This window comes from Trifolium pratense, linkage group LG3, assembly GCF_020283565.1.
Source record: "Trifolium pratense cultivar HEN17-A07 linkage group LG3, ARS_RC_1.1, whole genome shotgun sequence".
Lineage (NCBI taxonomy): Eukaryota > Viridiplantae > Streptophyta > Magnoliopsida > Fabales > Fabaceae > Trifolium > Trifolium pratense.
The window spans coordinates 22,438,541-22,509,750 of NC_060061.1; the positions used below are offsets into that span (position 1 = coordinate 22,438,541).

A 71,210-nucleotide genomic window follows, 5' to 3' on the forward strand; every position below is an offset into this window, starting at 1 on the left:
ATTATACTAAAAAATCTACTTTTTATCTGGTTTGAACCCCCGGAGATTTAAGTTTTGCACCAGCTGTACACATTTTTCTCTCCAACTCTCTAAACATTTACAAGAGTCCAATGTCATCATCAGTCCACAATGTCCACAGTCCGTAGTACATTGGAAAGTGTCGCATATAGAGCTGAACAATTTTATAGGTGAAAGCTCATGAATGGTTTTATATCTCACACGTCACAATTGTTAATAGTCCTATTTTAAACATATAAGTAAACAAAATAGGAAAAATGATGCATTAAAACAAGCTCCCTTTCAACTGATTCAATAAATACCGGACTAATCCAAACTAATACAGCCAACTATTATTAATATTATCAATTGAAAGGTATACAACAAATCAGGACATGACCATGAATGACTTCCAAATACAGCCATACACTTTGAGCATTCATACAATACAAACATGGAAGAAAAAAAAAAGTAAGCACACACATACACAGTTTTAAGTGGGCAAAAGGATTCCGCAATAATGCTAGTCCCGACGCATAACCCAAGAATAATATCACCAATATAACCCAAGAAAAGGATTCTCACATACATCTACACAATATAACCAAAAATTCAAGGGTAAACTACAAAAGTCTTAAAAGGGCCGAAAAATATTAAAGAAAATCATAAGAAAGTCATCAATGAACATGTCAAATCTACAAAACAGGGAGTTTACTTCACTTACAATGGAGCCAACTCTTAAATCATGCATCACAGTATGGAGCCAAGTCTTCTCAGGTTCAACATGGTCCACCGCCGCAGCTCCTTTAGTACTCTTGTCCACAATCCTGAAATCAATAACAAACTACAATCATTCATAGATTGAACCAGAAGGAAAAAAGGAAAGAAAAAACATAATTAAAATTGAAATTGAATGTTTTGTCAAAAAAAATCAAAATTAAATTTCTATTCAACAAACAAAAAAAAGAGAATTGAATTTCTTGGTCCATCTACAGGGTATCTTAGCATAGACTTTTGAATAAATTCTTTACAGATTTCCTAACACATACTCAACAATTACTATTTTCCTTCTCTATCAATAATTACTAAAAGTGGTTTCAGGATAATTACTCTGAAGTTTTGATGATAATAATGTATAAAAAAACAATTGGAGATTCTAGTGTATGTTCACCTCAGTTTATCTATATAAAATGAATCAAGATAATTACTGTGTGAAACACTTATTTATAAGTTACCTGAATTGCGAATGAATGTAATGATAGATATGAACTGATCAACTATTAGTTTGTTCTTCTTAGTTGCTAACTCTCTAGGTAAATGGAAGTATGGAACCATTGAGATGAAGTGATTGTCTCACCCCTCACATTTTGTTTCAGTTAAGCAGGTTGAGCAAGTTAGAGGTAAGGAAAAAAACAGATGACTGATGTAATGGCCGAATTTAGTACATGATGACTGATTCAGTTCCTTTCTTTTTGTCGTAGTTTGATGTTATTGGAACTAAGCATGGTGGTTTTAGTTGTGTATTAAACATCTTAGACCTATGTATTGAATGTTGTTTGTATTGAGACCTCTTTTTGTTTGTTCAAACGAGAATTATCTGGAATTTTATTGTATCCAGTACTAATGATTAATGTCCATTTAAATTATTCTAGACAATTTTTTTGTATGGATGTTACATTTGAAGATATATGCTACTACTGATGATAGATATACACATTTGATTTCTTCACTAGATACATGATTTCTTCAACGCCTTGAGTTACTCATTGCATCTCTACAAGGTATCTTAGCATAGACTTTTGAATAAATTCTTTACAGATTTCCTAACACATACTCAACAATTACTATTTTCCTTCTCTATCAATAATAAGTTCCTCCATGTTATTATCACCAATATTTTCAGGTACCAATATTTCATCCTCAGTTGTGAAATTGTACTTACCATCAATAGCTCTTAAAAATTGATATACTTCGAACATGGTTGGCCTCTCCCTGTCATTGCATTATTTGACTAATCTAAAAACATCAATGTAATGGGGGCCTTTGCATTTATCAACAATAACTATAACTATGCAAAAAACAAAATCTCACATGTATAATTAAACTCTGTTTTACAAGAAACCAATCAAGCATACAAAGTTTATCGCATATTTTCCGATTTACAAATTTTAATCAAACTATATACCAGTTCCAAAACACTTGGAATCTACATCTATGTTACTAGCTGTTTTAAGCAAAATAACAAAGAAAAAAATACACAAGTACTTAAATATGCAGATGTAGGAAGCAGCAAACTTACCTTCAAAGCGCAGTCGCACTACCAAACAAAATCAGCATCGACCCAATGTATCCCGTCGTTCCTTCCTCTCCCACCGCCGGTACAGCCATCAACGTGTGACCACATCACGACCCTGTTCCACCTCCTTCATCTCCAAAATCGCATCCACCACTGTATAACATGTCGTTGGCCTTCATCCCTAGAGAGATTCAAATCGGCGAACATTCAGAATCGAAAGAATACGTTTTTGAGATTTTGATTTGAGGGTTTTAGGGAATTGATTCATAATCGAGAAAAAGAAGAAGAATGAATGAAAGGATTGAAAAGGGTATTTACGGTTATGAGATGAGATGAGGGAGAACATAGTGAGTACTTAGAAGAAGGATTAAGGGTTTTTTGTGGTATATGTAACTAATGCAATTAGAGGGATTGGTTTTTTTCTTCTTATAACGATAATATTTGATTTTTTTTTTAGTGATTTGTAAATTTTTAGAAACTTGTAAAAAAAAAAAAACATTTGCGTCAGATCTCCTGTCGCTAAAACTAATCGGTCTCCAATTCGGTCTCTATACAATCACTTAGCGACCAATTTAGCGACCGAATATTTTTTGACTTTGAAGTCTGAAATTTTGGTCTCTAATTCGGTCTCTAATAGCGACTGAAATATTGGTCGCTAATTATCAGTCTCTAATTCGGTCTCTATAATTACTTAGCGACCGATTTAGCGACTGATTTGTTTTTTTACTTTGACAGTCGAAATTTGGTCTCTAATTCGGTCTCTATAGCGACCGAAATAATTCAGTCGCTAAATCGGTCTCTAAAAGCGAATTTTCTAGTAGTGAAGATAGTTGAACTTTCTAAAAATTTATCAACATAATTATAGCTGTCACATCCTTATAATCTTGCGCTACAATTCATACTTGATCCTCTTGTACTTTAATTCACATGAGGTTAGAAGCTTCACTTTCCTTTACATAAGTGTTAGTATCATAAGTCATAACATATATAGTCAATAAAACTATATCACAAACAAAATGCACCAGTAAAAGGAATTTCAATACAACACGGATCAAATATCATAAACTCAATGCATATACCAAATGATTTTCAAATATATGTATTCAAATTTTCACAATTTAATCAATACTGATATAATTAAGCCCTCAAAATAAATTTAATACCAAATGATGTTGACACCTTTCAAATTAGGCTTAACTACACATTTGGTCCCTTACGTTTATTTTAGGTTTCAATTTGGTCCCTTACCTTTAAAAAGTATCAATTTGGTCCCTTACGTTTATTTTAAGTTTCAAATTAGTCCTTTCCGTTAGTTTTGTCACTAACACCGTTTGAACAGTACACGTGTCAGCGTGTCCAAGTGCCACATGTCAGTCCACGTATGCAAATTGACTGCCACATGTGACAAAATTGACGGAAAGGACCAACTTGAAACCTAAAATAAACGTAAGGGACCAAATTGATACTTTTTAAACGTAAGGGACCAAATTGAAACCTAAAATAAACGTAAGGGACCAAATGTATAGTTAAACCTTCAAATTAAGACGATCCTCCTAATAACTCAAATTAAATAAGCTAATTTGATTCATACCAAAACAATTGAATAGTTCATCATGTCATGCTCAAACACATTCTCAAAAAACACTCAACTTTGGTAAATGACAATTATCCTAATCCTAATAGTCACAAGTATTCTCCTTTTCCACAATTATATATACCACACATAGAGATAATGGCCTTTCACGAAGCAATTACTGCACTTATTCTACTCACTAATTGACCTCAAAAAAAAATTACGAAATAAACTACTATTCTTCATTAGAAAAATTGAATTTCATTTGCACAAAAAGAATAAATTAAACTTCACATGTATCGTAACCCCTCCAAGTTTGTTTCGTACAAACATGACTAAAATATATTATTCATACCTTCAAAATCCCTTTCTTTCTTTCTATTTTATTTTTATAACTACCATTATCTTCATAAAATCACATTGCAAAATAGTTTATCTATACAATTCCTTCAATAATAACAATTATGAAATACACATGTTCAACTAAAATAGGTCGTCACCGACCAATAAATAAAAACATTAATTTCATAATTCAATTTAGCATTTCACAATCCTAAAACATAAGTTAGGTTTTCATCAAAACATTTTCAAAGGCTTGATACTCTTAACAATTAATATTAATTTCTTTAGCTAAAATAGATATATCCATACCAACATATATAAAACAATTACACCAAAAATAGTTAAGAGAGACTTACCTGACTCCTAGCAAGCAAAGAAGGCATGCCCCCACATTCTAAGGTCATACAAAACTGATTCCTTTAGTAGACTGACCCCCACATTTTTGTGTCGTGCATAATAGAGAAAACAAACACAATATCGTCGTGTGCCGGTAACTGCAAGAGAAGTGAAACCATCTACCTTGTTGTCATTGAAATAATAATCTTCAGCCATAATTCCTTAGATTGTTGTTGTGGATGACTGAAAATCAATTAACCGGAGGCGTGTAATCACTGAACTAAGGAATTATCCGCAAATATTGCGCAACTCCCCCAGAATACAACCGGTTCTTCTCGACGATAAACATGCCGAGGCTATCAAGACACGAGAATATCAACAAGGTTGGTAACTCAGACACTTCACATAATGAAAAAGGCTAAAGATTGAAACTTATAATAATATACAATATTTTTATCAAAACCTTTTGTTTTCACGATCAATATAATATTGAATATATCACACATGAAAAACCACCCTATCATTCTGATGTTGTTTTTTTCTTATAAGCAATTAACTAAAAAGATTTTAACGTTGCAAAACCACAAATGCTAATAATTAGGATTGTGTAACCGTCCAATAGCAAGTAAATAGGTACAATTAGTTTGAGTTAAAATAGCAATAAAAGAAAAACATGTGAAAATAAGTTGCATTGCCCCATTAATTTTTAATCATTTAAAATAGAGTTCCTCAAATAAAAATTAATTAATTGAATCACAATAAAATGCAAAATATTTTACTTTTGAAATATCCAAAATATCCAACAAGGAACACACTCGTTACACACACATTTCATCACACACTTTTATTGGTTGATAATATTCACATGAGTCCCATAAAGAAAAGTGGGCCGCATATAAATTTTATGGAACCCTTATAGATTTTAACCAATATAAGATAATGTGTTAAAGAGTGTGTTGCTAGCAGTCCCAATGAGTAGTTTTACTCCAAAACAACAATATTCGTTCATTCAAATTCATAGGAAATACACCAATCAAAATGATTACATATTCAATATTGATAAATACTAATAAGGATGAATCTGCGAACATACTCACATCATCCGGGTAAATAACATAAAACGGCCAAATGTATATGACAAGCCTACAATTGATATGACAAAATTCAAATGTCCGAAATAGTCATGCATTCGGACCTGGAATATTGACGACGTTAAAGTCATTGAATCTAATTGATAAACCACCCCTCTCTAATTGATAAACAAAAAAAAAAATCAAATAAGAACGGAACTATCCGCGCCAGCAGAGAGAAAGAGGGGAGAGAGGTATTACGTGGTTTTAGGTCAAATTATAATATAAAATGTTCGCATAGATGAGAATTCAAATTATTAAGTTCACTTCCTATTTAAGTGTTCACATGATTAAAAATAGGGTTTTCATATTATCTGTTGATAATTTGAAGATATTTAACCAACAACCAATAAGGACAAATCACGTAAAATCAAAAGAAGCAACTAACATGAGAATTTCAAAATCACGTGATAATTTGAAGATAATTTGAACAAATCACGTGATAATTTGAAGATATTTAACCAACAACCAAAAGAAGCAACTAACATGAGAATTTCAAAAGAAATGATTAGACTTTGCATTTACTATGTCAAAAATTAAGAGTATATCAACTCTAAGGACTATAATAGAAGTGTAACAACAAATACATCCCAAAAAAAGTAAGAATATTAATTTACTCATAGACCTCCATATAAAATTTAAAACTTACTTCTAAATGTTTTCTGAACTTCAAGCAAAATGTAACTCAACAGTTTCTCTAAGCCATTCAATCTCTTTCTCTTATTTTTCTACTCTTTAATTTTTCATTTTTTAGGGTTTGAATTTTGTTTGTTTTGATTTTATGTTTTTGGGGTTAAATTTGTGTTTAGTATGAATAGGTAAGTGTTTAGAAGGTGATTTCGGTAATTTCTAGTTAATTTGAGGATTTTTTGGGTAATTTGAGGTTCCAACACGATGTTTTTTTAGTAGGCCGGTGGTCGGTGCGGTGGCAACCGGTGCCGGATTTCGGGTGGCACGGTGGTCGGGCTGCCAGAATCTAAGTTTAAGGGATGAATATTTGAAGATTTGGATGAATGTTCTTGATGTTCTTGAAGTTCATAAGGGAAGGGAGCGAAGAGAGAGCGAAAGTAGAGAGAAAGAAGTGTGAAAAATGAAAAAATCTATTGGATTGGATAATGATATACCCAGTAATCCCGCTTATATTTTACTAATTTTTTTCTTAGCTTATGAGTGTGTGTGTGTTTTTTTTTATATATAAAATACTATAGTTAGAAATAAAAACCACATTATAATTTTTGCAACCATATAGAAAGATTTGAATTAATTGTTAAATCAATGACATGGATTATTCCTTTCCATTTTTATTTTCTCATGGATGCATCAAATGAGCAACAAGTATAATCTTAGAATAGTAGTCCCAGAAGAATTTGGGTCCACGCTGGCATACATCATCAAAGCATAAAACCTCATTTTGCCAATCAACATGCATGCATGCAAGTGAATCCAAATATATTCATGCATTTAATGATATCACATTTTTTCATGTTCTAATTTTATACATATCACGGGTCTTAAAGACTCCATTATATAACTCGATATGATGCTTCACTTGATTTGCTTTATTATAGCGTTCCATAAAACTCGTACAACGTACAGGGCGGCCACTAGTTATATTTAATAACAGAAAATATCATCATCATGTACTTCATGTATCACCTCAATCTTAATAATAAGAAAATTTTCACAATTGATGTTACTTTTTAGTAACATCAGCGGGTGTCGAGGTCTCAGAGACATTAAATTAAAATAGATCCTTGAATTTTAGAATTCATCATATAAATTTTATATATCAATAACAAATCAACGGATCCGTATAAATGCACAAATCTTTTATTAATTTTTCTTAAAAATTGTCCATTATGTTCTAAAACTGGCCACAAACTTGGTCTACAAAAAAACTTACTTAAATTTTTTCATATTGGGTAGTTTTTCTCAACAACCGTGTGTATTACATTACATATTACCGACGAAAGACAATTTAATTTGACGTGGTGTAACTCTTGCGACTGGATGCTTTGCTCAGGAGTTTGTGGAGTTGGTGAAAATATGGATCACTTGATTCTTGATATTAGGTTGTACCAAGGTTCGAGGCACTTTTCTTTTTGGTAAAGAAGCGGGTATGAGATTACAAGTAATTTGATTACCTAGTTGTTTGCGGAAGAAGGAATTTAATTATATGTTACATTTGTGGTTAACTAATTCTTTGACTTGTTTAGGAATTACTCCCTCGTTTCAATTTGATTGACACAGTTGACTGTTTTACGTATGTCGATGTATAACTTTGAAGATTAATATTTTTAATTGTATAACAGTAAAAATTATAAAAATTTGATATTTTGACAATACTCATCGAGACGAATCAAACATTTTATATGCTAATATTTATTTTTGTTTATTAATAAAAAATAAGGTCAAAGTAATATGTGTGAATAGTGCACAACAGTCAATTTTGTCAATCAAATTGGGACGGATGAAGTAATAGGTAATTTGTTGATTGTGCTTAATTTTTAAATATAATTCAGGTTGCCTTATTAAAAAAAAAAACCCATTGTGGATTACATAACAAAAGATCTGGAGAAGTTGATTGGACGTGCGAGAGAAAGATAATGACTTGTTTGATCGGCGGATTGGATAACTTTAGTTGTACTGTGTTTGATTGTAAAACTGTTTGACAAACTGGAAGGCAATGGACAGACAAAAACATAAATTTTTGTCTCTCACTAAACCACAGCACAACTTTTTGTCCGCAGTACAAGTTGTCTAAAATACCAAAATACCATTTTGTTAACCAAATATCAAGACAAAAAATTGTTCAATATCACAAAAGTTTGTTCTGTGTTATTCTGTCCAGTATTTATCCTTTACCGATCAAACACACCACGCCCGTAGTAATTTCCATCTTTGTTTTTCCATTGTCTATTAAACACTATTTAACTTATTAACGTAAAAAAAAAAAAACACTATTTAACTTTTATCATAATTACTTTTCTAAAGTCACACGTATGAATGACTATGATTTGTTTACAATGAAATTTTTTTTTATATTGACAATGAATCAAAATTAAACTCCTCGATAAGCATGTAAATATTAGTTTTGTTTATAGTATTTTGTTACGGATGGACATTTATTCATTTATTATCAATGTAATTATCATGTTTATAAATTAAATTAAGCATGCTGCTGAGTGCAAAGGAACTTAAGCACACATTCAAAACAAAATTCTTCCTATTTTCACAATTCCATATGCTAGTAGAGACATATGTAGAAAAAAAAAATCTTTTTTTTTTGACAAAATGTAGAAGAATAATTTATCGCCAGATTCTAGGATGAATCTACAACATTTTCCCCCAAACTTTGGCTTCAGGACAAATTCCTTGCCTATGTATAATCTGCAGTGCAAAACTAGCTGAAAGTAGCCAGATGCATGAAAGCCAATCCACTGATCCACATCTGTACATAGCTACTTGCTCGTATATATGATTATCCAGAATTCTCCAGCTCACCACTATATGTATTCGCTTGATCTGCTGCGAAAATCATAAATCACAACTAGCATCATGTAGAAATTACAATGGCTTATGACATTCCAGCTGCCAACACATCTTCAGTTATGATGAAATGCTATTGTTGTTTCCCCTGGCCCTGAAGCACTTGAACAATCTCATGTGCTCTAGTTTCGATGCCTTTTAGGTACTCTGTCAGAGTCCGCTGTTGGTAAGAACCTCCCTCCTATCAAATGTACAACATCGATTAAGCAGAAGACAAGAAAAAAAAGAAAAAGATGAACCAAATGTAGAAAAGCATAGCTGTCTCACAGTTCTAATTAAAGTGCGCTCCATTCGTTTCTTCAAGACAGAATAGAGTTCCTCTGGTGAAATATCCCCAGCACCAATTGTCAATCCCTTGATCAAAATACTGTTCCATTCTTGTTCAGGAGCTGCGCAAGGGAGCAAAAATAGTTGATCTTGATGCAAGATATGTAACATAAGTTGGAGATAAAAGGTGGCACACTATTAATCTAGACCAGACAAACATAGAAGATATACCATCCACAACATCGAGACTTCTGGGTATACAGAAGGCTAAAACATTATCCAGGGAACATAACAAGGAAAGTCAGAAACTATACTACTGGAAAAAAGTTGTTTAATGGTTAGCCAAAATTATCCTTCATATAATCTAGTTTCTTACGACTCTTAATCAGTAAGTCCCATTGGTTTACAGAGAGGGTGAATCAGAAATCACATGTACTATTGAAGTAATAGGGTTAGTGTTGAAAGAAAAAATTACCAATATACTAACCCAATTACTCTTAAAAGAAAAAACTTACCAATATTACATAAACAAAAAAAGTTCTAACTTTGTCTAAAAAATGTCATCTACATAATATGTTAAGCTTAATATAAATTATCCAATATATTCTATCAAATTAAAAAAGTAGGTAGTAACAAAATATCCATAAAAAATGACATACTGTCTTGGATGTTTCATCAACCCATTCAAAAAATTAACCAACAAAGTATAATATGTTATATCTAACTAAATAAAGTCAAATACATAAATAGAATTAATAATCAATGACTTAACAGATGCAAGCCGGTCAACATCATCAGAACCCCAAAATATGCGTAAGCGATGTGGCAAAAATAATATTTTGTCTGTTGTAACAAACCGTTCTTGTTTTGTTAGATCCATTTTCTTCAACTCATTCATAATTTTTCTTAATCATCGAAAACTTCTTTAGCTAGACAGTTTGCAGCTTCGCACAGTCTTAAAAAGCTTTCTCCAATAATACTCCCAAAATTCTTTCCTAACTCAGTTATACTGTGAGCAAGTATGTTTGCCCCTCTGTGTCTTTTCTTTGGTTGAAGTTCCATATGACCACACTTTCTTTTTGCTTGTGATTGATTAAGAGATGGTGATTGGGTAACTTCAAGTTCATCATTATTTTGCTCCTCCTCTTTATGCTCCTCTTCTTCTTTATTTATCTCCTCAACATTATCACCAGGGGGGCAAATCTTTTGCCAGTAGGACGATCTTTTCCAAAAGCATGAGCAAGTTTATCAAAAAGTGGGATTGGAGCATACCTAAAATCTTTTGTGTTTAGATGACTCTGCACAAAAATAAACAAAATAATAATAATAATCAACATAAACTAAAATAAGCAAAGTTGAACCAACTATAATTGAAACTAAAATAAAATTAATAAACATTATCTTTACATAATCCTTCCACACTTCATCATTTCCTCTCTTCATCCCGACCAAATCCACTTGGATTAACCATATCATAAATGACACCGTAAATTGACTTAAGCCTCTTTATTGCAGATTCAATGTGTGGTTTCACCTCCACATCTAAGAAATTTTTCCTCGAATTTGGTCTCAGCCATTCTCAAGGTGTGTGCTTTGAATTGTCCATTGTCGAATCTATGACCTTTGTTCACAGCTTCAACCAGTATATCAAGTAAAGTTTCATCTTCACTATCAGACCATTGTCTACGATCTCTCTTTTTCTTGTTATTTTGCTGTATGCCAGTCTCAGATTCCATTCCTATTGTATAACCAAACTTAAAATTTAATGTCCATGCGAAGTTGATTAACACATATGACGTCATCTCGGTTGATCAAACTCTCTAAAATTCTCCCCTTAATCCTTCTCTATACGAGACGCTTCAGAAAACTAAATTAAGGGGAGAATTTTTAGAGAATTTGATCAACCGAGATGACGTCATATGTGTTAATCAACTTCGCACGGACATTAAATTTTAAGTTTGGTTATACAATATGAATGAAAATCTGAGATTGGCATGCAACAAAATAACAAGAAAAAGAGAGATCGTAGACAATGGTCTGATAGTGAAGATGAAGCTTTACTTGATATACTAATTGAAGCTGTGAACAAAGGTCATAGATGCGACAATGGACAATTCAAAGCACACACCTTGAGAATGACTGAGACCAAATTGGAGGAAACGTTTCCTAGATGTGGAATTGAGGTGAAGCCACACATTGAATCTACAATGAAGAGGCTTAGGTCAATTTATGGAATCATTTATGATATGGTTAATCAAAGTGGATTTGGTTGGGATGAAGAGAGGAAAATTATTAAGGTGGAAAATGATGAAGTGTGGAAGGATTATGTAAAGGTAATGTTTGTTAATTTTATTTTGTTGATAGTTTATTTGAGTTTCAATAGTTGGTTCATCTTTGCTATTTTTGCTTATTTTAGTTTCAATTATTGATTATTACTATTTTATTTATTTTTTTGTGTGCAGAGTCATCCAAACGCAAAAGATTATAGGTATGCTCCAATCCGACTAATTGATAAATTTGCTCATGCTTTTGGAAAAGATCGTGCTACCGGCAAAAGATCTGCTCCCCTGCTGATAATGTTGATGAGATTAGATAAAGAAGAGGAGGAGCAAAATAATGATGAGTTTGAAGTAGAAGTTACCCAATCACCATTTCTTAATCAATCACAAGCAAAGAGAAAGTGTGACCATATGGAACTTCAACCAAAGAAAAGAAACAGAGGGGCAAATATACTTTGCTCACGGTATAATGAGTTAGGAAAGAATTTTGGGAGTATTATTGGAGAAAGCTCTTTAAGACTGTGCGAAGCTATGAACCGTTGGTAAAGAGGTGTTTGATGATTCAAAAAATATTATGAACGAACCCACTTGGGGTTGGTCTAGTGGTGTTGGCTTGGGTCCTTGGAGAATGCTCCTCTCAAGGTCTCAGGTTCGATTCCTCTGGTGCCAATTTCGGTGTGCTAAGTCCATACAGAGTAAAAAACACTCTGGCTTTAAATGGCCCCCGCAAGTGGGCGGTGGGATTGGTCCCCTTGGATTAGTCGGTCCTACGGCCGGATACCAAGTTTTCAGAAAAAAAATAAAAAAAAAATGAACGAGTTGAAGAAAATGGATCTAACAGAACAAGAACGATTTGTTGCAGCAGACAAAATATTATCCATGCCACATTGCTTACACATATTTTGGGGTTCTGATGATGTTGACCGTCTTGCATTTGTTAAGTCATTAATTATTAATTCTATTTACATACTTGACTTTATTTAGTCAGCTATAACATATTATACTTTGTTGGCTAATTTTTTGGATGGTTTGATGAAACATCTAAGACAATATGTTGTTTTTTTACGGATTTTCTGTTACTATTGGGAATAGAGACCTCCTTAAACAAGTGTCTATAACAGAAAATATTAGGATGATAAAGATACCTTTGATTATGGTTTCGAGGAATTGCTCGTCCTTCAGAACTTCTTTCCCTGAAAGAAGAATACAACAATTTTTTAAATTAAATAATTTTTTTAAATAATCCTTCCAACCATGAAGATATGTTGACTACCAAGAAGCCAAGAATACAATGTTATAATGAAAACGTTAATGTCTAAAACTTCTGTTTTCTACACACCAGCAGTGAAAATTGGAATTTTAAATAAGCAACCTGGTTTCATAGATTGATAAGTATGCCTTAGTAATTAATGTTAAACAGTGTGATAAAAAACAACTAAGTGAAAGTGTTATCGGTAATCATATTAATTTGGTCAAGTTTATTTTTTCCCGCATGTGCTATTTCAAAAACAAAATCGTGTTCAACTAAGTTCTTGAGAGAAGCAAAAAATCAAAATAACATAACAATGTACCCCGACTAGTGTCATGCTTCTAAAGCAAATACTCATCTATTCAGACATAAATTTTGTGTATAGGGTAATCCCACTATAAACTAACCTTTCATGGCATAACTACGTTTTGAGAGAAAGTTGGAAGCATACAGTTGCAAAACCTTTTGCAACATAGCCTCAAGCCCAGGCTTATCACCATCTTCCTTTGCCTGCTCATTATAGTCAACATATTGTTGAGTCTTAAGTAATATGTAAGGTAATTACAGCAGAAAAAGTGAAATATAAAAGTGAATATCATAAATAAAATACACACCAAACCAAACATATAGCAGTATTCTAACAAATATCCCAAAAGGATCACTAAGCATTTGGGAAAGAAAAATAGTAACTAATGCACTCGGAGCATCTTTGACATATAAGAATTAAGAAACTAATACAAGTTTTAAGGATAGTATAGATAGAAGGCAATGTTGGCGGTTATTAGAGCACAGAGTGTCTACTGACAAATGAAATTATTACAGGTTAAGAAAAAAGCAGTGGAAGTGAAAAAGAGACTCACTTGTCTGAGTTGTGCATTAACTTCGGCAAGGAACCCTTCATCCAGTTGTCCTTCTTGCTCCCTTTGTTTTATTTCCTAATGTTTATGATTCAAATTTTAAATAGTTGGACAAGATTAGCTGCAAATATACATCAGACAAGTGATATATATTTTAAATAGTTAGATCAAAATAACCCACTGGCAATAATAAATTATCAAAATAAAAGTTAGTGAATTAGAAGAGAAGAAATACTATATCTACAAATTTGTGGTTCTGCAGTTAAACTTTCAATTAAACTTGCATTACAAATCTTAGAAGAATACACATGCATATTATGTTCTTCTTTTTTTCCTGAGTTCCTATCACACTGTTTATTATTGTCAATGTCATTAGTCATTTGGCCTCATAAGTCTTATCTAATTTATTTTTCACAAAACCTGAATAAGAATTAAGCTTAAGGTTAACAGATTGACACAACTATTGTATGATTACCCAAGTCACTGTATATGGAAGTGCAGAAATACAGTATAGTCTGCCCTCCAGTGAAACAGGCCATTCTTGCTAAAACCAGTGAGAAACAGAACTCACCATTTCCATCAACTTGAGTGCTTGAGGATCTTGGGGAGGCCAAGAAATCTCTCCTTCATCATTAATCACATGTTTTAGAACTCCCTTCAGGACATCAGTTGCAGACTCTATCCTTTCCTGCAAAGCAAGTATGTGGTAACAAGATTATAGTCCAAAGAAGCAATAAAAGAAAATCAAACAAACATTGAACAATAATCAGTGAATTGAAGAGGGAGATATACATTAGTCTTATGAACCACAAGATCCACCACATTCATAACCGTTGCAGCCAATTCTTCATAATCTTTCTGCATACCAGCAATAAACATAAAACAAATATAGTATGACCATTATTAATGAAAGAACTATACAAAGACTATCCACAGAAATACTGTCAGAAATTTGAAAGCATACTTTATCATCCTCAGACTTGCAAGTATCAGATCTTGCAGCAAGTCGTATCCAGAAGCTCGGATTGAAAGCGAGGATGTTTTCAACAACGATTTTCTGAAGCTGTTTCCAAAGGAAGCCAATATCAACAAACGTTATCTAAAATCTATCAATTAATACCGATACTTATCTCACACTGACTACTTTTATTTGTTTTCTGAAGTACTATATCATTACTTATAATCAATAATTTCACCTCGTCAAGCTTAAATATAGTTCTTTTGAGTACATTTTTTCTAATGCAAATATCACAACACATTTTTTTATAAAAAATTTCAATATAATATTTTAAGAGTAAACCATCGAATTTGGTCTTTGTCTTTGTAACCCGCTCTTAAATAGGTCTTTGACTCTTAAATGTGCTAAGTGCTAAGTGTCATGGACAATGACATCATTGACATCACACAATGTAAGTGTCACATAGTCAACCATGAATTTAAAACCGTGATTATTTTTGATAAAAAGTTAGTAAAGATAGGAACTAATTTGATATTAAGTTGACAATGTCAAAGACTATTATGATAAAAAAGTGAATGAAGACATAGACTTATTTGACAATATGTGAAACAGATGTTCACTGAGGGACCAGATTGAGAAACGTTTGACAGAGACATTGACTGATTTGAGATAGTGAAAGAGTCAGAGACCTATTTGAAAGTGAGTTACAAAGACCGACCAAATTTGGTGGTTTACTCAATTTTTTAATTTCCGAAAGCAAACACAAGTACCTATACTAGTAAATTACTAAACCATGAAACATATCTACAACAATATACAGTTAAGTGCAATTTTCCCTTATGCTTGGAAGCAAACATATCTATAGTATAAAAAAAATTAGTTAGAAATTCATACTTCACGAGGATTAGCTTCCCTAAGCGTATCGATGAGCCTATCAATTTCAACCGTGTTTTTAAAAGCTTCTTCCGCTTCTTGATTGGCTGCACATATGAAAGTTTTCCTGTTTTTAGATCCAAACACGCCATTTCAAATTTACAATCTAAGATAATTACATCAAATATTAGCAATAATACAAGACAAGAAGTGAAAATAAACCCTCACATCACAAAATACAAATAATAATATTAATCAGTAACATCGAGCATGAATTGAACGGTACAGTACATTACCTTGTTCTCGAATTCAAATTAAACAGTGTAAGGTTCTTCGAGCTATGTTTGCGGTTGCAGAGAATCTGAGTTTTCCGATTATGTAGCAGTGTACGCTAAATTAAAGCATGGAAATAATGAGATTAATTAGTGAGGGTGAAGCGGTTAAACGAAACACGAAATGCATGATAATAAGAATAAGAATGGAATAACGTACTTGTTGTTGTGGATGTGATGATGAAGAATGTGTATAAGCGGAAGCGGAAGCGGAGGAGATAGAGAACGCGTTCATTCTCATTGGAGTGAGGGAGGGAGGGATAGTTGGTTGGTTCCGTGGCGGGAGAGAGGTCTGTAGACTGTAGTAACCCTTGTGTATCCAAATCCCAACCATACAACTCTCGCTCACTACTAGAGTAGAGGAGTATTTAGATATTCAATTTTTATTTTTTAGGGTTAAATAATTTTTATTAAAAAAAAAACGATATTCATTTATTCCGATAATCAATAGACGTCGCTAAAAACAAAAATAATGAATCTGCGAACAAACTCGCAACATCCAAGTTAATAGCATACAGAGCCAAAATGCCTACAAATAATATGACAAAATCATTGAATCTGCGATTGATTGAAAATGATCTTTCAATATGAACTAAACGAACACCGCAATAAGACGGGAAATCAAACAACGCCGTACTAAGAAGACGACCAACACAAATGCCGGACTCGGACGGCGAAATCACAAATACAAAAGAAAACAATTAAAAGACTCAAATCAATATGAAAATCACTTATTTAGATTAAAAATAACGAGGAAAAAATATGTATACGGGTGATTTTAGGCCAAAAAAACCTAAAACCACCCCTAACCGGTAGAAGAAGAAGAAAACTCAAGATGAAAAAACTTAGGGCCGGCAAAGCTTACCACGAGTGAGAAAAAAGTTGGGTTAAATAAGTTTTTTATTCTATAAATATCTCAAATTTTATTTTAGTCTATGTAAAAAATTTCACCAATTTTTTGTCCCAAAAATATTTTCTATCACAACTTTTCGTCTATATTGTGTACTTTCATATACTATGAACCTCTATAACTAAAATTTAGATTTTTTTAACGTAAAGATTAATTTTTTATGCGCAAAAAGCTACCAAATTCATATTTAATTCATCTTTTGTTAAAAAAATTTAAACTTTCTTAACCAAAAAAAAAAAAAAAACTTTTGCAAGAGAGATTCCTAAAATGTACTAAACATGACCGTAGGAAAAAAAAATAAATTGAAATTTCGAATGATATACACAAGTTAACTGAAAAGCAGGAACCGAAAATCATGACAGAAATATTTGAGAGACCAAAAGTTGCTGAAATTTTTTATAGGAATTAAAAACGAAGTTTGAGATATTTATTATAGGGACAAGAAAACATATTTAATTCCGTAAAAAAACATATTTAACCCTATTTTTTATACCAAATATATTTGGTAGGAGTATAATCGATTATGTTTGGACAGATTTTTAATTTTCTTTAAAAAAAATGTTTGGTCGAATAAAATTTCTATCTGTTCGGTTGATCGGTTTAAAATATTTCTTTTAAATAATGTGTTTATTCTGTGTATTCTATGCTATTATTTATTCTCGGAAATGACTTGTGTCATCTTGAAGATCTTGCCTCCAACTATCTTAGGAATTTTAGGTAGCTATGCAATTTCCACCATAACTTCATCAACCCCTAGAATGTACCTTTCCGTCCTTATGAAGATTTTCTCTCCTCCAACTACCTTTGAATTTTGAGATAGCTCCACAAGCCGTAACAAGCATACTCCAAGTATCGGAACGCCTTCTGCATCCTTGAATATTTCCTTGCTCTCAACAAAAGAATAACACACAAGGTGTTCATAGTCATACTCTTCTGGTGCATCAACATCACTCCCTTCCCAATCTTTCACTTGATAGCTATGAGTCAATATGGATTGTCTTCTTTTAGTTCCAGTATCGGAAGACTCCACCTCAAACTGAGTTTCCTTCACCATAGTTTCACACAAGAACCTCTTTGGTGACTTAGCTCCCAAACACGCACATCCACTATGAATTCCACCTGGTTACATGCAAAACTTATCAAATTGCTCTGAAACAAACTTCAAGGCCATTTTAGTTTTCAACATTTCTAGTTTAGTTCCACCACCTAGCAATCCTCATTTAGCCAATCCAACTAAACTCATGTCACTAACAAACATCAAACCCACAAAACCTATAGTTCAACAATACCATATGATACGTTACTAGCAACAAAATGCATGGCCAATAATAATAAATATACCCCAAAGAGCACTTATCCATTGAATCTTATCACCCAATAATTCCCTCTCTCTACCTCTCTAAGTGTTGCCCAAAACCCTAGCCACCAACGACTTCAAAAATACAATTTTTCTCTTTTTTTCAAGCTACCAAATCTGTCAGGAAAATGCAGTTTTTGTATCATTGTTGGATTGTGAGTCACGCACATGCAACAAGTATAGTCTATGAGCCCCGCACATGAGGTAGTAGCCAGAATCATGAAATTCACCAATTCCTCAACAGTCCATCGGCCCCGCAAGTGACCCTATGCGCCTGAACATGAGGCAGAACCTAAAACATAACAGAAAAACTTAGATTTTAACCAACAGTTTTATAAAACAAAACCAAATTAACTAACATATTTTCATTTCTTGTTGAAAAAGAAAAATTCATATTCATAAGTTGTTAAACACTTAAACATATTATTTCAAAAAGAAATACACAACTTTTGAGAAGAATATTTCTATATTAAGTTGTTTATCATGTGTTTTTAGGACATATTTTAGCATTTTCTTTATAAAAATAGTATTAGTAAAAGATTCGGTTTGATTTTTTTTTTTTGGTAGAAAGAGAGGGCTAAAGCCAAATTCGGTTTGGCTTTTAATCCGAACCAAACTAAAAAGGTTAATCTGAACTAAACTAAAAAGGTTAACGGCTGGCCAATAAACCTCATTCACGTAAATGTTATGAATACTTAATGTGTAAAAAGAAAAAGATTTTGGAATATATATTTGTGATGAAATCTATAATTTTATGATATTTTATTTTATCAAATTTTTCTAAAACATGCTCACACGTTAATGCTACTAAAATATTTGCCTTAGGCTCCACAAGGATCACAGTTAACAAAATGTAATAGAAAAAAGTCTTCATCATTTAATAGTTTAGCTGGTCCTAATGTATTAGCATGCCTCATACCCTAAGAATTAATCTACACATTTATATGGAAGTAACTTTAAACTTTCATGTTACATGTATGTCGGAGTGGCCTTAGCTTGCATGGAGTTTTCATCTAAAGATTCGTCGCTGAAAAGTACAGTATATTTAACAATCATATATTAGATGATGAATCTATAATTTAAATTTTGTTTATACACTCACCTTGGTTACATGCTACTTATTAAGTTCATCTTAAGTAAACACATGATTAAAGGTACGATGTTTCTTTCCAATATTATATGGAAAATGCTAAAAAGTGCCCCCGGGACACTGGTTAAGATGCAAAAATAGTAATTTGGCATTGGAGTTTGTGCAGTCAACTTCTCGAAAGTTTAAAAAGTGTTCTTTTCTTTTCAAAACTTTCTGTTTTTGGTTTCCTTAACCGGTGCCCATGACCCATATTATATATATACCCATTTTATGCTCGACACCTCGCATATCTTTTACAATATTTTGTTCCAAATTAAGATTCTCTCAATACCCCATCATCATAATATTATATATACAGGTCTGAAAAAAGTGTTTTCTGTCGTCTAGTTTGGCCGACTTATTTAATTAATCCATTCCACACACCCACTTTTGTTATTGCACTTTCCAGGTTCTGCTTATCTTCGTTCATTCAATTTGGTCAAAGAGTTTCGGTTGGTGTGGCACTCGGTCCTTTGGGCTATTTGGAGAGCAAGGAACAATAGGGTTTTTAATAATCTTGAGGTGAAGCCTTGTGAAATTATAGAAGAGGTGAAAGTTACTTCATGGAAATGGAGTTTGGAGCGGTTGAAGATTTCCCCTTGCCTCTTCTATGAATGGTGCTTGGAGCCGGGCATTTGTATAAATAGTTGATGATCCTTAAGGTGTAGGTGTTCTGAAGTTTAGCTTTTTGGGATGGGTGTTTTTTCCTCTCTGTTTAGGTGGGGGTGGTGTTTGGTCTCTTGTTAGAATTAGATATGACCACATCTATTACTTGTATTTATTTTTCCTTCCCCTCTCTTGACCCTTCTTGTGCCTTGATTGTTGGTTAATAAATTCAAAAAAATTTGGTCAAAGAGTAACACAATGTCTAACACACTCATTGTAGTGATTTGCTTTGAAAATGAAAATACTCAAATAGATTGGAGACAACACAAAAAAAAAGTTGAAATCAAAACCGAAAGTAAGGTTCATTGTCACTACTCACTACTAGTCATGATAAAGTAGCACCATAATATGAAATATATGGAACTTTTTTTTTCAATATTAGTAGTATTAGTTTTTAGCTTCAAATTAGTAGTATCATTATATCTTTAGACAAATTTAAACTAATAAGTTTCTAATATCACATGTTAAAGAATCAATAGTAAAAAAAATATGTTAGAAATTGTTTATTTAATTCTTTGAAATGAAAAAAAAAACAAACAATTTAAACACAAATTTCAGGGTAGTTTTTAAATTTAAATATAAATTAAAAGATAAAATAGCTATGCTGACTATTTAACATGTGTATTTTTAGAGTTTAACGAATATTTTAAGTTTATGCTGATATTTAATAGAAATCAGAATACTTTTTCATATCATATACTAGTAGTTAAAGTATGATGTAGCGAATAATATCATTGGATTAACAAACGTAAAATTGTTTATGATTGGGGTTCGAACGCCAATTTCATCACTTGTGTGTATAAATTTATAATGTCTTTGTCATTTTATCTATGTACCAAAAAAATGTGTCTTAACACTTGTTAGCAAGTCTCCTTTGTCTTAATTTGTTGAAGATTCTTTCAAACCTACAAAGTGGGTACGGAACCAACATAAAATTTCACCCTTAGCATAAACTAAGAGTAGATTGTTAAATTGTGCTAACTTTATAAAGGGAAAAGTAACTGAGAAAGTTTGAGAGTGGGGCTGACATTTTGATAAAAGCTTCCATTGTCAAAATTTCTTTAGCCGCAATAATTGATGCTTTGGAATATTTACAATATGAGCAAAAAAAAACGTGAACTATAAGTTAGATTTTTTTTTAATGTGGCTAAAAAACACAATTTTTAATTAAGTACATCTTTGAGACATTATTGATAGACTAGAATATTATTGTCATTAAACATAATTATTTTTGTAATTATTTGTAATTATTTTCATTAAAGTCTGTCATTATTCATAGGTTTGATTAGCCTATTATTATTGTATATATAGACACTTAACCATATCAATGAAAGACAACAAAAATCATTTTCCAATAGAATATTATTTCCTTCAGTATTCCTTTCCTTTTTCTATTATGGTATCACGAGTATTGTTTTCTTTCCACGCGTGACCTACAAAACAAATTGCAGCGCCGCCTCTTCTTCTTGCTCACCCAAAGCCGCTCCATTCATAGCCGCTCTCTTACACCCGCGCCAGCTCTCACTGTCCGCGCCGACTAACCCAAAACGCGCCGACCACGATCTGTTCGCGCCAGCACCGCCGTGCCGTCTTCCGTCACCGCACAAGCCGATCATCAATACTGGTTCTGTTCTGTTCTGCTTGCAAAATACAGCAACAACATCACTGTATTGGATTTACGTTTTCTCTAAGTTTGAATTTTCTCAGTTTCGCACAAATACGGTATCTGTCTCGCAGAAACAGAGATATAAAAACGGTTGTTTTATTGTGTCCTATTTTTCTACCGGTTCACAAAACACAGCAAGTCCCTCTTTGTTTTCACATCGGTCGACATGTCTTCCTCTCCTGCCGCTGCATCCACAACCTCTGTCGACATCTCCACATCTGTCTCTTCAGCAAAAACAGATTTTCATCCTGCCCTTGTCGTCACCAACATCAAACATAGCATTCCCTTTGTACTGGAGCTGGAGAAGGATCACTACAACATGTGGGCCGAATTATTTGAGGTTCATGCTCGTGCCCACAAGGTTATTCATCACATCATTCCTCAACCCGGCAAAGAGAAGCCTGCCTCCACTGATGCTAGTTTTGAAATGTGGACAATTCTTGATTCAACGGTTCTTCAATGGATTTATTCCACTATCTCATTTGATCTCCTTACCACCATTATGGAAAAAGGATCAACTGCCATGGCTACCTGGAACCGTTTGGCCAACATATTTAAGGACAATCAAAACTCTCGTGCTGTTGCGCTTGAACAATATTTTTCCTCCACTCGTATGGAAGATTTTCCTAACGTCTCTGCATATTGTCAACGACTCAAGCAACTATCTGATCAACTGAAGAACGTTGGAGCACCCGTCAGTGAACACCGACTGGTCCTTCAAATAGTATCCGGATTGTCTGAGCCATATCGTGGGGTTGCCACCGTGATTCGCCAACAGAAAACTTTACCCTCATTTCTTGAGGCTCGCTCCATGCTCACCTTGGAGGAATCTGGTTTGGCCAAAATGCATAGCACTAGCTCACCCACTGTCTTGCATACTGCCATGCCACGAGACACAGATGACTCCTCCCAGCAGCGTTCCAACCGACGACAGGACAACCGTTCTGGTTCAGGCCGCAATCGCAACAATCAAAGTCGCACCAGAGGGCGCAAACAGCGCGGTGGTTCTAGGTCTAACGGTCCCTCTTGGTCCTCTCAACCATGGCAGCAACTCCAACATCCCTCTTGGTCTCCTTGGGGATGGGTCCCACCTCCATGGGGTGTGCCTCCTTGCCCATATCCTACATCTCAGTGGACACAACCCACCGGTACTCCGAGGCAACCAGGTATCCTAGGTCAACGTCCACAGGCTCACGTTGCTACGCCTTCACCAACCTCCACTGACATTGCAGCTGCCATGCACACCATGTCTCTTAATCCGTCGGACAATGGTACATGGACACTGGAGCCACCTCCCACACAACAGCATCTCAAGGTAATCTCACGTCTTATTCTAATTTGAGTCATTTAAATCAGAAACTGATTGTCGGTAGTGGACAAGGTATTCCAATTCAAGGGTCTGGTCACACAACCCTACCTACATTTGACAAACACAAACACTTAGACCTTAAACATGTTTTACACACACCACAAATTATTAAGAATTTGATTTCTGTGCGACAACTCACTACTGAAAATAATGTTTCTGTTTCATTTGATCCATTTGGTTTCTCGGTATTTGGCTTTCAGACGGGTACCCCTCTCATGAGATGTAATAGCTTTGGTGATCTATATCCTGTCACCTCTGCCTCTCACTTTGCTGGTCTCTCTTCCGGTCTCTGGCACAGCCGCCTCGGCCATCCAAGTTCTTCTACTTTGCAGTCTCTTCATAAAAATAAGTTCATTAGTGGTGAACATTTAAGTTCTAAGACTATTTGTAATTCTTGTGTTTTTGGCAAACATATTAAGTTTCCTTTTGATTCATCCAAAAATGTTACTTTAATGTCTTTTGATATTTTACATAGTGATATATGGACATCACCGATTTTAAGTTCTTCTGGTCATCGTTATTATGTTTTATTCTTGGATGATTATTCTGATTTTCTGTGGACATTTCCTATAAGTAACAAATCTCAGGTTTTTGAAATGTTCACTTCTCTTTATAATCAAATTCGCACACAATTTTCTCAAACCGTGAAATGTTTTCAATGTGATAATGGACGTGAATACAACAATACATTATTTCATAAATATTGTGTTGATAATGGTCTTATTTTCCGTTTTTCTTGCCCTCACACGTCATCTCAAAATGGCAAAGCGGAACGTAAAATACGCACCATTAATAACATGATTCACACTCTTCTCGCCCATTCTTCTGTTCCTCCATCATTTTGGCATCATGCCCTTCAAATGGCTACTTATCTTCTTAATATCCTTCCTCGAAAGAATTTGTCAAATCATTCTCCTACTCAAATTTTGTATCATCGTGATCCTTCCTACACACATCTTCGTGTTTTTGGTTGTCTGTGTTATCCATTGTTTCCATCCACTACCATTAACAAATTGCAACCACGCTCAACACCATGTGTCTTCTTAGGGTATCCCACTAATCACCGAGGCTACAAATGTTTCGATTTATCGCAAAGAAAGATCATCATCTCCCGACATGTCATATTTAATGAGACACAATTCCCCTTTGCTCATATGTCTTCCCAACCTCTCACCACCTATGACCATTTCACTGATGACTTGCACCCATCATTAGTCCATCAATGGACCAAACCCACTTTGCAATCTCCTCTTGATGACTTCCCTAGTCCGTCACCTCCTGTACCTAACCCTCCGTCTACCTCACCAGCCAGACCACATAATCCTTCTCATACCTCATCCAACACCACAATATCATCTTCCCTCCCTACGAGTACACCCGATACCTCCCCACCACCTACACCACTGGCCCAACCTGCACCCCCTACTCGGACTATGGCAACCCGTAGTATGTGGGGTATCTACAAACCTAGAAAACTCTTTAACCTTTCTGTTACCATTGATGATCCGACCATTTCACCTCTTCCCAAAAACCCCAAACTAGCCCTCTCAGATCCTAATTGGAAAGCCGCAATGCAGTCTGAATTTAATGCTCAAATTAAAAATAATATGTGGGATCTGGTCCCCCGACCTTGTGACGTTAATATTATTCGGTGTATGTGGATTTTTCGTCATAAAAAGAAATCTAATGGTTGTTTTGAGCGTTACAAAGCTCGTCTTGTAGGTGATGGCAGGTCACAGATTGCAGGTGTGGATTGTGATGAGACGTTTAGTCCTGTAGTAAAACCAGCGACTATTTGCACCGTTCTCACGATTGCTCTCTCTAAATCCTGGAATATTCATCAGTTAGATGTCCAGAATGCATTTCTGCATGGTGACCTTCACGAGACAGTCTACATGCATCAACCACTCGGTTTTCTTGATCCTCATCACCCAGATTATGTGTGCCGCTTGCGAAAATCACTCTATGGTTTGAAGCAAGCGCCTCGTGCTTGGTACCAGCGTTTTGCTGACTTTGTCTCCACCATTGGATTTGAGCACAGCACTTCAGATCACTCACTCTTCATCTATCGACATGGCTCTAACTTGGCTTACATCTTGCTATATGTTGATGACATCATCCTTATCACCTCCTCCCATGACCTTCGAAAATCCATCATGACATTACTTGCATCTGAGTTTGCTATGAAGGATCTGGGACCGCTGAGTTACTTCCTAGGTATTGCCGTAACTAGACATGCTAGTGGACTCTTCCTTAGTCAGAGTACTTATGCTGGTGAAATTATTGCTCGCGCAGGCATGGCCTCGTGCAAACCATCTGCCACTCCAGTTGACACCAAGCAAAAGCTCGGTACCTCCGCCGGCACTCCGTATGACGATCCCACCTTATACCGGAGTCTCGCAGGAGCCTTGCAGTATCTTACTTTCACCCGCCCTGACATTTCTTATGTTGTTCAACAGGTATGTCTTCACATGCATGCTCCTTGTACCGACCACATGCTTGCCTCAAGCGCATCCTACGTTATATTCAGGGAACCCTACACTATGGTTTGCATCTCTATCCATCCCCTATTGAGAAACTTGTCTCTTATACTGATGCGGATTGGGGGGGCTGCCCTGACACCTGCCGTTCTACCTCCGGCTATTGTGTGTTTCTCGGTGACAACCTCATTTCCTGGTCTTCCAAGAGACAACCCACACTTTCTCGCTCGAGTGCAGAAGCTGAGTACAGAGGTGTTGCTAATGTGGTTTATGAATCTTGTTGGCTTCGCAACCTTCTCTTGGAGCTTCATTTTCCACTATCTCAAGCTACGTTGGTATATGATAATGTTAGTGCCATCTACCTTTCTGGTAACCCAGTACAACATCAGCGTACTAAACATATTGAGATGGACATTCACTTTGTTCGGGAAAAGGTCGCCCGTGGCCAGGCACGCGTCCTTCATGTTCCTTCCCGTCACCAAATTGCTGACATCTTCACCAAAGGCCTACCTCGTGTTCTATTTAATGATTTTCGGACCAATCTAAGCGTCCGCGAACCTCCCGCTTCGACTGAGGGGGTGTGATAGACTAGAATATTATTGTCATTAAGCATAATTATTTTTGTAATTATTTGTAATTACTTTCATTAAAGTCTGTCATTATTCATAGGTTTGATTAGCCTATTATTATTGTATATATAGACACTTAACCATATCAATGAAAGACAACAAAAATCATTTTCCAATAGAATATTATTTCCTTCAGTATTCCTTTCCTTTTTCTATTAATTATGATTGAAAAAAGATAATCAAATTGAGATTTTGAACTTGTTTTGCAGACACCGCCCCATTGTTGTTGTTAAGGCCTTTCTGGACATGCCTGTTTGTTAGGCCAAATGGTTATCTTTTCTTCTCTTCCGACCCGTGATTCTTTTATACCTTTCAATATTTCAATTTTATTCTTGCAGAAAAATTCGGTTCGCAGAAACCAAATTTTTTCTAGTGCAAATTCAGAGTAAATTTCGGTTTTTAGAAATCGAATTTTTTTTTCAAGGCAAAAAAAAATCGGTTTTTAGAAACCGAAGTTTTTTGCAAGGGCAAAATTGGAAATTCAGGGGTATAAAAGAAACACGAGAGTCGGAAGAAAAAACATCATCTAATTTTTCATTCTCACATGACAACGTCAGGTGAACTTTTCGTTCTATATAATATAAGGTTAGGTTGAATTTGACTTATTTTTGAGCTTATGTGAAACAGTTTATTCTAACTTGATGAGGGAGTAGAGGAACAACACACCAGAAGGTGTTTCTTCAGTTTGACCTAAATTGACTACGTTTGAGACACTAATATTTGTTGAATTATGCCATATTGAACCACCGTCTCATTTGTAAAAAACACGTGATATGAGTTTTTCTGCTTACATAAAATAGGAATATGATATCAAACGTTAGTTGGTTCAGTGGTGATTGGCGCTAAACTTGGTAGGTAGGACCACGGTTCAATCTCCCGCAACTGCATTTGGGAGGGGACTGGAACCACTTGATGCCAGAACTCGCCAGAACTCTGGACTACTAGGGTCCCCTTCCTCTAGGAACCAGAGAGTGAAAACCAAAAAAATAAAAATAAAAATGAATATGATTTTTTTGCAGTTATTGTATCCCGTTGTAACTGATCTCAGTTGTCCGATATAAAATCGATGGCCGAGATTGCTTTAATCATAAATGAATAACCGAAATTTTAATATTGTGTGAAACTGCGTGAAAAACTTACGGCAGATCCCACGAAACAACCTCTAATATTTTTTAGAGTTTTGAACATTTTGAAGCATTAGGACACCTTATATACCGGACACTTCACCCATCACCTATCATAAATAAAAGTACAAATGTGTGTTAAAGTGTGTTTATTATTGGAGTGTGTTGCTAGCACTCCTCTTTGAATTATAATAAAAATGGCAGATGACCATGCCTATACAAGTTCAGACAAAATTACAATTAGAGTGAAAGCTTTCACTATATATATAAACAAATAGAGCAATAACCCTCAGAACCAACTTGCACACTTTCCTCTTTACTCATTGAAAGAGAATCACACATGGAAAGAGTCAGAGAAAAGAAACAGGTATGACAATGCACTCATCCAAAGTTTTCAGAAAGTCAGATAACACACTAAGAAAATACTCCCCTCTTACCTGATCTTAGCTGTTCTCTCTGATCCATTACCCAAAATCTCATACCAAACGCCCATAATTCTGGATCAGATCCATGCATTAGTTGATTCTGATCGTTGATTTGAGATCGATAAGCTCCTACTCCCTCCAAGTTATCTTAAACTATTTTTTTACCATTGATTTGAGATCAAACTGAAATTAATAATTGTGTTAGTCTGCGTTGAATCCAAATCCCATAATTCTTTTGTCCCCGCCCGGGCTTGTCTTCAAATCAAAACCCAATACTCAAACATAAAGAGATGAAGATCCAGTGTGATGCATGTCAGAAACAAGAGGCTTCGTTGTTCTGCCCTGCAGATGAAGCAGCTATCTGTAATCACTGTGATCATACAATCCACCATGCCAACAAGCTCTCTGCTAAACACAAACGTTTCTCTCTTCACCACCCCACTTCCAAAGACATCCCTCTCTGTGATATCTGCAAGGTACATTCCTTCCCCATTTCATTGCTATTTTTCAACACGATTTTCGTTTTATATTAAAAACAGGTCGCAACATGAAAGTTTTTTATGTATATGTAACCGCAACACTGACCGCGGTTGAGGCAGTATCAATATCAATATCGCAACAAGAAAGCGATTTAAATTTGCTTATCAATAAAAATAAAAAATAAAAAGGATGAAGATCATAGCCTATATTATGATCCAAAAATATGGTAATATTCATTTGTTATTTGAAATAAAAGACGGAATAATAAAGAAAGTAAGATTTTTGTTGCAGGAGAGACGTGCATATCTATTTTGCAAAGAAGACAGGGCAATACTTTGCAGAGAATGTGACATTCCTATCCATAGAGACACTGAACTTACCAAGAAACATAACAGATTTCTTCTCGCAGGCGTGAAGATCGGTGCTGCTGCTTCTTCTTCAGATCCAACAACTTCGAATGGCTCAGAAGTAAGAACCTCGCTTTCAAGAGAATCGCGACCAAGTTCATTTTCAAGTGAAAATAACCGTTGTTCTCGCACTTTCAAAGACAACATGGCTTGTGACACAGTTTCAACAAGTAGCATTTCTGAATACTTGATTGAATCAATTCCTGGTTACTGCATGGAAGACCTTTTTGATGCTTCTTTTGCACCTAGTGTTTACTGTAAGGTAATTGGTGGTATCATATAGTGCACTCTTTTATTTCAGTATAGAGAGGACCTAGCTATTTTTCTTCTAGTTAATTAACATGTTAGCATTGTGTTCTGGTGATGTTTCAGGATTATCAACAAAACCAAGATCATCAAGTTATAAGCATGTGTGACTCGGTACCACAATATGAAGTTAGATCCCCTCAGCTTAGCCTTAGTGCTAATTCGAACGTTCCACAGATTGATTCTTTAGATGGGGTTATGGAAATGCCAGTAACAAAAGCTGTCGAAGGATATTCGAGTTGGAGATACAATGTACTTTTGGATCGGTAGTGAATTTGAAAAAATCACAATTACACTGATTTTGTTAAAACATCAAAGTATAGTTTTTGCCAAAATCTCAGTGGGTCATTGTAATTTTGTCGATCTCACTGCAAATCCATTTATGCATGTAGTGGTTACAAAGTTCCTTCAATGAGTCCTCCATACATCAAACAATGTAGCGGCTCTCGTTAATCAACGTTTTGTAAAAATCTGTTAGAAAAATTATTTGTTTTCTGCGTTAGTTTACAATTTTATAAGTATCTTCTCAAAATTTGTATTAAAGTTCATTTTTAGATTTGATTTGCTTCCAGCAATTTATACAATAAGATGCAATATGATAACCCCCCCCCCCCCCCCCCCCCCCCCACCCCACACACACCAGTCATTGCTCTCAGGCCTCCCAAAAATTTAATTTTACCCTCAGAACTTTTTGGAAGGTATAATCCGAACGCTTCGGAAGATAACTTCCGAACTCGCTACATTTCGGACCGTAACTTCCGAACTCCACCCATATAGGTTAGGATTAGGACCATAAAACAATGTTCAGTTATGTGCAGTCCAATAATTTTTCAAAACAGTATCAATTAGAGATTTATATTCGATTTTTTTAACCAAAACTAAATGATCGCCTAGAAATTGTATCCAGCTATGCATATATTTCCCTTAGTCAATCAGCATAATTAAGCTTTCTAATCGTATACTGATCATAAAGAACAGAATTTAGTTCAATTTTTTATGGCCCCTTGGGATGAATTTTGAAATACTCTGGAACAATTTCACATTGCAATCCCCGTCTAGATGTTTATTTGTTGGTTAACGAGTTGTTAGCTCACTTAGCTGAATAGATTATACTCAAATCTGAGAGATTGTAGATAAATGAATTTCCCCACTCCTCATCCATTTGTTTTTGTTGTTTCTTCTGACGAAAGGCAAATCTCATGGAACAGTTGATTATGAATAATGAAGATTTTGCCCGTAGAGTGGTCATTGTATATAGGTCTAGGAAAAAAAAATTATCAATAGGAGGCGAAGCCTGAATGAGGGAAGAGTTCTATTTATGGGCTCATGCGACTGACTGAAATAGTGAGCATTACACTTGTATTTTCATCACTTAACAGTTAACATCAAAGCTCGTATTCAGGAAGGAGAGGATTTTTCTAAGGTGTAATCTAAGGTTCTCATATCTTTTTTCCTTTTAGCTATGCTATACTTTGAATCGAATGTTGGATGCTTTACTTTCTAGTTGGATGAGATCTCTAGTTAGATTGTTTTTCATCTGATATCTGTCTTTAGTATGACTTAAGCCTCCTATATTTGGCCTTTTGGTGCCATTGTGTATCAAGAGCTATGCTTTCACACATATGTATTACATCTCTATTGACAAAAAAAAAAAACGCAGGATAATATCTACATGAAAAATCTTCTGTATAGTATTAAAACAACACACATTGTGCATATTTTCTGCAGTGCTGTTTACATCATTTTCCTTTTTACATTCTTTTTTCCCACCCTTTGTCTCCCCCTTTATATATACAGTTATCCAGTGAAAGAAAGAAAGAATATGGTATCAATTTACCTTTTGAAAGTTTACATACAAGCAAACTAATGAAAGAATTGCACCCTTGACTGTGTGGATAATAACAACTCAATAAGGTAGAGTACTGCAAAAATTTCAACAGCCAAAAATGAAGACAGGTTATAATTTTGTATATGAATAACACTTGAATATGACTCATTAAATAAATTAATTATGAAAAATATTGCAAAAGACCTTAGTTGAAAGGCTCAAGATGTAAAAGCAAAAAGCCTATCTGCTATATTTGTTCGGCATATTGGACATTCAGAGCATGCAAGTGAACAAGATTTACACACTGCAAAAGCAAACAATAAGCTTTGTAATTCAGATCCAAAAGAAAAAAGGAAATGTGATAAAAATTTAAGATGTAGAAATATTCAAATAAGAAACGACTTACAACAGAAATGACGGCATGGAAGAAGCATTGCTGCAGTTGAAGATTCAAAGCACACTTTACAAACATGGGAATTTGCATCTCCATTACCAAGATGCTTGAGTTCTTTTTCCTTCATGTCTTGCATTCGTGCCTGAAATCATATATTTTAGATAAACCGTACTTCTGCAGCCATTTTGTTTCATTACAAGATTGAGCAATAAAAGCGGCACAATTTAATACTCAGGATCTAATTTATTAAAAAAATATATATACTCGGGAGCTAACCCAACAATGATAATAACAGAGTTCCAAGTTTGATATAATATAGTGACATACAATTAATTGTAGAATAGGTATTACCTTTAGATGAACAACTAAAGGTTCTTCCTTGGGAGTTTCGTTGTCCAGTTTTGATACATCCAAAATCTGCTCCCTAGAGATAATATTACTTTCAATGTCATTACTTTTCGGATCATTCGTATGTGTGTCCCCATCAGCAGATTTTTTGTCAATGTTTGATTCTGTGACAACACCCGCTTCTCTCTTTAACTTCGCAACGAGGACCCACATATTTGCTAAATCATTCTCCAACGAAGATTCCCTTTTCTTGGCCTCTTCAACCCTGTTCCTGTACTCCTCTTCCATAATTTCCTTTTCGGCCAATGCAGTCTCAAGAACTGCTTCTCGTTGTTTCCTAGCCTGAAGTTCCATCTTCAGATCTTCAACTTCGAGACTCCATGACTCCAACTCATCTCTACCAGCTCCCAAATTTTCATTTGCACGGCTAGAAATTCTACCCTTCCTTCCAGATCTTTGATCATTGTACTTGCGATGAACACCATTAACTGTCTGTGTGACAGCACTTCGAGTGTTGGCCAGGTTTCGAGCAGCCATCAATTCTTTTTCAAACTTCGCGTTCTGCAATGAAAGTTTGGTTACCTCCCCAGCCAAACTGTTCAACTCCACAGCAGCAGCTGAGGCCAGTTCTTTGGCATAAGAAGCTTCTTCAGAGAGTTTCTGATTCTGCACATGCAATCCACTATTCTCTTCTGACAGTTGTACTTGTTCTAGCTTTAGTTTTTCATTTTCAATCTCCTAAAGGAGGTAAAATGTCAGTTCAGCAATTAGATTGAATCATCAAAACCGTAGAGTAGAAAACAATCAGAATTTATGATGATAGTATCCGCAAAACTTTCGTTAATAAAGAATGCATAAAAAATGATTTATACAGCAATCCTAAAAAGTGGTTCCATTCCATCAAATATACCCAACAGAATGAAGGTGGAGTGAAAACAGATTAGGAAGGGAAACATTAACCGAGGAAAGAAACTAACTAAAACCAAGTGAAAGATAAATTCAAAAACACATAATCCTTTGAGCCGTGTTACTTTAAAAACAATAAAGTCTCAGTTACCTGGTACTTTATTTTCCTTTTCAACTCATCAATGTGCTCTCCAGACACACACTCATCAGCAGGCAAAAGTGAGGTACCCCTGGAATCTGTTGCTAGTTGCTGCTCTAGCAACTTCACCTTTTCTTGCAATTCTCTGTTTTCAGAGCACTGGAAAAAAGTGAGGGACAGTGTCAAAATATAGCAAACAGTAATTACAGCATCTTCAACTTTGAGGATGAAGAAGTAAATAGTCATATAGATAAACATGTACCTTGCTATTTAATTGTTCTTGAAGGACACGGTTGTCCGCAGATTTTATCTGTAGAGACATTTAAAAATATATAAGTGAATAATCAATTTCACTAATACAATTCACATATTCGTATTCCATATTGAGAATAGAATCATAAAATGCAATAAAAAAATACAAGCCATGAAAATTGTGTTTTGGAAATAAATTTATGATTCAAGATCAAGAAACTCCCTTATATAGATAAAATAGTATTTACCTCCAGCTCAAATGCTTTTTCATTACACTGAGTCATCAATCTTGTGACTGTCTGTTATTACAAACCCAAAGAGAAAACAAAAGTATAAGCTTAATTGAAGAATTTACATAAAGATACTATTTTTAAATCTACATAAAACTGAAAAGAACTTCAAAATAAAAATTGCCACCTGCTGCATTTCAACCAGGGTTGTATTAGCTACTGAAGTTTCGCCACTCTCAATTATTCTTTGTTCTATACCTCTCATTTGCTTCCTTTTTTCTTGGATTTCTTGTTCCAAGTTCTCAATCTGTAATAAGAAAGCATGCAAATTTCCCTTCAAAAGGACTTCTACCAAGAATTAAATCAGAAATATGTCATTTCAATTAGAGTTCAGAATTGTCTTTAGTCAGTCTTAACCACTTGCACTCAGAATATATATTGTAAGCTACAAAGGCCACACAACAGGAAAGGACTATTGTTTGCAGAAGCCAAAATATACAGATATAATACATCTAAATTTTATTTTGAAAATTAAATGTGTATATAAAACAAATAATCACTCCTATTTTCACAGTCCAAAATTTGAGTGCTTGCAATTTTTGGCGTATCCATGTATCATTGCTTTTATGGAAATATTAAGCATCTTAAATCTTTCATCAGTCCTTCTCCACATCTACCAGTGGTCCAATATGTTTGACTGCATGATTTGAAAACAAGGCAAATAACCTGAGTTCTGGAGCTTTCAGGATCATTTACAGACTGCTCCGTCAAGCGCTTTAGAGTGCTGGTACTGAACGCAATGTCTCCAGCAAGCATTTTGACTTGCTCAACAAGGAGATCCATCTGATCAGACATTGTCACCCCTCCCTACAATTCAATAATCACTTTAAAATAAAATTTGAATAGGGCAATCCACTTTACACGTGACAATATGATGAAATACAATTATGACTATCAGCTTGAAGAAATACTTCTATTTAGACATAGCTCCAACTTCAGTACAAACTCCATCTCCACCAAGGAAAATCCCCAAACGCGAAAATTCTCACAGGGATCCTTGATAGGAAAAATAGTCACTCCCATACTAATTAATTTCAACAGAACTATTCCACAATCCCAATGTTGACAATCAATATGCAAATTAGTATGAAATAAGGTTAACAAATAGATGTTGAGACTTGAGAGGGAACGTGACTCACTGATGGTATCCTTGTTCCGCTGATCAGTTCACCAGCTTGTGTTGATTCAGTTATGATACTGCTAGATGGGGAGAGCTCTTCGTTCCGTCTACTCGATGTTCTTCTATGTCTAACATCATGAGACAGATCAGATGTCACTGTTGAAACATCTTTTTGGCTCTCACTTTCAAACAAAAGAGATCCATCTTGTAGGGCATCATAATTCTGGAATAAAAATTTAAGCCGGTTACTTACTGTTTAACATGTTCTATAAAAGGATAGTCACATAACGAAAGGTTGATTTGGAGGGAAGATATATTTCTGATAAATGATGATATCTGAATACATATATAGTTCAGGAGTAAAAATCACAAACCCCTCACAAGAATGTCCTATGGGATTGAATCATGAATAATGTTAGGCCTTCTTTACCTTGTCTTGGATATTAATTCACTTATGAAGAAAACAGCAACACTGATTAAATACTTGATAACTTCATCAAAATGTCTTGATACATAGCAAAGAACCAACTCAACCTAGAATCATAAGCTGTTTGGTAGACTGGGGATAGGACCATGAAGAACATTTAAGTATTATTTCAGTGACAGAAGAAATAAACTTGTGTGTTTTATAAGTATTATTTCAGTGACAAGAAATAAACTTGTGAATGCCATGCCACCAAACCTAGAAGAGCTTAAAATGAGCCTAACAATCAATGGCACAGAACTTGAAGCTAAAGAAATTTAAAATAAGAATGAAACTCGAAGCAAATCAGAATAAGTTGTTCAAAAAAGCACTTGCACTTAAAGAATGAATATTTAAAAGGATGGTAGAACACACTTCACACCAGTTGAAGGAGAACTCACATCATCCTCGCCAACAGAGTGGCCTCGCTGGTGACCAGGAGCATCAGTTATATATCCAGGAATTGCATTCTTTGATGAAACCAGAATGAGCTTGGTTAGCTTCTGGATCCTACTTGCCAGAGCAACCTTCTCTTCTTCCTCTTCTTCCAATCTTGACTGCATTTTCACTTGACCTTCCTCTAACTACTCATATATCAATATAAATTAAGAAGCAAAACTCGTTACATATCTCAAAAAACCAAGGGAAAAATGAAAATACAAAAACAATAGCTAAAAACCTTTTGCTTTAAGGTCAAAATCTCCTCATGGTTGACACCAAGATGCATCCCCTTCTTCAGCTGATCAAGTTCACTTTTGAGAACTGAAATTTCTCTCTGGTATTTCTTAATAAGAGATTTTTCATCAATAATCTGTTTTAACAAATATTTGAAGAATGGATCAGGAAGGGCCTCAAATACACGTTAAAATACTTAATGACATGCAATTATGTAGCTAATTAATAATTATACTTAATGGATCAGGAATGGACCTTATTACGTGAAGCATATATTTCTACTCGTTTTGCCCTGCTTGCAAACTTCAAGGTATTGTGAGTTTCTTCCATATTACTGGATGCTGGGGTCACATTGCATATAAGCTGAAATTTTCATGTTAAAGCCAGAATTAATGTGGTGTAATGGTGCTCGTGCAAACATTCGAACACACTTTGTTCCATTATATCAATAAGATAAAAAGCAAGAAAAGTGAAGGAAGCGAAAGTAAAAAAGCCATAGCCTCATTGAAGCAAATGATGACTAAGTAGGTACAGAATAAAAGGGCTGTCAAATACAGGTGAACAATTATTATTATTATATCATTAGAAGTGTAATAGAGACTCACTGATACATGACCATGACCACTAAGTGACGATTGCAGGAGGCGGGTAAGCTTTGAATCTCGATAGGGAACATGAGATGATTTCCCCTCGCTCAATTTTCCAATGACCTTTAAATGGAAACCACAAAATCAAAGAATGCAGGTGCAGGTTTTCTGATCTTTTAACAAAGATATAAATTGCATATTGTGCAAATAGTGATTGCAAGTCCAAACAAATTGTTAAAACAAAACCTCTTCATGGTAAAAAAAAAGGAAATGTAAGACACCTACAGTTCCAAGTGTCAGGAGACTTTTGTTTATATATGATCCTTCTTTTCTTCTTAATCCAGTTGTTTCGGTTTTGGAGCTTTCAGATCCAGCCAGATCAATCAAATTCTGATAGAAAAAAACAAGCAAAAAATGAGCTTATGAATGGGAATAGAAGGGGGTAGTACTAGTAATGCTTGAAAAGTTTAATAACATTCACATACAAGCTGAGAGAATATCACTCCATCGTATTCTTTACCGTGCACGCTGCTTTCAATCATCTGCAGACACATCAGATATTAGATGTAAAAAAGTGTTGGCCTAATGAGGTTCTGAGAAAAAAATGCCATACATTAACTTAGTAATTATTAAAATTTAACAGGCATGTAGAAAACACAAGTACAGTCAATTCCATGAGCACGTAGGTTGCAAATTAGCCATTTAAAAATCTAAGGCCTCGGGCTGTGATGTAGAAATGTTTCTTTTTACAATGAGATCAAGTATAGAAAGCACGTATAGTAAGGGGTATTTTGGCACCAAATTTCAATACTATTATTCCAAGAATTCTTACAAGTGTAAAAATTGTGTGACTTCGGCTGCTGAAGAGATTAAAATTGTTTGATCCAACATGACGATGCTCTGCCATCAAACAACATGCTTATTTATAGAATTTCTGAATCAACAATTTACCATGAGTGCTATACAGCCTATATTACTCAAAACAATTGGAAGAAAGTATAACTATCATTGTCGACATAAACCTTCTCCAGCAGCAATAAAGGAGAGAGCATGCCCAGGAGACAAAACAACTTCTTCCTTTATACCCTCCACATAAGTACCCTGAAATACGAACCAACATAAATCATTTGTTATATCTCAAACTAGCCTTGAGAAAATAAGAAAGTTTCTGAAGAGTTCAAACTTCAAACCAGATAATACAGTAATTGTCTAGATACTCTTCAAATAAATTGTTTCAATAATTTTTAATGTCAATTTTAATGCATAAGTTTTAGCATAGAAATGAATATTTTATTTGGAAACACAGAATAAATTTAAATTTATAAAAATAACGAAATAAACTTTCAAACATCAGTACTAACCAGAAACCGATCACCATCAATGTTGACACATAAAAACAGGTTTTCAGTTTAAAGACGGAAAGGAAATGTGTTTTTGAATTGAAAATATATGTATTACAGAAGATAACCCTTGTAACCCCAGGGTAAAACTCCTCAGAGTAGAGACATTTCTCTCTCTACCCAAACCATAAGGTTTTAACTGAATAATGCTGAATGAATCCCTCTTGTTGCACCTATCACTATTGTAACTGCCATTTCCCTCTAACAGATTCGCCAGATAAGCAATTTAAACCCATTCTCGATTCAGAACATACCAGAAACTGGTTACCATCCACGTTCACACATAAAAACAGGTTTTCGGTTTAAAGTTCATAGATACATCATAAATGCCATGCCACATTCCAAATACAACGAGAAATGTCAGTGTTTGTGTATTGAAAGACATTGAGAATATAACGAGAAATTATTTGAAATTGGAAATTATGGAATTGGAACGAATGAACCCAGAATTATAAACAAAATTTCAATTACAATTAACAGAAAACTAAGCAACCTGTGCATCTTCTCTAACACGCAAATTTTGGCCAGTTGGGTCAAGCAAGTCATTTATCACCTGACACCAAACATAAACTGTGAAAATATCTCTATTAACAATGAAAATTTAGAAGAAAAAATATCTCTATTAACATGGAATTGGAATGTAACTATCAGTGTCACAGAGTAGCAGATGTTGGGAAATTTTAGTTCGGGTAAAGCTGAAAGAACTAAGGTTGTATGAATCACTAAAGCTGTAAAACGTATTCAGAACACTTATGGTGTAACACAAAATGTTTTGGATTTACCTCATTGTATATTTCTAGATATGACACTCGAAGTAAGAACTCTCTTCCTGGAGTCTGCAGTAAACACAATAAGTCACTCCAAACAAGTTACAATACTATAAAGTTAATCGAGAACAGATGGGATACTTCATACTTCCATTCCACAATCATGCCAGGATGAAGTAGTTTCCAAGTATTTAAAAATCCAAGCACTATGATTTCTTACCAATCAAAAGTCAAAACACAGAGCTCAAATATCCTTGCATGTTTTAAATAAATAACTAGTGTATATTCAAAACAGAAAATAATAATGGTATGCATAACGGAGGTAGGAAATTGGTCACAAGTACAGAAGAAAAAAAGGGTGAGTATTGAGAACAAAACAAATATAAAAACATCGTTTTCAAAGAACAGTGTTATGAGGAAAAATAATGGGAATGCTACACTTGTTGCAAAATAACCAACATATATAACACTCCTACAACAATAATTTAACTAACATTTACTGTGTCTGCAAAAAAACTCACATCTTGGATACTGCTGAAAACATCTTTTATAGCCAATGGTATGATACCAGGAGAGTTTTGATCTCCCTGCAGAAATCATTGTTGAAAAGCAAATCAGAAAAACAAATTAAGAGATCACGTCAGTTCAAAAAAGCTGCACCGCGAATGTGAATTAGTTTGTGAACAGAAAGTGATTTGAAACAAAATAAATAGGGCATTGTAACAGTGGTAAAAACTGCAAGTTAACCAAGTGTTTAATTGTCAAATCATGGCACCGTGTTAAGAGTTCCAAATTGGATAAAGAGATGGTATGAAAATATGTTTATAAGTGGGGGCAATCCTCGCTTTACAAGCCGGTTTTGTAGGATTGAGTTAGGTCCAACCCAAATTCTAAGATGGTATCAGAGCATCTCATATTTGACATGTTTGGTGTTCTTATCAAGGATGTAATCTCAAATAAAATGAGTCGGTTCAACTGTTCAAATAGAATATTCTTTTCCAAACCTATCTGGTATTTTCTAATTTCACTTAACGTAATGTGTTTTACTTCTATAATATCCACAAATCCTTTCAACTTATTAAAAACATATTTTTAATTATAGTTCTTCTAATTCTATTACATGTTTAACTAATACACCAAATTTCTAATTCTAAAACATATTTCTAATACAGATGTCAATGGTAAATCACCAAATTGTAAACCCACAAATTGACTATCTTTTGTGATTATAAATCACAATGTCAACCGAAAGCGCGTCCAAGGCTCAAAGATCCCCCCACCCCCATCATAAATCACTTCTTAACAACAGAATCATCAAACAATAGGTGACAAAATCTTATTACCTACATTCTTCTCAAGAATAATATAAAAAGTAAATGCCTGCTAGAAAGTTGATCTAATGCAGCACATGTGCTGTCCTATTAGAAAATTGAAATTAGAAAAAATATTAACTTGACAAAAAGACCTCAAATTGAGAATTGACAAATAACCTACACCACATACCTACTCCATCTATTTTAACTTTATCCGCTCATTTGGATTAAGAAAGCTCTCAAATAATTACTAGGAAAGATACATTTGACTAACCTATCCTTCATTAAAATACTCAAATTATATTGCTCCAATAATGGTTTCTATAATTTTTTCAACTTTTTTTATTGTCGAAAAAAAAGTTAAAAAAACATAATCAATATTTTCATGATTTCCCAAATCAAAAGATAAAATGAAACAAAACAGAATTACTATAGCTCCAAATATTTGGGTAACGTGGTATTAGGTAGCTGTAACATGCAGAGGTGAAATACTTTAATGCCAAAAACAATTCAAAATAAAAAATAAGGAAAAAAAAAAGATAATAATCAATTCATTAATTTATTTTGAATTAATCAAAATACACGACACTTACATGCATCGTATGTGTTTTTCCACTACTGGTCACACCGTAGGCAAACACTGTTCCTGCAATGTTTATCACAAGTTATTCCAATCTCAGCTAACTCCACCAGCCACTTTAACATCAACCATTAGGTAATAGGTAGATATTATTAACCATTGCAATCCATCTATTGAACTAGATACATATTTAAACGTAATTACATTAAGTAATTTTCATCAGAGTAATACAATGACTCTAGTTGATATCTAATTTGACATATCTTAAAACAGCACATTCCCATTTCTACAGAGTTTTAAATCTATATAGTAAAATTTCCTACCATTGACCCCTTCCATGGCTGCCTTCACAACAGGTTTGGCTGCTACCTCATACACCTCATCAGAATTTGTATGCGGTCCAAACACTCTGTCTGCACAAATCAAATCGAAATTCTAACATCAATATCTCCACAATTTCTACACTAAAAGCAAGATTATCGTCAATTCCATAGCTGAAACCTAATTAATTCACCTCCATTAATCTCTCACAAAATCACATAAAAAACGAATTAAAAAAAATGAAAATACCGAATGCATAAGCAGTAGCTGGATTAAACTCATTCCTCACAATCTTATCACCATCTGCATACCACGCGATCTCGTCCCCTCTCTGATACTCTCTTTCACTGCAGCAAAACAACACCATAACCAAAACGAAATCAAACTTCGCAATCAAATTCAATAACAGAAAACACAATGCGAAAACTAAACAAATTAAAAATGAACGATTCAGTTACTCTCAAATTCACAACGAACGATTTCAGACCATAACAGAAGCAGATCTAAGGCATTACCTCAACGGTCTAAACCGAATCGTCACCGAAATGCTATCTCGAGGCGTGGAAGAAACAATAGACTCCGCAATTACCTCCTCCATTGGAGAACCATAACCTTGTGCGTCGAAATAAGTTGACTCACTTTGACCACCGCGACTCGGAGCTATGGATCGGGAACTGACTTCAGGCGTACCACCGGAGTTGAAAAAAGAAGAGGCAGAAGAAGAGCAAGAGCGTGGCATTAACTTTGCGGCGGTGAAGGAAGAAGCGGAGGAGTAAGGTGTGACAGGTTTCCGGTGAGAAAACGGCGAGTTGCTCCTTGCTCGTGAAGACGAGGCCATTGAGTCAACTAGCTGAGTTAAGTTAGTTAGAAGAAATTGTTAAAATGTGAAGTTAAGAGGGAACAAAGGAAAGGGAATGGAATGTGTCAGAACTCAGAACTTTCTCACATGGCTAAAGCTATAGAAACAAAAGCGAAGAACATTTTCTTTTTTTAATCTTTTATTTTTTTGACGCTTTTAATTCACGAGGAGAGGGTTTCGTCTTCTGGAAGACAAGTAGAGTTGCAGAGAGAAAGTGGTTGAAGAAGAAAGAAAAAAAAATGTAGTGAGAGAATGTTGAGGAGTGGTAATATGCGTTTAAATTTATTTTTCTTAACTAATTCTGGAGCTTTTTATTGGAGGATTTATTTATTATTTATTTTTATTAAAAAGTTAAAAAAAAAAATTGTTGTGACGGTCATTACGTGGCAGGTAAGGAGGTGGGGGTGGGCATTTAAACTGGCGGGAGCGCCCGCGCAATAAGAATGGAACAACAATGGCAGCCTCATGTAACTAAAGTCACAAGTGTAATAAATGAAGATGAAGATTAAAATGTACAATTAAGCTTTTTTTATTATTTTAAAATAATTAAGAGAATAGAGTGTAGAATTAATATTTTATGAGTGTGTTTAATAATTATAGTTATTTCTAAAAAAAATACTATATAAAGTTAGGTTTTTTATATGAAAAAAAATTATATTTAAGTTTTGTTTGGTAACGTCGTATTTTGAACTTTATGATAACTGTTAAGTCTTTTGAGAAAAATCATAAGCTATAAGTTAGCTGATAGCTGATAAGCTAGCTTATAGCTGAAAAGCTAGCTTATAGCTGATAGCTGGTAGCTTATAGCTGAAAAGTTAGTAGAATAAAATTAAAGTGTTTAACAAATTTAGCTTTTGTAAGTATAAAATGACATAAAAGTATATCGTTAGTGGATAGTTTTTTTTGTTGATAAAATGGTTAGTGGGTAGTTATTATGATTTTAAATAAATAAAAAATAAAAATAATAAGGGTAAATATGGAATAAATGTAAAAAACTATAAGCTATAAGCTCATACGTTATTTGGAATAACATCTCAAGAAACGCTATAAGCTAGTTAGAGAGGCTTGTTATCAAACACTTCACATTTTTATTAAACAAGCTTATAAGCTAGTCCAATAAACTATAAGCTAGTTTATTGGACTTACCAAACAGTGTCGTAGTGTAATTTACTAATTTTAGAGTATAATTAAAATTATACTATGTAAAATTTACACCAAACATAATAAAAAATTATACTATGTAAATTTTATTTTGGGTAAATAGGGTTTTACCCTATAAATTTATTTTCATTGTTTGAATAATAAATTTGTAAAATAAACGTAAAGGAATAGATTTTAATTTTTATGAAGTTTTATGTCAGAATTAAGTTTAAGGAATTTTAAATATCATCCAAAAACTAAAAAAAAAAAAAAAAAAAAAAAATATCAACTTATTTCTTTTCTTATACTATGTGAATTTCAGTACTTGTAATTCCGGCTACACACCCATATGTTTCTATCAAATCTGGATCGACATTCATGGCAGAGACCGATGAAGGAGAGTTAATTAATATACATTGATAGTAGTAGTGCCAATTAAAATCAAAATCAACTACCCAATGTTTAACCCACCCGTGAATTAAGAACTTCCTCATGCATGTGATTTGCTGAGAGGTACTGTACACCTTTCCCCATGTTCATTAAGGCTTATACTACTATGTATGATCATTTAGATTGTTTGAATATCGTAGATACAGTCCTTTTGAATGCAGTAAGATGCAAGCATACACATACCCACCTGCAAGTTTCCTTTGGCCAGTTTTTTCAGATCATGTATTAGTGTTTACATAATTTATTATGAAAAAAATATTTCACATAGAGTTCCATTTCCTAGCACAGTAGCACTCTTGGAAATTAATTGAGGAGGAAATATCATCTCAAATCCAATTAAGTACATAACTAGTAGTAGTGTTTTCTGGGTCCCAAGTAGTAGTAGTACTTTTATATCTTACAAACAATTTAGTTTTAGTATATATACTTGGTGGACTCTATAGAAGTTAGTCGTTTATTTGAATCTCATATAGACTTTGAAGAATTAGTCTCTACAAGTAGGCATATATGATAACTAGTTTACTTAAAGAGAAAAAAAAAAAAAACTAGTACAGGTGCAACATCTCACTCGTGTTTTGTTTTATGGTTATTAAAGCAAAAGTCATTGCTTATTCTATTCAGGGAAACAATACTATTTTTGAACGAATGTATTGTATACCATTGTAGTGCAAATGTATTATAATTAGAGAAATTGCCGATAACACCGTCAAATATATGTCTTCAACGATTGAACTTGTCCAAAAACACATTAGGGATATGTTAATTATGGAGATGTAGATGTTTTGGATAGGTAAAATGTATTCGGGAAATTTTTAAATTTTGCGTTTGTAACGGTTACTATGTCTATGTTTTTTACGCAATAGTCATGTCTCGTGTACCTTGTTGCAATGTGATGGTTAATGTTGACTTTCAATATGATGGATATTTTGATGAAAAAGACACATATATGTTGGAGCACTAGAAAAGTAAATGTGTAACAAATTTTTGTAACGGATGATAACCGTAAAAGTAACGATGTAACAAATTAGAAATTTAAAGAACTCACTTTTTACGTAAGAAATATGTACCTACTTATTTTACTTTTTTGCTTTAACCACAAGTTTAATCTGGTTCGGGGGTTAGTTCTGACATCAAGTAGTTCAAGCGCCCTCACGATCGCAGTTGCGGAGATCGAAACATGATCCTCCCTACCAAGTTCAACGCCAATCATCACTGAATCAACTAATAATTAGTAAAATACCTACTTATTACAAACAGTTAAATGTCTCTTGAATGTATTTGAACCTAAGGATACTATTATATGTTTTAGTACTTGCACTCAATTTCTACGGTGTAAGAAGACAAATTAAGGACGAGGGGTTGAATTGGGAAGAAAAAGTTGAAAAGGTAAGTATATTGGAAAAAATGATTGATTGTTGCTTCCAATTTAAAATACCATTCACATCATTCTCAGATGGTGATTCATAAACTTAAAAATGAGAAGAATAATCATTAATAAAAAAAATTTAAAAAAAAAAGTCTAGTAAGTTGAACTAATTGTATTTGAGGTGTAATCTCAAAGATAAGTGAAAAGGACAGAGATTTGTTTCAACTAACCAACAAACCGTGTGCAATGTATCGGTAACGAGTATTAAGGTGGATCACAATTTTAGTTTTTAAAAGTGTAATTTACCATTGTATTAATCCCTCATTCTTTCATTTTAGGCCGAATGTATTGAACTTAAACACATTCATATGTGTCTTTTTATTGCTCATTTTGTTTTTTTAGTAGTTTAGTGGCTAAAATTTCACATTTTAAGATGAATAGATGGGAGTACCATTGTATTAGGGTTCGAACTTCAGACCATTCAATAACATGCAATGTCCATGTTAACCGAGTTATGATCACGGGTCATTTTGGTCTTTATTATAAAAAATAAAAAAAATTACTTTGTAAATTCATAGAATATTTGTTTCTGATGATTGATTTATTTATCAAATGTGTTATTTTATTAATAAATTTAATGAGTAAAATTACTAACAAAAGAGACATTAAATATGTATTTATGATTTTAATACATTTATAAACCACCGTAACAACGTCTATTAGTCCAAAATATTATGTACGGTAACCCATGGAAGGCAACCATAAATGGCAAAACATAAGGCATTTTGTGCCAATTTAGTGATTAAACAATTTAAAAAATAATAATTCATCTTTTCTATAGTTTATTTTTTTTGTTTATTATTTATAATAGAGCTGATGATTGAACCCAAATCTTTAGTATATTACTCAAACCCCTCTCCATATGCGAGCGCAGTCTTAGTCTTCCCTAATCAGGATCGTTCTCACACCTGTAGCGTTCGTGATCGGCCTTAGATTAAACCTAATTACTTTCTTTCCTATAGTCTATGTAAGAGCATATAAGCAAGGAATAGAAAAGAAAAGGAATAGATGTTAATTTTGGCAGACTCCACGTTGTGTGGTATAGTTTGCTTTATAACACGACAGATGCACGAAGCAACCTTTTTATTTTTGAGTGGTCCTCTTCTTTGGGATGCTTGTGTTGTGAGTGTGACTTGAAGCTAGAGTTTACCTTCCCCTCTAATTTAAACCATACCAATTACTAGTGACTCACGTGCAATCAGGGACATATTTTAGGTAGTTATGCTATGTGGAATTGTGGATTCGAATTTCCAATTCAAATTTTCATCTTTCTTGTTTTGATGGGGAATATCATCTTCATCTAGTTTTCATTTTCTTTATCAATTAATCCACTCACCTAATTACCTATAATAACTACTAATAGTATGCCTTTATATCATCATGTGCAATTCATGTCTTGCGGGAGTCTAGCTTACGTTTCATTGATTCCAATTCAAGCGTGGACCATGATATTTTCATGAAATAATAATGGATTTGGATTTCATGCACTTATAGTTGATTTTGATCTTGATTTTGATCTATGATATCGAAGTCCCAAATTGAACAGGGGGTAATAATTAGAAGGTATAATTATAAAATATTGTATTAAAAGTTGAGTATATCAAGTATTTTGATACAAAAATTTACAATTGAATAATTTATTTTTTATAGTATTTGGGGTATTTTTTTTAATTTCTAAATATGATATCTCGTTGACTCGTTGTCTAAATTACATATATTAAGAGCATCTTTAATGGTTATCGTTTAAATAACTCATTTTGAGTTTTGTAGACTATCAACAATTAGTTTCACATCTCATACAAAATTAGTTTCACAATGTCACAATATTATGGAATTCTTAAGCAATCTACATTTTTCATTATAATTTCTACTCGATGATGTCTCAAATCAGGATAAGTCTTGTGTGTTTGCTCTTATTTCAATGTGTTGATCCAACCCATAATTAAACCTATTGTCTTAAGATTTTGGATGAAAGTGTTATCTTAAAAGTTACTTATGTGATTGTTCTTATTCTAATGTGTTGATCCAACCCATGAGACTCCCCATATAGTCTCGCAAGTGCAAGATTATCATTGTAATAAAAAGAGTATCGATCCACAAGGACTAATGAGAAACAAAGTAAAATACTACAACATACTCTCTTCGATCATTTTTATAAGAAACAACTCACTTTTTAGATTCATTAAATAATTGATAGATACATCAATTATTCAATGAACTTATAAAGCCAATTATTTCTTATAAAAAAAGATCGAATGTAGTATACGATTAGAAATAAAAGCAGTGACAAATATGGTAAAATATGAGAGAATATTTGAGAATATTATATTTGGATATTTGGTAGATAGGCAAGCAAATTAGATTCTAACCCTACCATATAAGCAAATGTTATGAGAAAACAATTTAGAAACAAGATGTAAGAGATTGAAAAACCATGATATAAAGACCCCCAGTTAGAGGCGATTAATGGAACATTCTGCCTAAGTACATTTGAATTCCACGACCAATGACCATGACCAATCTCACACGAGCCTTGGCAGTGTTTTGCTGCGTAGGATTTGTCTTCTGACATGTCTGGCACTACTGTGGTGAGATCCCACACGTTCATGTCAGACTTTGCTGAAGCAAAACTTGACTTTTTGCTTCTTTCATTAGTGACAATTTCTTTGACTTTTGGCTACGAACCAACTTAAATAGCATTGAAATTCCACTTTCTTTTCATTAAGGAAGAACTTCAACTATCATAATTGGAATCTTCATAAATAAGACACCTTAAAGTACATCAAATACACAATTTTCTTCATTATTCAAACTTTTAAGTTCTATAATGCAAAACAAACAAAAACAATGAAATAATCCTAATATACTCGTTAAAAACATATAAAACGCTCCCTTTCATTAATTTATAAGAATAAATTTATAAAAATGATATTTATTTATTAATAAATTTATGAAAATACTTCTTTTACGAAAACGAAAACCACAACTCAACTATGTAACACCATTATCTCCTCTTTTCCTCTGAGTAAACTTACATCCATCCGAACTGAAACACTGCGCCATTATTGGTTTTCATGAAGTCATGTGAGTATCTATTTCATTCGTCTTAAAATATAAGAAAAAATTGTTTAACAAAAATGATTATATTTTACTCATTTTTACTTATATTTTGTCTTTAGAGAGATTATTATATTTAAGCAATGAGACATTAGTTTTTTAAAATGTAAGAATGTAGGTAATGCGCAGAAAGTTCCTCCCTCGAGACCCTGCCAATCATCCCATGTCCGCGGAGTGACTTACCGCCATTGTTGCTGAAGTCCCCTTATCCGTGGGCGCAAGATAAGAAAGAGCTACTCACAAGTTACTAGTGGAAACAATAATGTTAGGCGCCAAACTTAATCATCTTGGACATATGGTCGAACATCTGGTATGCAATGTAATGTTACTAAATTTTCAGCACGAGCACAAACAACCACTCTTTTTATTCATTTTCATCTCCATCTTCCGCAAACTCCAATAATAATAATAATAATTTCATACTATTATTTCTTTCAGGAAACAGATTGTTATTAATAGGTAACAAACCAAGGACAGTAATAAGAAGCAGCTAGAAGGTGAAAGGCTCTATATCTCGGCTTGGACTTTGGTACTTCTGGTGCTAGATTTGCCATTATTGACATTTTTGGTACAATTCAAGCCGAGGCTAAGAGAAACTATCCGCTATATTAGGTATCATTTTCATTTCCTTTTCAATTTCATAGATTAACGGTTTTAGCGTTAGGAGAAATCATTTATTCTTGCTCATTTTTCTTAATTTCATATCTCAATAGTTGGAATTTCACATTCATCTCATGTCCTATAAGTGCTCAAGACCTATGCAATTAGTAGTGGAAAAATTCTAAAGTATAGTGTTTACAAATATAGTGTAGTTTACTATGATTTCACCAAACTCATTGTGAATCCATACATGCATAGAAAAGTAAAATCAACAATCTTTTGATTTTCGACCCTTTCTAAGAAAATCTACAATTCTACTTGAGATACAATAAGCAATTGACTGAATAGTAATCATAGGATTAACACCAACAGCAGTAGGAAGAAGACTAGCATCACAAACAAACAATCCTTCAGCTTCCCAACTCTCACCATTTTCATCAACAGCACCTTCCTTTTGATTCATGCCCATTCTACAACTCCCCATTTGATGAGCAGAACTATACAAATTCCAGCTCTCACCTGGCCACAATGCTCCATCCATAGGACAAACACTATCTATAAACTCTTCAATTTCCTTTTTACTAATATTCTCATTAATCTTAATTCTCTGACCATCACTTCTGTGTGTTCCTACTTCAACTGCTCCTGCTGCTATTAGAATCCTCACTGCTTGTTGTAAACCAACTCTCATATTTTCTTTGTCAGTTGAATCCAATTTGTAGCTTATTCTTCCCTCTGTTGTTACTTTCCCACTTGCTTTGTCTCTTATTATTGTGATTAAATGTGATGTTCTTGGAAAATTTAGCATTCTTTGTTTGAAGTCTAGTCCTGATTCCCATGGACATAGAGATGCAAATGATGATGGTCCTAGTAATGGTGTTTCAATTATGGCTCTTGTGTCTGATTTTGAATCATCGCATGATGATGATGATGATGATGATAGTACTTTATGAACAGATGTGATTATACCTCCCTCATAGACTTTACCTGTTATAAATCATAGGATGAAAGAGATGAAGATTCAGCTCGTAGGAAAAAGAATTATGCTAGCAATAGTGTCTCTAATACACTTTTCTCAACACACACTATCTAATTGGTTGAAATTCCAAGAGGCCGGTCAAATTTATGTGGGACCTACTTGATTAAGTGAGATCTATTTGAATTTCAACCAATTAATTAGAGAGTGTGTCTGTTAAGAAAAGTGTGTCGATAGATTCTCTCTAAAAAGGAAAAAAGAAACTTGATAAAGAGAAAAACTTATTAGGTTCAGTAGCGACTCATTAAAATATAATGAAGATGATTACACTTTACTCTTTATATAGAGATTAGCAAACTAACTAAAACTTTAACCAATTGTCCCTTGTGTTGTAGCCTAGTGATTGTACTGCTGGGACGTTTTGCGTGGGTGCATGGGTTCCACATAAGGTCTCGACTGCGAGCCTTGTGGATGAAAAAATGTGGATTGGAGGATAGACTCTACTAACGGTAGTCATCCTGGTTTCCTAATGGAAATTAGCGAGTGACTACTTCGCACCAGTAACATGATTAATTACCAACATGGTTAATTACCAAAAAAAAAAACTAACTAAACTCTAACAAAAAATTTATATTTCAAATATTACCTTTGAGATCTGATTTTGATTCTGGAAAGTATCCCCATGTCATTAACACAGGGTGAAGATGAAGGTTTCTACCAATGTTTTTATTCTTTAAACCACTAGATATCATCAATGGAGGTGTCAGAAGTGCACCACCTGCAGAAATTGTTACTTTGGCCTCAATCTGCAGCTTCATTGTGACTCTACTCTTTAAAGTCTTTGCCAAAACACCCAAACATTTCTTCTTTCTTGCATTTCCATTCTTGTAATTACTTTCAAACAAAAACCTCTCAGCTTTGCATCCTGTTATTATCACAGCACCTTTTTCAACAGCATCTACAAGCCATGTAATTTGAGTCCCTTGCTTCTCTCCTTTTGGACAACCATAACCACATGAACCACAATAATGATTATTCCCCGATGAATTTCTTGGAACATAATCAACTTTTAAGCCAAGATTTTGACACCCTTTTCGCAGTACTTGATTTTGTAACCCTTCTTGTGTACAATTTTCATTGACACCAATTCTCTCACACACAGTTTCCATAGCAGATAGATACTCTAAGCTTGAAAATATGGAAAGTTTGTGTTCCTCTGACCATTCTTTTAACACTTTTTTTGGTGTTCTTATGCAAGCTGACCAATTAACAGCTGAGCCGCCACCAACTGTTGAACCTGCCAAAACAAGTATTCTTGAATCAACAGAAGCTAACATTCCTCCACATTCATATTGTTGATCCATCGAAGGACCTTCTAGTGATGAATAATCCTCTGGAACAAAATAGTTTCCTTTCTCTAGAACAAGCACTTTGTGTCCTGCATTTGAAAGGACAGAAGCTGCTACACCTCCTCCAGAGCCAGAACCAACAACTACTGCATCACATTTTATTTTGAGTGTGTTGTTTTTGGAGTCTAGTGTAACATTGAGGCCTTTGTTAATTAGAGATTGTTGAAGAGTTGAGTCATTTTCGTGCATGGTTTCTATAATCCCTTTTTCAAGGGGTCTCTTTTTGGTCACATTTGTTGTTTTCTCATCACCTGATGATACCACATATCCAATGGCTTTCCATGCTGGATTATCACCATTTTCATCAACCTGAAAAATAAGATGGTTAATTAATTGATAAATAAGAGAAGTATTATGTAGCAAGGCTGAAGAATTAAGACATACCCGAGAGAAGAAAACAAAGAGGCATAGGACTTTGATATAAGCAAATGTGAGTCTAAAAGGAGTGAGGAACTTATGATTGAGACCCCTCTGCACAATCTTCTCTCTTTTATCCAAAGACATACTTGAGAAGTTGTTGATAAAGGGCCATTCCTTACTAAGACAGAGCAAACCACAAATCAACAAAGTGCCTAACCTTGTTGCTAGAAGCCATAGAATCACTCTAATCAATATCACTGCTTCTGTTACTGCCCTCTTCAATATTGTCTCAGCTACCTCGTGAGGGATTGGATACTGCGAAGCAGAGATGTTGAAGAAAGACTGCACATTCTTGATTGAAATATCATCATCATCATCATCATCATCATGTTGGTCTTCTTTTTTAAGCTTCTTCATAGCATCAATATCCATTGGCAATGAAGGCAACACAACCTCACATATACTTGTGAGTGAATCCATCTCATATACAGAAAATCCATATTTATATTTGCTATTCTCTCTCACACCCCTCAACAATGGATGACACTCCCTTCTCATATTTCTTTCTCTTTGTGCTGTGATCACTTATGATTGATCACCACCTTATATATACAAGAACTAATAGTTAATATAGATGTGAAAATAATTGATATATGGAGATATATGTATATAGGATAATCTGCTAGAGTGATATCTAATTATTTATGTGAAATAAATGTGGGGAGTTGGAAGGGGAAGATAGTGAAAGAAAGGGATGCAACTGATGAACGTTGTATTTATTTATGTTTTGCTATTCTTGACATAATTTCACCACACAATTCACCAAAAAAAGAAACTCACCACAGAAAAAAAGGTTAGGCTTAAATGCAGTTTTGCCCCCCCTGTTTTGATTAAATCGGAGTTTTACCCCCCCTGTTTTAAAACGCGGACTTTTACCCCCCCTGTTTTATAATTTTTTGGATTTTGCCCCCCCTAAAATTCTGCTTTCGAGTCACAACTTTAAAGCTTCGCACACAACTCAATTTTGATCAATAATTCACCAAAAGGATACCGAAATGACCGTAATCGAGTTATCTTTCCACATAATCAAACCCCACTAAATTTGGAGTTACAAAGAGAGATTAATTACCGTTTTAGTGAAGGTATGTCCCCCAAAATTCTGCAAAAAATCTGCTTTCGAGTCACAACTTCAAAGCTTCGCATACAACTCAATTTGGATCCATAATTCACCAAACGGCTACCGAAATGACCGTAATCGAGTTAGCTTTCCACAGAATCAAACCCCACTAAATTTGGAGTTACAGAGAGAGATTAATTACCGTTTTAGTGAAGGTATGTCCAATTACTAATTCTGCAGAAATCTACTTGTGATCTTCAAATTCAACATCGTCTACTGAACATATCGTAACTCCAAATTCGACGAAATTGAAATGCCAACAAGGGTAATTTCGTTAGATTTCCATACATGTAAATAGTATTAAAAAATGAGCTGCAGGGTGAGAGGAATGACAAAAATACCAGTAGTAGTTTCATACGATAATTAATTTGAACAGACCTTCACTAAAACGGTAATTAATCTCTCTCTGTAACTCCAAATTTAGTGGAGTTTGATTCTGTGGAAAACTAACTCGATTGCGATCGTTTCGGTACCAGTTTGGTGAATTATTGAACCAAATTGAGTTCTGTGCGAAGCTTTGAACTTGAGGCTCAGAAGCAGATTTTGTGCAAAATTTTGGTGGGGGGGCAAAATCCAACAAATTATAAAATAGTGGGGGTAAAATTCCGCATTTTAAAATAGGGGGGGTAAAATTCCGCATTTTTCAAAATAGGGGGGGTAAAACTGCATTTAAGCCAAAAGGTTATTATAATTTCTTTTTGGGTTTGCTCTTAGAAATATAACGCACAAATTTTTAAAAAATAAATAAATTACTACATGTGTATTTAGTGCACATGTTAATATTTTTCTTTATTTTTTTAATAATGTTAAACAGTGTTTCGGAACACTAGTTAAGCATACCAACAAAAGAAATAAAAAGACAATTAATGACAGAAAAATGACTTTTTACATCGTTAATACTCCCTATGTCCTAAAATATAGATAAAAGTGAATGTATTTGGTCTAAATCTTTAACCAAATACATCAAGTTTTTTTTACTCATGTACGCTTATATTATGGAACGGATGGAGTATCTTGCATGCACAAATTCCAATATAAAATTTCTACTATTTTTTTTTTAGTAGAAACACTCGTTACTATTTTTTAGTTTGTTAGAAAACAAAAAAAAAATTATGGCTTTCTTAATTATACCTTCCACCATGGGAATATAGCGTTACTATTTTTTAGAAAACAAAAAAAAATTATGGCTTTCTTAATTATACCTTCCACCATGGGAATATAGCGTTACTATTTTTTAGAAAACAAAAAAAAATTATGGCTTTCTTAATTATACCTTCCACCATGGGAATATAGCGTTACTATTTTTTAGAAAACAAAAAAAATTTATGGCTTTCTTAATTATACCTTCCACCATGGGAATATAGCGTTACTATTTTTTAGAAAACAAAAAAATTTATGGCTTTCTTAATTATAATTTATACCTTCCACCATGGGAATATAGCGTTACTATTTTTTAGAAAACAAAAAAAATTTATGGCTTTCTTAATTATACCTTCCACCATGGGAATATAGCGTTACTATTTTTTAGAAAACAAAAAAATTTATGGCTTTCTTAATTATACCTTCCACCATGGGAATATAGCGTTACTATTTTTTAGAAAACAAAAAAAATTTATGGCTTTCTTAATTATACCTTCCACCATGGGAATATAGCGTTACTATTTTTTAGAAAACAAAAAAATTTATGGCTTTCTTAATTATAATTTATACCTTCCACCATTGGAATATAGCGTTACTATTTTTTAGAAAACAAAAAAAAATTATGGCTTTCTTCATTATACCTTCCACCATGGGAATATAGTGTTACTATTTTTTAGAAAACAAAAAAATTTATGGCTTTCTTAATTATAATTTATACCTTCCACCATGGGAATATAGCGTTACTATTTTTTAGAAAACAAAAAAAATTTATGGCTTTCTTAATTATACCTTCCACCATGGGAATATAGCGTTACTATTTTTTAGAAAACAAAAAAATTTATGGCTTTCTTAATTATACCTTCCACCATGGGAATATAGGTAATATGATGGGCAGAGCATATACCAAATTTGGGCAACTGCCCTACCTACGCATCATCGTAGTTGTATAATGTATATGTATGGATCAATCCAATTTAATGAAAATTTTAAATACTAACAAATAAAAATAATTGAAAATCAAAATGTACTAAAAAATTGATTTTGTATATTGGCCTAGACTAAATTTTGGATTAAATATCTTTTAAATTGGTTCAATTATTTTGCCAACCATCTTTGGTTGAAACAAGTAACATCTTTGGTTATGTTCTTGATTTTTAATAATATATATACTTAAATGTGTATTTAGGACCATAAATTATGTTAGTGAAAGTCACTTAAAGCTTGTTTGGCCTAGCTTTATTTTTTGCCTCCTTTCTCCTTAAGTTAGGCCAAAAACACAAAGAAAAGCTGCATATAAAGAGCTTCTGGTTTATTTTTTATTTTTGAAAAGATTGCTCTTCAAATCTTACCAACAACATTTGTTCATTTTAAATACTGAACATTTGTTCATTTTTATTTTTTGTTAGTAATATTTACTATTTAACACTTCCTCTCTAATATACTTTTTTCATCAAATTCTCCCACTATACATGTGTTGTTGTGACAAAGCAAATGAAAGCCGAAGTGGTCATGCATGCTAAAAGACATGTGCTGTCAATTTTTTTTTTTAATGAATTCTTCTCATCGTTTTTTATTATAAATATAAGATAAAATATCAGTAAAAAAAAAAACCATTGTTAGCACCAAGTCACATTTTAAGAAAAAAAATTATGATTTGAGATCAAAATTACAACAAATGTAAAAGTAAAGAGTAAACTGGTCAATTTAAAAATAAAAAAAAAAAGAGTTTGTCGCACCGAAAAACACATAAATGAGATGGCGCATGTATTTTTTAGCTTAATCATGGTCTTGGGTTTGATCCTTAATTTAGGCATGCAACAGAATAAAAACTCCTAGGAAGAGTTTGTCGCTCATTTAGGTCTCACAAGGCTTGAATGAGAGTTTACAACTCATTTGGATCTTACAAAATTCGATGGATTAGCCTTTATAATTATGCGCAAATGATATATATTTTACGAGAAGAAGAAAAAAATACAGTTGGATTGGCAATGTGTTTTCTTTGTTGGTTGCTTCTGTTAGTAGTTTTATTAAAAGCAATTTTTTTTCAAAAATTATTCTTTGATTTTATTGTAAATTGCAACGAAAGTACTTCTGAAACTGAAATTAGATAACACATAACATCTTCTAAAAATTCAAAAATCAATTTGGATACTAATTAAAAAAAGGGTTAAACGCTGTTTTTTTTCCCTACGGTTTCTCAGAAATTTTCATTTTAATTAGTTCTAAAGATTTTTTTCACACTTTTTAGTCCCTGAAGTTTTTTTTCATCAATGTTTTTAGTCCATACTTTTCATTCAACTCGTGTATACTTTCACATTTGTGAATGATTTTTTGTATTCATGTTTATAATATTATAAGAACACCTCGGATAAAAATTTAGAATTGTTTAACGTAAGTTGAATTATGTGAATTTTTATGTGCAAAAAACTAAAAATTTCATATTTAATTCATCTTTTGTTAAAAAATATTTAAACTTTTGTGACAAAGATTCATATAATGGATTAAACATGACCGCAGAAAAAAATTAAAAATTAAGAATGGTATACACGAGTTGAGTGAAAAAGTATGGACTAAAAATATTGACAAAAAACACTTCAAGAACTAAAAAATGTGGAAAAAATCTTCAGGGACTAAAAAGTGTGGAAAAAATCTTCAGGGACTAAAATGAAAATTCTGGAAAACTATAGGGACTAAAAACATATTTAACCCTTAAAAAAATTATTATAGAATGGAAAAGAACACATTTCATAAAGGAGCCCATTATTATGCCATGAAAAAGGGTGAGAGGTCTACTTTTGTCATTATATCAGTTACTCGCATGCCCTACGTCTTGTCCATTTTACTCTTCCGCTACTTAAGTAGCGGATGTTATAAATATAAGAAATTTTTATAAATGTCGTCCGCTACTTAAGTAGCTGACGTCATAAAGATAGGGTATTTTTTAGGATGTCCGCTACCTAAGTTGTAGACGAGAATATTTTGATAATTTCGTAGGATGCGCGAGAAATGGAATAGGGTGGCAAAAGTAAATCTCAAAGAGTGGTAGGTGATTTTGGGGGTAATTATATTTGTGGGTGAGGTTGATAATTATATTTTAGGTATTTTTTAAAAGGTCAAGGTTGTGAAATTCCTACCATCTAAATTTATTTGTTAACTCATTGACGATTTTGTTTGACGAACATGTTACTCGAGGACAAGCAACAATTTAAGTTTGAAGTTGTGATGACAAAATTTCTATGATGTTTTTAGATAGTTTTTAGGTTTATTTTTAGTCATTTTAGGAGTTTTTAGAGAGCCAAAACATGTAAAATACCTATGGAATCAAGTTACTTGAAGAAGAAATTACACAAAAAAAAAAGCAAAAAAATGAAGAAAATTAGCTTTGAAATGCATCGTACCACGATGAGAACAAATATTTGATGACAATCTACAGGTAGCATCGTGCCACGATGGCACAAATCGTGCCACAATGGGAAATTGTGAAGCATCGTCCCACGATGGGACTGATCGTGGCACGATGGGACACAAATTGGAGCACAAAAAATTACTTGAAGAAGAAATTACACAAAAAAGAGAAAAAAATAAAGAAAGAAATTGTGAATCAAGTTACTTGAAGAAGAAGTTACACAAAAAAGAGCAAAAAATGAAGAAATTAGCTTTAAAATGCATCGTGCCACGATGAGATCAAAAATATTTGATGAAAATCTACAGCTAGTATCGTGCCACGATGGCACAAATCGTGCCACGATGGCACAAATCGTGCCACAATGGGAAATTGTGAAGCATCGTTCCACGATGGGACTGATCGTGGCACGATGGGACGCAAATTCGAGCACAATAAACTCTATAAATCATTCAAGAGAGAACAAGGAACTCCAAGAAAGAAGTATCCAGCCATTCTTCTAGCGCTTTAAACTGATTACTTTGTATGTGTAATTTTTTAACTCTTTTGTTATGTCAATTCTTCTAGCATATTTATGAATTGTTCTTAAGAATTATTTGTCTTGTAACAAAGCTTTTAAATCTCGATATGTGATAATTAATCTAACCAGCACTAGGGATAGTTACACTGAGCTTGAGGTTAGAGACTATAGAATTAGCACTCACTTTTTTTTTAACTGCAAAATATTATTAAAAATATCATGTCTCTGCACAAGACGAACATAGGCCGGAAAAACAGAACTACAAAACAAAGGCGCCGTATATAAGCGTACCACTAATGAAAAAGCTAAAAACAGACACCACCTAGTACACACTCCACAATCACCAGACCATCAACCCAACCCAAAAAGATGCCCTAAGACTCTAACTAGAGGTGGGAATAGGCTAGGCCGGACTAGGTTTTGCCAAGCTTGAGCCTGACCTGTCAAAAAATTGAAGGCATGTACGACCTATCATAGACTTAATTTTTAGGTTTGAGTCTGACCTTTTGAAAGTCTGATGTGGTCTGTTAACGGTTTAAAAGTCTATTTAATATGAACATATTTAAATAAATAAGGAAAATGCTAAACAGTGCCCCTGGGGCACTAGTTAAGGATATAAATATGGAAATTTCATCTCGTAAATTGTGCATTCAATGTTTTAATATGTAAAAAATTATTCTCTCTCATCATTAACTTTTTCATTTGTTTCTTTTTTTAATATGCTTAACTAGTGCCCCAGGGGCACTGTTTAGCATGACCCAATAAATAATTATATTTATTTTTAAATATACTTATGAACTAATAAACCAAAGTTCCTTTTGATATTTAACATGATATTTTAGAGAATTTGACTATATATGTCACCATATTTCAATTCTAGATTATAATAATACATTTATACATGTTAAAAACTAATGTAGATTAATAAACTACCTAAAAAGTTAATAGATTTATAATTTAATCAAAGTACAAATTTTAATATATAAATAATAATTATGGTAAAAATATTATTCATATTAACTTAAATATGTCGGCTTGGTAGGTCTCAAAGGCTTTTTTAATGGCATGCGGCCTTATATATTTAGCTAAATAAGCTTATAAAAAAGCATTGGTCTGCTCTATTTAAAGAAATAGGTTGGATTGACATGAGTCTATGTAGGCTAGGCCATAGGCCCCTGTAGGACGGCCTGGCCTATTCCGCCTCTAACTCCCGATCTCGAATCAAAAGTGGTCGGCCCATCAGAATACAAAAAGCAGTTTCGCAAGCAAAAAATAAATGGGGCAACGATAGAATGAAAAACTAGGCAGCTAATTCCTCAGCTCGCTCCAAATAGTCAACAGTGATGCGGAAAAGGTCGACCAGATACAAAGAAACCTACAAATCCCGGCAGATTTGGAAACCATCAGAAACTCAAAAACAAATCTTGCAAATCTCAACAGATTTGTAAGCGGTCAGAGAATTCTGTATCGAGAAATTAACACTTACTTTTAACGTTTTCATAAATTCCAACTTCGCTTATGAGAAAGTGTCTTTAATTGAAAGTACATCTCGCTACTTTAGGGTTAATTCATCGTTATAATAAAGGGAGTTGCAAAGAAATATAACGTCGTATTACCAAATAGGAATAGGAGAACGATTCGAAAAAAGCTAACCATCTTTCTCAACTTAAATTTCTCAAACAAATCAAGTCTATCTTTTCAAATATATAAGCGAATGCAATTTTTTTTCTCCTCACTTCCTAAATTAATACTTTTTACTTTGTTACAAAATCCTTGTTAAGACGAATCTATTATTACTTACAATAAAATTGGTATACTTGCCAAGGTCAAGTTACATACCTCTTTTTTTTTTCATTAATTTGAATAGAGAAAGCGCATTGAAATTCCACATTTTATCTTGTTAAGGAAGAACTTCAACTATCATAATTGGGATCTTCATCAATAAGAATAAATTTATAAAAACAGTATTCATTATTAATCAATTTGTGAAAATGTTTTTTTTTTCTTTCACGAAAACGAAAAATGACATGTAATTTGACTCAAATATACTCCTATGTAGCACTATTATCTCCTTTTTTTTCCGCCAAATAAGTTTTTTTTTTTAAGCAAAAAAGGTGGTAGCAATGAACAAACCAACTCCAAATATATTAAAAGAGAAAACGACAGACAATATGAAGGGGACATAAAACCTTAACTCCATCAAGTATAATATCTAAAGTTTTTCCGCCAAATAAGTAAACTTAAAGCCCCGTCAAAAAAAAAAAGAAGTAAACTTAAAGCCTCTTGATTGTTTTTTATATATTTTTTAATTCAATAAATGATTTATACATGATGTTAGGTTTCATGTGAGGTTTTTCTTTGTGATTTCTTCGTATAGTGTTGTTTTATTTCCGCCTTAGTGTGGAGTTGTTTGTTATTCCGTTTTCGTACGGTGTTTGTCCCATCTTTGAAACGCTGTTTGTTTTGTTTAAATTTGCAGATTTGTTTCAATCATTTAACGTAGATTCAATGATTTTAGAGTCGTCAACGTTGCAGATCAAGAGACATGACTATTCTGAAGACTTGAATTTTATTATATCAATTGTAGGCTTTGTCATATTTGTAGACATTGAGCCATTTTATGCTATTAACTCGGATGTGTTGAGCTTGTTCGCATATTCATCATTTTTAGTTTTTAGTAAATTTAAATATGCAATAATTTCAATTGATGTATTATGCCGATTTGAATTAATGAATTTTTTTTTTCCTAAAAAAAAGGTAAACTTAAAGCCACCCGAATTGAACTGAAACATGGTGCCATTATTGATTTTCATGAACTCATAATAGGATTTTAAAATATAAGCGAAAATTATTCAACAAGACGACAATATTTGCTCCAAATTTTAAAACAAATACATAAATTTTTTTAACTTATTTTTGCTTATATTTTACCCATCAACCAATGAAAAACAAGTCATATATAAATTCACATATAAATCTAAAAGTTTGTTACAAGTTAATATGCAAATTTACTTGTTTGACTTGTTCTCATCGATCTATGTGTAAATACCTCAAATTATGAAAAGGGAGAGTTAGTTTTTAACTTTCCCTCCGGACCCTGCCAAATGTCAATCATCCGGACCAGGATTCCATGCATTCGATTTTTGGGTGCAGTCGTGCAGTCATTTCATTTTTAGTCGTCTGATCAAGATCGGACGGTTATGATTTAAAACTGTATTTTGTTAACTGAATTTATTTAAACCGTGCGATTGTAATCGGACGGTTATAAATCAACTGCATTAAAATTTTGACTGCATATGATCCATTTCCCAATCATCCCCATGTCCGCGGAGTGACTTTACCACCATTGTTCCTGAAGTCCCCTTATCCGTGGGCAAGATAAGAAAGAGCTACTCACAAGTTACTAGTGGAAACAATAATGTTAGGCGCCATTTCAGTAACCCACCCAGCAAGCACAACTTTATCATCTTGGACATATAGTCGAACATCTGGTATGCAATGTAATGTTACCAAACTTTCATCACAACCACAAACAATCACTCTTTTTTATTCATTTTCATCTTCAGCATAGTCCAATAATAATAATAATTTCATACTATTATTTGTTGCAGGAAACAGATTATTTTTATCAGGTTACAAACCAAGGACAGTATCAATGTCTCTCAGTAACAACAGAAGTAGTAATAAGAAGCAGCTAGAAGGTGAAAGCCTCTATCTTGGCTTGGACTTTGGTACTTCCGGTGCTAGATTTGCCATTATTGACATTGTTGGTACAATTCAAGCCGAGGCAAAGAGAAATTATCCGATATATTTGGTATCATTTTCATTTCCTTTTTAATTTCATGATTAACTGAACCCATTGAGTTGGTGCATTGGTATTGGCTTGGGACCTGAGAGTGTGCTCCTCTTGAGGTCTGAGGTTCGATTCTCTCTGGCGCCAATTTGGGTGGGCTAATTTAGCTTCTTCAAAAAAATTTCATGATTAACGGTTTTAGAGTTGGGGGAAATCATTTATTCTTGCTCATTTTTTCTTAATTTTATATCTCAATTGTTGGAGTTTCATATTCATCTCATGTCCTATAAGTGTCACTGATCTATCAAAACCTATGCAATTAGTAGTAAATTGTAATTGTATTATTTAAAGGAGTTAAGACGTGTTTGTACAGGCTTATTTGAACTTATCTACTAGTATAATCATTTGTGACACCGTTTGAAAGAGTTTATGAAAACAATGTTTGATGCGTCCTTATTGCTTTAACTTTTCTATAATAGCTTATATGAAAACAATTTGACATTATTTTATAGAAATAGCTTATACATAAGCACTTATATGCTAAGCATTTATGTTCTAAATGCTTTATTAAGCTGTTTATTCAAACATAACCTAAATCGTCTACTTTGTCCTGAAAATCATTGAACTTGTTAATTCAAAATAGTCCCTGAAATTGAAAATCTTCGATTATAATAGTTGATATAACTCGTTGTTTGTCAGAGAGTAATGTGATCTGGAATTTTTTAACTTGGAGATTATTTTGAAATTTTGTTCTACAATTTTCGGGGTCTAAATTAGATGTTATTATTCCTGTTAATGCTGCTGCAAAAGTATGCTGAGGCTTATGTTTCTCTTGTCTAGAAAGAATGGAGAGTCACGTGATTGGGCACGCTCATGGAAGGAGACACTCTTTTTGTTGCTTGAAGATATTCCACTTAACCTTCGCAAGCATATTGTATCCATTTCTATTGACGGAACATCTGCAACTACTATGATTGTTGACAGGTACATGATCAATTTTGCGTCTTGTGCGTGAATCAGTGTTGTTAAATGGTGGCTATAGCTTAGCCAAATTCGAACAAATCGTTATTGTTTTGCGATGTGCTATTTAGTACAAAATATTGCTAAATAGTGGCTATAGCAATGTTAAGTAGCTGTATTTGAACAAAACGTTGTTTTACGTGATCCACGATTGAAAATAATAATGTTAGTTGAGTTAAGATTGTATATGAATTCTGAAGTGGGGATGGTAATCTGATATTGCAGTGATACAGGAGAACCGCTGTGGAGACCTTTACTTTACAATGAAAGTTGTCCTGATGCACTACCTGCTGTAAAATCCATTGCCCCTCCAAACCATACAGTATGCACTGCATCCTCCACTCTGTGTAAGCTCGTCTCATGGTGGAATCAGGAGGGTTCAAACCAAAAATCTGCTCTGTTGTTGCACCAAGCAGATTGGCTTTTGTGGCTTCTTCATGGAAAGCTTGGAGTTTCAGATTATAATAATGCTTTGAAGGCATCATTTAAGAAGCTCTAACATATTATCTTTTTTTTTCTAGCTTAAATAATTATGTCTCTGTTGCAATATCGGAGTTGGAAAATTTATTCATTGTTTTTGTGTTTTGTAGGTTGGATATGATCCTGAAGTGGACTCATATCCATCATGGCTAGTCTGTCAACCATATTCTCATCTTTTACCTTCAGTTGTTGCACCAGGAACTCCAATTGCTTGTTTGAAGGAGGAACTTAGAAATAAATTTGGTATGTTTTCTTTAATTATATGAATTGCAGTTGTGTGAGAATCTTTATACACTTGGAGAAATACATTCTGTCTAAGAGAGCCTTCCAAAGAACCATATTAGATCTAAATTGTTAGGTTCCAACCCCATTTTTTAGAGCTAATTGTATAGTTGTTGGCTGATGCACAAGTAAAACAATTTTCTGGTCTTATTTATTGCTGTGATGTAATGGCATCAAATCGTCCTTTACTTCAACAATTGAAAATCTTTGTTGCTGTGAAATTGAAAATCATATACATATGCATATCCTTTCAGGTTTCCAAAAAGAGTGTGTTGTATGCAGCGGAACAACTGACAGTATAGCTGCATTTCTTGCGGCCCGTGCTACTCAACCTGGAAAAGCTGTAATTTCTTATTAAACTTATCCTTCTTTAGTTATATATATTCTTGATTTGTTAGGTTTCGTGATAGACAAATTAATATTTTCAGAAAGATAACTTAATGTAATTTTATTTTGTCAAAATTACATCACACTACAGTGTATAAGATCGCAATAAATACATTAAAAAGCCTAATATATATGATTTGCTAATTCCAATCCTTAATTAGCACTAGTCAGAGATTCTAACAAATATCAACATTTACTGATTCTAGCACTTGGAATCTTGGATTGTTAATTAAATAAATTAGATAAACAGAATGCATGGCTTCAACAATCAAAATATGTATTTGCTTTCACCATAGTTTTGCATTAGTCGTATTTTTATTGCCACACTATTTATTTCGTCATTACAAGATCATGTTACTTACATACTCAACTAAGAGCGTCCAAAACCCAACACCTCCCATTGTAAATGGATAAATGGGTCACACATGTACCATCATCCATTTTTACCTTTTTCAACCTAAGCACCACAACCCCCAATCACGCACCTTCAAACATTTACCACTATATAAGCCCCATTAATAACCACACATCCTTGCATTTGATTAGCTAAATGTTATTTGAAATTCTGGCACACAGTAGACAAATCTCGTGTACGATGTTCACACACTTGTCGTAACACTTGACTAACAGAAGGAACAATAAAGCAGTAAACAGCAGTAAAATAAATAACACAGAAGAGTTGTTAACCCAGTTCAGTGCAACGTCACCTACTCTGGGGATACCAATCCAGGAATGAATCCACTATAATAGTTCTAGTTCAAAGACCACAGCAGACACACTTCTACAAGTCTTCTAACCTAGACACTACCCGTGCAAACTCTACCTAGGAACTCCTAGATATGAGACCCCGTCTCAATTCCCTCTAACAACACAGACAACGTTGTTATCAACACAATAAGAACCAATGATGGAGACACACTCCTAGAAACTAGAATTTACTCTCGCTTAAAAGCTCTTGAGTAAATCACAACCAAACACAAACTAACTCCGTACTTCAAAGCTTAGGAGTAGTCCACAATTACAACTCGATAAACCCAGTCCTAAGCTTGCATCAAGGAGACACAAGAAAGGCTCACAATTAACAATTAACACACTAAAACCCTAAACACACGCTTTGTAAGAAATACGGCTTCAGTGAGTAAAATAGGGTTTAGCAACACCCTTTATATAGCAGAACCTTCGTGGGCTTTGAATCAATAAACTTCTGCTCCAAGCAAACCTTCGGGGGTTATATTATAAAATTAAATCTTTTGATTCCTTATTATTTTATAATAGTCTTGAGGACCAAGTAACCTAGTAAACCGCCTTCTGAAGTTTAATCAACCACGTGCGCCTTGGTGTACAAGTTAGCACAAAACAATTCTTCAAGCAAATATTCGAAAGATTGCATACAAAAATAAAGCACTTGCTGGCGCGAGATAACCTGTCATGGGATGTTGTTCCACATGCTAACGCATTTGTCCCAACACTTGGCTAAAAGATGTTTTTGCAAAATGTAGCCAACATACAAAAACCCAACATTATTTAAAAATGCATCCTTGTCTACAATAATATTATTCCAAATGCAATATGGTCCATTCGTGGGAGATAAGTTGTGGAGCTTATATAGGATACTCTCTCCAATTGTTGGTGCTTAAGCTTATAAGCTTAGCACCTCTTTGGATCCACCATTGTGAATGCTCTAACCACATTAGCTTTTTATGACTCAGTTTGTTTCTCATAATGCTTGATTAGGTCACTTCATTGGGTTCAACACTTGCTATTAAACTATTAAGCAACACAAGAATTGAAGATTCTCGGTTTGGGGTGTATAGTCATCGCCTTGATGATAAATGGCTTGTTGGCGGTGCTTCAAACACTGGCGGCGTTGTTCTTAGACAGATATTCACCGATGATCAATTAGAGAAACTGAGTGAACAAATCAATCCCTCACAAATATCTCTTCTGGACTACTATCCTCTGCCAAAAGCTGGTGAAAGATTTCCAATTGCAGATCCAGAGTTGGCTCCAAGGTACTGAATCCTTTCTGCTTTATGTTGGAATAGGCAACTTTCGGAATTCAATCCCCTTATAAAGTTAGCTTGTAAGGAATCTTCTTAACAGTGCAATTTAATTCTAGATTTATTTGAATATGGGTTTCCAAACAAATTTTAAATCCTGTCAATGGAAGTTTTGCATTCCTTTTGTTTCTGGAATACTACTATTTTCTCTCTGGCATTTCATTAAATTTACAAATCATCCTGTGAAGCATCAAAAGCTTGTTAATGAGGATATTCTCCAAAGCATCTCTGGTTTGTAAGAAAAGTAGTAGTACGTGACTATTAAATACAAGTTAATTTCTGTCATTGAAAGATACTTCCTCCATTCCAAAATAAATGTCACTTTGGCAAAAAAAAAAAGTTTTAAAATAAGTGTAGTTTTACTTTTTCAAGTCACCACTATTCTAGAATGCATTAATGACAATTGTTGTTAGCCCACAAATATTGTAAAATTATTAGTACTCCTACAATTCTTCATTCTTTTATTACTTTTCTTAGTGTATGTAAAAGAACATTGGACGACGTTTATTTTGAAATTGAGAGAGTACCTCACATTGTTGAAAATTGAAATATTCAATGCATAGTATTAAAATTTGGGTTGGACTTAACTCAACCTTCATAAAACCAGGTTATAAAAGACATTTAATACCATATTAAATTTGGGCCGAGTCTAACTCAACTCTTACAAAACCAACTTGTAATGTAAAGACAGTCCTCACTTATAAATACTCATTCAATGTAAGACTCGTTAACACTTGATAATCACATTTTCCATATATGTAAATTCGTTCTTGATGAGGCACTGCATATTTGCATAAGTAGTTAGAATGCATTTAATTTCAGTAGAATAGTTGACTTGAGGTCCTGCTCAAGGCCCACAGTATTTATTAGGAGCTTTAAAGGCATAACTGTTCATTTAATACTGTCTCAATTTTTTTTGCTAATATCTCTTTTTCAATCCTTAATAAGTGTCCCAAAAGGACTCTACTTTGACATTTTTTGTCTTTATTACGGATGATGAGTGAGCCAATTTTTGGAAGGAGAAAGGTCATTTCAAGTTCCATATAAAGAATAGTATAAGATTTATGTTAGTAGTTCATTTAGGTTCAGTGACAGCCAAATTTGGTTCTGCTATCTGTGCCACCATACCACTATCAAAGCAAACTCATTTTCACTTCACATGTGTGACCACCAACCAACATTCTTTTTATTTTGCATAATAACTGATGGAATTTAATTTTTGGGCAGGCTACTTCCACGTCCAGAAAATGATGTTGAATACTTGCATGGGATTTTGGAATCCATTGCACGTATAGAGGTAAAAATCTTATCGACTCATTTTAGATCGTGTTTCATAATTTTTGTGTTGGCAAAACAATGTCAGTGTATTAGTTATTATGTTAGTAGTAATATTTTCATATTCATCGGGGTTTAAACCCCGATCTTTTATCTCTTTCAACTCTTTTATCCTTTAGTTCAAATTAGTAGAGCTATCAAATCATGTGTTTCATAATATTTAGCTTCTACCCTTTGGGAATGTGTTCATCCACGAGATCCTAATGGGAAGTACTCTTGAAATATGGTGTTTTAGGCAAAGGGATATGGGTTGCTAAAGGAGCTAGGTGCAACTGAGGTTGATCAAGTTTTCACAGCCGGTGGAGGAGCAAAAAATGAGAAGTGGACAAAGATACGGGAGAGGGTGTTGGGGTTACCTGTGAGTCGTGCAGATCAAACAGAAGCTGCATATGGAACTGCATTGTTGGCAATAAAGGGTGATCAACAAAACATTTTGTGAAAACTCTGCCTAATTACGTCACCACATGTTTTTGTAAGGACAAGGTGACAAGGAGAGAGTAGGAGACCAGCATTGGTGCATTTGAAGATCATTTTTGTCATTCAAAATGTTTTTTAAAAAATTGAAGATTCTCGCGGAAAAGGGATGGAAGATACTGAAAAATGTTTCAACGGTGTCGGTGTTGCATTATCGAATTAGATCAAATATATGAATATATCGGTAACATCTTGAGAAATGAGAACCTAGTATTTGTTGTCTTGTATGCTTTGGTGTATTTGAAAAACTAAGATGCTCTCAAAGAGAAAATTTGAAAAACTAAATGATCCTGAGACAACCAATGTTAGATTGATTTGTTGCATAATTCAATGAACATGTAAACTTTGTTTAGATGGACTGTTGGTGATTAGTAATGGTGTGGAATGGGGAAAAGAGTTACTAGTACTAGTAATTTCTATTGTTTGGGAGTATTTGAATTTTGAAGAGTATTGAATTTCGTGTCATCTTTTTCTTTTTTTATAAGCACATATTTTATTATAAATAAAATAAGTACGTAAGATAGTGTTGTCTTGGGTCCTTGAAGTATGTTCCTCTTAAGGTCTTAAGTTCGATTTCCCCTTGTATCAATTTCAATGGGCTAAGTCCATACAGAGTAAAAAAACTCTGGCTTTAAGTCGGACTCCCGCAAGTGGACGGTAGAATTGGTCCCCTTAAATTAATCGGTTCTAGGACCGGATACCAAGTTTTTTTTTTAAAAAAAAAGTACCTAAGATACTTTAATCCTTCAAGAACAAAAAAAGTTCACACCCAACACCATAGTACACATTATTGAATATATATGTGAAATATTTTTATTTTTATCAAATAACTTCGTAGCTAAAATTTTATATGTGTGTCAAACACATTTATTTAGTGTTATACCTATACAAGTATTTTTCAAGAACATATGATACTCAAGTATTCCTCTAATTCTTATTATGAATTTAAAATGTAAAACTTCTCTTGTAATAAGAACCGAATGGAATAAATTGCAATAAAAACAATGAAAAGGTAACAATTATATTTGTAAAATTGCTTAGTAACTAAAAATTCAATCTTGGATTCAAACTCAATTTTATACGATGTTCCTATTAGTTGGTTAGACTCACAAAGACGAAAAAATAATATTTAATACTAAAATTAATTTTTTTGAATCATACAATTTACTTTTAAAATGTCTTATATTTAAAAATAAAAGTAGTAAAAAATAGAATGTGTTTCAAAAATTGTTCATTCAACATCTTAAAATTTTAAAACTTATAATCTTTCTTTTGTATACACAAAATGATAAGGCATGGAAAACTCTCACGTACTCCCTCCGTCCCAAAATATAAGCAAAAGTTGATCAACAAAAATGGATGTATTTAGTCCAAATCTTTAACCAAATACATCAAGTTTATTTGACTCATTTTTGCTTACATTTTGAGACAGAGGGAGTACAATGGATGAGTCGATATTCAAACTCTAGTTATAGCATTTGTAGCATCTGACACTATTAATTTCGACATTTTCATCAATTGAAATCGAGTTTGTGAATTTTTATGTTAACTTTTTAATAAATAAAAAAGTGACATATAATTTGGTACGGATGGAGTATAATTTTTCTTTTGTAAATACACAAAATGATAAGCTTTGAAAACTCTCACCCCGTCGCAATATATAAGACATTTTTGTCAAGTTTTGTTGTCCCATTTTATAAGAACTTTTTCAAAGTTCAAAGTGCATTCATTAAAATTTCACAAGAATACCCCTAATTATATGAAGAAAAGTAAAAGATCGCTATTTTTCTCTCTGAATAATGATAGTAACACACTCTTTAACAAACACACTCTCTTTTATTGATTGAAATTCACATGGGTCCCATAACAAAATGTGGACCCATATAACTTTTATGGGACCCATATAAATTTTAACCAATAGAAAAAAGTGTGTTAGAGTGTGTTTGTTAAAGAGTGTGTTGCTAGCACTCATTTTTTCTCTCTTAATAATTGAAGGGTAATTTTGGAAAGAGAATATATATTATTGACAAATTTATTGTAAAAACTATTTTTCTTAATTCTTATGCATTTGTAAATGAGCTCTTATATATTGAGGCGGAGGAAATACAATGGATGAGTCGCTATTCAAACTCTAGTTAGGGTGTGTTTGGTTCGGGGGTTTTGGAGGGGAGGTGATGTGAGGTAATATTTTAAATTTTATGTGTTTGGTTCAATATTTATGAGGGGAGAGGAGCAAAATCCCTCCTAAACCTACTTTTTGTTTCCCCCCAAATTGGAGGGATTTGGAGGGGAGGGGAGGTAAGCTATTTAATAGGAGTACTTAATTAAAATGTCATAATTATCCTCATTTATTCATTTTAATTCCAAAATTATCCTCATGATCATCATCAATCACAATATCAATTTGCCAATTTTTTTATTTTTTATAATTTCTTCGCCAATCCTAATCATCCTTATTTTTTTTTTCTTTTCCAAATCCTAATTTTAAATGTATTACGTTGTTATTTTGTATTTCAATTTGTTATTATTTTAGAACAAGTTATGTATTCTGTAATTGTGTTTTAACTTTATTCTTTTACAATACAATACAATTCTTTTTTTTTTCTTTTTTCTTTACAAGTTATCATTATTTTTTATACTGAAACTTTTGTTACATATAATTCTTATTATTTTTTTAATAATATTTTTTAACAGTATAATTTATTATAAGGATATATTTATAAATTAATTATAAAATTTCTTCCCTCCCCTCGTGAACCAAACACAACTTTAGTTAAAATGTCATCCCTCCCCTCCCTTCTCACTTTTGAACCAAACACATAATAAATAAAATTCATTACCTTTCTTCCCCTCTCCTTCCCTCCCCTATATTAAAAACCCTCCCCTCCCCTCCCCTCTATTTGAACCAAACAGACATAGTATCCATAGTATCTGACACTAATAATTTCGACATTTTCATCCATCAAACTCGAGTTTGTGAATTTTTCTTTTTAACTTTTTAAATGTCCTTAGCGTGCCAAATTGTAAAAATAAATTCGGGTGAGCTGGCTAGACCATAAATAAAGATTGCTGTGTACAGTAAATAGCTACTGTAGATCATAAAATAATGCATCGATAGTCGAGGGAAACATTCGGGTGGCTAAGATGTCAGACAGAACCAACTGACACATTGTTTCTACATATCTTCATCAAATCCACGCATTAAATGCTAGGATCCATCACCGGAGTAATCATTACCATCTCTGACAATCTTTCTTTTCTGTTCTATCCTTTCTTCTTCTACGCTAAACCATTGCCGTGTCAATTCACATTTCGTACTCCCTCCCTCCCTAGGAGAAGAAATTCATCTTCAATTCAATGAAATAGAATTTTATATTACTTTCTCCAATCTTAATATAAGAGATATTATTTTACTTTAAATTCATTTAGAATCTAATGTATGTAGTCTATATTTAATAGGAGAATGTTAATTTGTGCCCTTAAGACACATGTTAAGGAAGCAAAAATAGAAATTATTAAATGCTAATTTGTGCATTTTGACTTTTAAAACATTAAATTTCTTGTATCATTAAATATTGAATTTCTATTTTGTTATATCTTAACATGTGCCCTTAGGGCACATGTTAACAAGACCCTATTCAATAAATCTAAAAAGTAAAATTTCTCTTATATTAAGGATCGAAAGAATTATATTAAGGACCGAAAGAAATAATAAAATGTACTTCATCCATATTCACCCAAAAAAAAGTTGTACTTCATCCATCTCAAATTAACCGCATATCTCTCATATGGTACTCCCTCCTCTACATATTAGGACAAGTAAAAGTTACAAAAAAAAAATCTTTCAGTAATTGATTTTTAATATAAAAAATATCACTTTTTAGATATATCGAAAGTTTGATGTATTTAGTCTATGTGATAGTTTAGATACTTCAATTTATTTAAAAAAAAAAAATTTCTTTATATTTAGGACCGGAGGAATATTAAATAAAAAAATTACTTTTATTGTAAAAAAAATAAAAATTAGTACTTTTATTTTGACATTTACCACCAATGTTAGTGAGTATAAAACCATTTAGTAATTAATTTAGACTAACTTTATGAAACCAATACATAAATTTAGACTAACTTTAATCCAAGTTCATGCATTGATTTGCGTAATTTTTTTCATCAAACTTTCTTTTCGTATGATCAAACGGACGTTGAACTTTTTTCTATGAAAGTTAAATTCGATGCAAGTAATTTGGTTTAGCCACATCTATTATTTCTACTATTAGATACTACAACAATGGTAATTTCAATAACATCTGTGGAATAGCAAAAAATTCATACCTAGAACATGCTAAGTTCGATGGTCACTTCTATAACATAAAATTAAACTCATCAATATTATAAAAAGATTTAGACAAAATATAAAATAAACTATACGAAAC

General features: G+C 33.4%; 7 protein-coding genes and 2 long non-coding RNA genes across 13 annotated transcripts in view; 5 read left to right on the top strand and 4 right to left on the bottom strand.

The window, feature by feature from the left end:
• LOC123916132 overlaps positions 1 to 1,653 on the top strand; it is a 2,813-nt gene extending 1,160 nt beyond the window's left edge. The window contains exon 2 of the long non-coding RNA XR_006812060.1: positions 1,374 to 1,653. This is a non-coding gene — a long non-coding RNA (uncharacterized LOC123916132). The remainder of the gene's footprint in view (positions 1 to 1,373) is intronic.
• Positions 1 to 2,713, bottom strand: part of LOC123916131 — a 4,566-nt gene extending 1,853 nt beyond the window's left edge. Inside the window, exons 1-3 of one of the 4 annotated variants that reach the window (XR_006812058.1) lie at positions 2,612 to 2,713; positions 2,297 to 2,474; positions 1 to 824 (exon numbers count right to left, since the gene is read on the bottom strand). The exon at positions 1 to 824 is cut by the window's left edge and continues 537 nt beyond it. The gene's annotated coding sequence lies outside the window, so the exon portion shown is untranslated. Of the gene's footprint in view, positions 825 to 2,296 lie in introns of all 4 variants that reach the window. The other 3 variants (XR_006812059.1, XR_006812057.1, XM_045967510.1) reach the window with 3 other exon arrangements.
• Positions 2,714 to 8,878: 6,165 nt separating this feature from the next.
• On the bottom strand, positions 8,879 to 16,396 carry LOC123916195. The gene is made up of 11 exons (XM_045967582.1): positions 16,199 to 16,396; positions 16,003 to 16,097; positions 15,728 to 15,833; positions 14,840 to 14,938; positions 14,668 to 14,733; positions 14,447 to 14,563; positions 13,879 to 13,953; positions 13,426 to 13,528; positions 12,915 to 12,962; positions 9,491 to 9,612; positions 8,879 to 9,404 (listed from the first exon to the last, which is right to left on the bottom strand). The coding sequence occupies exons 1-11, from the start codon at positions 16,370 to 16,372 to the stop codon at positions 9,297 to 9,299; spliced, it is 1,113 nt and encodes a 370-aa protein (XP_045823538.1). The 5' UTR covers positions 16,373 to 16,396; the 3' UTR covers positions 8,879 to 9,296.
• A 5,201-nt stretch (positions 16,397 to 21,597) lies between these two features.
• LOC123916808 lies at positions 21,598 to 26,540 on the top strand. The gene is made up of 2 exons (XM_045968351.1): positions 21,598 to 23,081; positions 26,454 to 26,540. Exons 1-2 carry the CDS (start codon positions 21,933 to 21,935, stop codon positions 26,475 to 26,477), a joined length of 1,173 nt encoding a protein of 390 aa, XP_045824307.1. The 5' UTR covers positions 21,598 to 21,932; the 3' UTR covers positions 26,478 to 26,540.
• A 1,032-nt stretch (positions 26,541 to 27,572) lies between these two features.
• On the top strand, positions 27,573 to 29,580 carry LOC123913458 (B-box zinc finger protein 20-like). Its single transcript, XM_045964209.1, has 3 exons — positions 27,573 to 28,269; positions 28,565 to 28,942; positions 29,053 to 29,580. The coding sequence occupies exons 1-3, from the start codon at positions 28,084 to 28,086 to the stop codon at positions 29,254 to 29,256; spliced, it is 768 nt and encodes a 255-aa protein (XP_045820165.1). The 5' UTR covers positions 27,573 to 28,083; the 3' UTR covers positions 29,257 to 29,580.
• A 1,073-nt stretch (positions 29,581 to 30,653) lies between these two features.
• Positions 30,654 to 41,687, bottom strand: LOC123913460 (kinesin-like protein KIN-7D, mitochondrial). The gene is made up of 25 exons (XM_045964210.1): positions 40,885 to 41,687; positions 40,619 to 40,716; positions 40,372 to 40,461; positions 40,062 to 40,114; positions 38,677 to 38,742; positions 38,171 to 38,224; positions 37,882 to 37,941; positions 37,011 to 37,089; positions 36,821 to 36,888; positions 36,474 to 36,530; positions 36,274 to 36,378; positions 36,007 to 36,111; positions 35,657 to 35,764; positions 35,406 to 35,537; positions 35,128 to 35,310; positions 34,283 to 34,486; positions 33,810 to 33,950; positions 33,271 to 33,390; positions 33,102 to 33,152; positions 32,864 to 32,911; positions 32,614 to 32,760; positions 31,560 to 32,294; positions 31,221 to 31,350; positions 31,019 to 31,118; positions 30,654 to 30,908 (listed from the first exon to the last, which is right to left on the bottom strand). The coding sequence occupies exons 1-24, from the start codon at positions 41,205 to 41,207 to the stop codon at positions 31,033 to 31,035; spliced, it is 3,243 nt and encodes a 1,080-aa protein (XP_045820166.1). The 5' UTR covers positions 41,208 to 41,687; the 3' UTR covers positions 30,654 to 30,908; positions 31,019 to 31,032.
• A 5,780-nt stretch (positions 41,688 to 47,467) lies between these two features.
• LOC123916907 lies at positions 47,468 to 51,506 on the top strand. Its single transcript, XR_006812328.1, has 3 exons — positions 47,468 to 47,671; positions 47,800 to 47,973; positions 49,635 to 51,506. It is a non-coding gene; the product is annotated as an uncharacterized LOC123916907 (long non-coding RNA).
• On the bottom strand, positions 48,156 to 51,264 carry LOC123916906 (long-chain-alcohol oxidase FAO1-like). Its single transcript, XM_045968484.1, has 3 exons — positions 50,731 to 51,264; positions 49,584 to 50,655; positions 48,156 to 48,948 (listed from the first exon to the last, which is right to left on the bottom strand). Exons 1-3 carry the CDS (start codon positions 51,262 to 51,264, stop codon positions 48,230 to 48,232), a joined length of 2,325 nt encoding a protein of 774 aa, XP_045824440.1. The 3' UTR covers positions 48,156 to 48,229.
• An 8,754-nt stretch (positions 51,507 to 60,260) lies between the features above and the next one.
• On the top strand, positions 60,261 to 67,242 carry LOC123915139 (D-ribulose kinase). 2 transcript variants are annotated; one of them, XM_045966288.1, is made up of 9 exons: positions 60,261 to 60,437; positions 60,558 to 60,760; positions 61,584 to 61,723; positions 61,985 to 62,237; positions 62,350 to 62,482; positions 62,776 to 62,864; positions 64,643 to 64,920; positions 66,196 to 66,265; positions 66,539 to 67,242. In XM_045966288.1, exons 1-9 carry the CDS (start codon positions 60,365 to 60,367, stop codon positions 66,740 to 66,742), a joined length of 1,443 nt encoding a protein of 480 aa, XP_045822244.1. In that variant the 5' UTR covers positions 60,261 to 60,364; the 3' UTR covers positions 66,743 to 67,242. The 2 variants fall into 2 exon arrangements, with proteins under 2 accessions (XP_045822244.1, XP_045822245.1); XM_045966289.1 differs by having other exon boundaries at positions 61,985 to 62,081.
• The last annotated feature ends 3,968 nt before the right edge of the window (positions 67,243 to 71,210 follow it).

Bases quoted from the DNA above. Each gene is read 5' to 3' on its own strand.
- LOC123916808 (XM_045968351.1), top strand. From the start codon at position 21,933: ATGTCTTCCTCTCCTGCCGCTGCATCCACAACCTCTGTCGACATCTCC. The intron at 23,082-26,453 runs GTAATCTCACGT...CTTGTTTTGCAG, and splicing joins CCACACAACAGCATCTCAAG to ACACCGCCCCATTGTTGTTG.
- LOC123913458 (XM_045964209.1), top strand. From the start codon at position 28,084: ATGAAGATCCAGTGTGATGCATGTCAGAAACAAGAGGCTTCGTTGTTC. The intron at 28,270-28,564 runs GTACATTCCTTC...TTTTTGTTGCAG, and splicing joins CTCTCTGTGATATCTGCAAG to GAGAGACGTGCATATCTATT. The intron at 28,943-29,052 runs GTAATTGGTGGT...GTGATGTTTCAG, and splicing joins CACCTAGTGTTTACTGTAAG to GATTATCAACAAAACCAAGA.
- LOC123916195 (XM_045967582.1), bottom strand. From the start codon at position 16,372: ATGGTTGGGATTTGGATACACAAGGGTTACTACAGTCTACAGACCTCT. The intron at 16,098-16,198 runs GTACGTTATTCC...GCTTTAATTTAG, and splicing joins CATCACATCCACAACAACAA to CGTACACTGCTACATAATCG. The intron at 15,834-16,002 runs GTAATGTACTGT...ATCTAAAAACAG, and splicing joins AATTTGAATTCGAGAACAAG to GAAAACTTTCATATGTGCAG.
- LOC123915139 (XM_045966288.1), top strand. From the start codon at position 60,365: ATGTTAGGCGCCATTTCAGTAACCCACCCAGCAAGCACAACTTTATCA. The intron at 60,761-61,583 runs GTATCATTTTCA...TTGTCTAGAAAG, and splicing joins GAAATTATCCGATATATTTG to AATGGAGAGTCACGTGATTG. The intron at 62,238-62,349 runs GCATCATTTAAG...TGTGTTTTGTAG, and splicing joins ATTATAATAATGCTTTGAAG to GTTGGATATGATCCTGAAGT.
- LOC123916906 (XM_045968484.1), bottom strand. From the start codon at position 51,264: ATGAGAAGGGAGTGTCATCCATTGTTGAGGGGTGTGAGAGAGAATAGC. The intron at 50,656-50,730 runs GTATGTCTTAAT...CTTATTTTTCAG, and splicing joins TCTTTGTTTTCTTCTCTCGG to GTTGATGAAAATGGTGATAA. The intron at 48,949-49,583 runs GTAATATTTGAA...GATTTATAACAG, and splicing joins ATCAAAATCAGATCTCAAAG to GTAAAGTCTATGAGGGAGGT.
- LOC123913460 (XM_045964210.1), bottom strand. From the start codon at position 41,207: ATGGCCTCGTCTTCACGAGCAAGGAGCAACTCGCCGTTTTCTCACCGG. The intron at 40,115-40,371 runs GTAGGAAATTTT...TAAACATTGCAG, and splicing joins AGCCATGGAAGGGGTCAATG to GAACAGTGTTTGCCTACGGT. The intron at 31,351-31,559 runs GTAATACCTATT...ATATGATTTCAG, and splicing joins CTTTAGTTGTTCATCTAAAG to GCACGAATGCAAGACATGAA.